General features: G+C 41.7%; 2 protein-coding genes across 2 annotated transcripts; both read left to right on the top strand.

The window, feature by feature from the left end:
• Nucleotides 1-24,634: 24,634 nt before the first annotated feature.
• LOC142656594 (gamma-crystallin-3-like) lies at nt 24,635-32,618 on the top strand. Its single transcript, XM_075831526.1, has 4 exons — nt 24,635-24,646; nt 28,322-28,561; nt 29,066-29,256; nt 32,546-32,618. Exons 1-4 carry the CDS (start codon nt 24,635-24,637, stop codon nt 32,616-32,618), a joined length of 516 nt encoding a protein of 171 aa, XP_075687641.1.
• Nucleotides 32,619-36,857: 4,239 nt separating this feature from the next.
• LOC142656593 (gamma-crystallin 2-like) lies at nt 36,858-40,250 on the top strand. Its single transcript, XM_075831525.1, has 3 exons — nt 36,858-36,866; nt 39,519-39,761; nt 39,963-40,250. The coding sequence occupies exons 1-3, from the start codon at nt 36,858-36,860 to the stop codon at nt 40,248-40,250; spliced, it is 540 nt and encodes a 179-aa protein (XP_075687640.1).
• The last annotated feature ends 31,839 nt before the right edge of the window (nt 40,251-72,089 follow it).

Raw genomic sequence — 72,089 nt, 5'->3', positions numbered from 1 at the left:
CTCCGGCTCTGGGGAAGACCCTGACAACACTGTCAGGGGATTCCACACACTGTCCATATTTTATTGACAGTGATGTCAGGGGATTCCTCAAAGTCCGAGAGCAGAGACTATACTAGCGCTCTGTCCGGGATTCTGCTCTGGGGAAGCCCCTGATAACTCTGTCCATATATGGACAGTGATGTCAGGGGATTCCACACACTGTCCATATATGAACAGTGATGTCAGGGGATTCCACAGAGTCCCGGAGCAGAGCTTATACTAGCACTCTGCCTGTGATTATGGCTCTGGTGAAGGCCCAGACAACACAGTCCATATATGGACAGTGATGTTAGGGGATTCCACACACTGTACATATATGGACAGTAATGTCAGGGGATTCCAAAGTGTTCCGGAGCACAACCTATACTAGCGCTCTGCCCGGGACTCCGACTCTGGGGAAGACCCTGACAACACTGTCCATATATGGACAGTGATGTCAAGGGATTCCACAGAGTCCCAGAGCAGAACCTATACTAGCGCTCTGCCCGGGACTCCGGCTCTGGGGAAGCCCCTGACAACACTGTCTATATATGGACAGGGATGTCAGGGTATTCTACACAATGTCCATATATGGACAGTGATGTCAGGGGATCCCACAGAGTCCCGGAGCAGAGCCTATACTACCGCTCTGCCCGGGACTCCGGCTCTGGGGAAGACCCTGACAACACTGTCCATATATGGACAGTGATGTCAGGGGATTCCACACGCTGTCCATATATGAACAGTCATGTCAGGGGATTCCACAGAGTCCCGGAGCAGAGCTTATACTAGCACTCTGCCTGTGATTATGGCTCTGGTGAAGGCCCAGACAACACAGTCCATATATGGACAGTGATGTCAGGGGATTCCACACACTGTACATATATGGACAGTAATGTCAGGGGATTCCACAGTGTTCCGGAGCACAGCCTATACTAGCGCTCTGCCCGGGACTCCGACTCTGGGGAAGACCCTGACAACACTGTCCATATATGGACAGTGATGTCAGGGGATTCCACACAATGTCCATATATTGACAGTGATGTCGGGGAATTCCATAGCGTCCCGGAGCAGAGCCTATACTAGCACTCTGCTGTGCTCTGGGACACCGGATCTGGGGTCAAATTTAGTTTTTTTTTAAATTGAGAATCGTTGAAGTGATTAAAAAAAGTGTTGGAAAAGCCCTTTAACATTACCCTTCACTAACATAAAGGGCCTAACCCAAACTCTGAAAACCAGCCCCATTCCATAATACCTCCTCCACAAAATTTTACAGTAGGCACCATGTATTCTGATTGGATGTGTTGTCCAGGCATCCACTTAATCCAGATTTGTCCATTAGACTGCCAGATAGTGAAAGAGAACATGTTTCCATTGCTCCAGAATCCAGTGACGGCGTACTTTACACCAATCCAGCCAAATCCGCTGGTAAGACAACTGCGGAAAAAAACACACTATTTGCTGCGGATTTCTGTGACTGGTTTGCCTGTGTTTTTTTAGATTCCGCTGCAGATTTTCTGTTGCATCTCTGGATACAGTCTTAAAAATATATGCACTTCAAAGTTCACTACAAGAGCAAAGACATTTTCCCCAAAAATAGGGCAATGACAATGTTTTCACCAATGTTGCTGACCGCATTGCCCACCTGGAGAAAAAGGAAGGAAGGCCAGCAGACAATAATAGTACAAATAGAGTAAGGAGCTGTGAGGTAAGAAGTAGAAAGTGAAGATGTTGACGCGGAATAGAAGGGAGGACTCCTGTTAGAAGAGTGGGTCACTTGCAAGTAGACGACAGAAGTCAGAATGGGCTTGCATAGCCATTCATATTGGTCTCACAATCTCACAATCTTTTCCACTAAGTTGACCCAGTGGGCAATGAAAGACATATATTGACCCTGTCTGTATCTACAGCTCCAAGTGTCACTGGGGGTATGTACCTGGTCAGAAACATAAATAGCTAGAGACCACCCCATATTTCATCTACTGTGCAGTAAACAGATCAAGTCCAACTTTGTTAGAAAAATACTGTCATTTTGGGATTTGGGATGCATAACACATTCGAATTCACCAGCTAGAATCGAAAGGACATAGCCATCTGGTCTTTCACTAACAGGCAAGCAGTTGGCAGAAAGAGGTGACTGCCATCATCCAGGGGGTGTTGGAGAAGGATGTAGAGTAGACTGCTGCTTCTTTTGTGCCTATGATCCTTTACCAGCAGTGTGGCTTTTAACTCTATGGCATCCAACATCATAGCAGTTCGCATCTGCACCGACAATAACAGCAATGGCAGCAGCAGCCCCATCACAAACTGGAGGCAAGGATGATGATGATGATGACATCCTTGGGAACAAATACAAAACTGTTGTCATTGTTGCTAGAAGTATGAAGTAAGGCTCCCTGCACACGGCCGTAGCTCAGTGTACAATCCGTGATTACGGCACGGACGGGCAGCGGAGTGTCATCCGCGTACCATACGCAATCACATACCGTGCACACAGAAGATCTGCATTGATTTCAATGAGCCCGGACCGCAAATGCAGACCGTATAATGACATGTCTAATTTTTTTTGCAGTCTGGAAACCATGGTCGTGTGCATTGCCCCATAGGAAATTATGCATTCTATACTATCCACAATTGCATTTCCACAATTGCGGTCGTGTGCATGACGCTTAAGAGTGACAGGTGTAAGGTTTTTTTTTTTGGCAACTTCTAGGCTCTTCACTATGTAATGCCATGTTAATTACATGTGAGCATAAGTGACTTCTTAACAATAAATCTCTTGTTCCCCAGTAAAGCAGGAAACAAACATGAATGCTGTTGTTATATAGCAGCAAAATCAAACTATCTTTATTTTTAGACTAGATGTGTCTTAGTGAAATAGGAGAAAAACAAGTACACTACTTTTAGGGAGATATACATAAATCACAGAGTCCCATTCCCTACTAATTCTGTTTTGTTTGTTTTTTGCTTTTTGGTTGTTTTTTTTGTATAGGGACCAATAGTAAAACTCAGAATGAGTCCTATTCCCCACTGAGAGCTTCACCAAATGTATTACATTTACTAAAGTTTTTGCCCACCAATTAATTTCATGGTATTTCTGTATAGGGGAGCTTTGTACTTGTATATAAAAGAAAACATGATATAATTTTGGCTGCATGCAGCCACAGGCATTTGGATTTATACAGCTAGTATTAAACTCAAAGGCAGCTGTATAAATCTGTATGCAGTGAGTTCCTCCTATTTGCACCTTTAGTTCAATACCAGCCATCCTCCCATCACAAACTCCATAGTAGTCATATGCCCTAGATCAGCCCCAGTCAACTTACACATGTTGGTCAATTATTATGTGCTTTGAGAAAAAGGAAAAAACTCATGACCTGCCTAGGTAGAGTCGTGTGTTAACCTTAGACCATACTATCCCCCCCACCCCCACTTAGTAAAGACACATGACACCGAGGTTGGATGTGAAATGGCCACAGCAGCCGTTTATTAATTTCACAGTTTTATAAAAACAAATTAAATCCGAAACATTCTGATAACTAGTTAGGAATCCACCAGAGAATTCCTCCTAATAATTCACATGACCCAACATGGGTCAGAATCATAAATAACAATTAACCGTTAACATTAACCCGAGCAGAGGAAGTCCTTGAAGCCCCTTCAGATGTTCCTTATTAAGAACACACCGAATTAGCCATCTGCAAACCACCAATTACCTCCAGCCGTAAACCAGCTCGGAAGCACCGTTCACCTCTGCAGATGGCTCCAACCACTAGAAGTCCACTTCAAGGGGATAACACCCGATGAAGCCCTCAAGTGATATACCGACCACTAGAAGTCCACTTCAAAGGGATAACACCCGATGAAGCCTTCAAGTGATATACCTTCTACCAGAAGACCACTTCAAAGGGATAACACCCGATGAAGTCTTCAACCATGTACCTTTTTTGGGGGACGCATACCCCCGATGCGACCCCCCCACCATTTTGTACTGACTGGCCTCAAGGACTCCCCCCGCCACAGCGAAACAGGCCTTGACCCCCTTAAGCCTGTGAGTTCCTCCACACCACCACCGCCCTTTCTATGCCTTCTGCTATCGCCAAGCTCCAAAGATCAATGCCAACCTCGGTCAGATGAACCCCGTCACTTCTCCAGAAATTCCCCACTCCTGACTCCAAATCCCTATGCCTTACGCAAATGCCCCCGTTCTTTGCCACAAAACGGGACACCGCCCGGTTAACCTTTATGCGAGCCTTATTGACTCTCTCCACCGATCTAGCTAACCGCCAATGCTTTCTTGGGACTATGTCCGACCACACTACCACCAACTTGGGATAAGATACCCACAAACACAACATATCATGTTTGATATCCCGCACCAACTCACGAAAAGGGCGGACTCCTAAGTCATTCCCACCCACGTGCAACACTAAAACCTCCGGAACCCTATCAAGCCGCGCATATGTCTGGAATTCCGCCAACACCCTGTTCCACGACATACCTCTAAAACCCAGCCAATGCACAACCGCATCCTGTCGCGGAATGCGCAACTGGCGACCATCCGGGCGGACGTCCGCCCTCAAAGCCCCCCAGTGCACGTACGAATTACCCATCAACCACACCAGACAAGGAGGCGAATCTGAAACGGAAAAAACAATTAGGCACCACCAATATAACATTTGTAAAGCGTAAACAACCCCAATCATAACATATGGGGGCGGACATAGGACTTAAACCTTTTAGACTCCCAATGACCAATACGCCTCACCCCTTCATCATCCAACCCCCAGCGCCCCGCTTCCGTTGCTGCGCCAATCCTGAAGGAATGAGATGAATATGAGCCTGCCGCAACACCAACCGCCGTCAAACATTTTTTAAATACAGCTCCAAACTGAAACCTGGACAAAAACGACCCGTCCATATGACGTAACAAAGGCAAATCTGGAGACCCCCCGTTTTGCGTAAAACCCCGCATGCACTCTACAGGGCACATGACCGACCCCGGGAGAGCGAACAAAACTATCAACTTTCCCTTCCCTACTTGGTCAGTTTTTGATCGACGCAACCATACCTCTAGCCGATCTGCAAATAGGCTCACCTCCCCAGATCTCAGCCCCCCTGCCCGTTTTGTACTTGGCGACACCAACTCACCTATTCTAAATGCTCCAAAAAACGCTAACGAAAAAGCCAATCGAAACAAATGCATTTCATCTGAAGAACGACATACCGATGCTAATGAACCGCCCAACGATTTAAGCAAAGCAAACGACACCGGCCTTCTACTATCCGCCTCCACCCTACCTCGACGCAACCCCTTCAAAGCCTGCGATACCAGAAATTCCTTCGATACATCCCGAAAACCCCGCAGCTTAAACCCAAACGCCACCGCAGATATGAACCGGTTCACCTTCGCTACTGAAAACCCCGACTCCCAGGCGCCCCCTAACCAGTACAAAAGTGCCACCAACCTGTCTCTATCCGTATTGACGTCACCCAACTCTCTTAACCACTCCTCCCACTGCCTCCAACAAGCAGCATACGCACTCCACGTCGCGCGCGCCAAAGACCTTTTTAACAGCTGCTCTACGGGACCGATACCAGATCCCACAGATGCTCCGGACACGCCAACCCGAGACGTTCCGCTCCCGGTGCCAATTGCCGAAACCGGTCCCACTGCGAGCGAGAAAGAGCATCAGCGATACAATTCTGAACACCCGGGACATGCACCGCCACCACCCACGCGTTCAATGACAAACACACCAACACTAAATGTCGCAACAATTGAACTACCGGAGGAGAGGACGCCGTGATGTTATTAATGGCCAGCACCACCCCCATGTTGTCGCAGTAAAAACGGACCTTCTTATCCCTGAGCCTGTCCCCCCAAATGGTAGCCGCCACCACGATGGGAAACAGCTCGAGCAGGGCCAGATTCCGCGTGAGTCCACTGGACACCCAGCTAGCCGGCCATTGACCCGCGCACCACGGACCTCCCCCATAAGCTCCAAAACCACCCACCCCAGCCGCATCCGTAAAAATATTCAAATCACTCGTATCCTGCGCAGAAGCCATCCATAGCGAGCGACCATTGTACTGGCCCAAGAAGTCATCCCAAACCTGAAGATCAGCTCGGTGCTCCTCCTTGAGCCGCACAAAATGATGCGGCGCGCGCACTCCCGCCGTTGCCGCCGCCAACCTCCTACCAAACACCCTCCCCATTGGCATAATCCGGCAGGCGAAATTCAACTTCCCCAGCAGCGACTGAAGCTCCCTCAGCGCCATTTTCTTCATTCTACAAGCCCGTCGAACCTCCAGCCTCAAAGCACCCAACTTATCCGCCGGGAGCCGACACTCCATTGCCACCGAGTCAATTTCGATTCCCAAGAAACAAATCGTCGCTACCGGGCCCTCCATTTTTTCCGGCGCCAAAGGGATCCCAAAATCCCTCGCCACCTTCTGTAGTGCATGAAGCAAATTACCGCAAACCGGCGAACCCCCCGGGCCAACGCACAAAAAATCATCTAAGTAATGGATCAACGAATCGACCCCGGATACTCCCCTCGTTACCCACTCCACGAAGCTACTAAACGCCTCGAAGTATGCACAAGAAAGAGAACACCCCATCGGAAGGCACCGATCCACGTAAAAGGCCCCATTCCAAAAACAACCCAACAGCCGTTGGCTTTCTGGATGGACCGGCAACAACCTGAACGCCGCCTCGATGTCGGTTTTTGCTAGCAGCGCCCCCGGACCCGCAGCCCGCACTAACCCCACCGCCTTATCGAATGAGGTATAAACTACGGAACACAACTCGTGATCAATCCCGTCATTTACCGACGAACCTTTGGGATACGATAAATGTTGAATCAAACGAAACTTTCCGGGCTCGCGTTTAGGGACAATACCCAAAGGGGACACAACTAAATCTTTTACCGGCGACTCAACAAATGGCCCCGACATGCGCCCCAACGAAACTTCTTTTAACAACTTTTCCGACACGACTTCCGCATGCAAGTAAGCCGATTTTAAATTCCTCCGCGTAACCGGAACCTCATAAGGAGGCGGAGGAATAACAAAACCAACACGAAACCCTTCATAAAGCAACTTAGCTGCCGCCCTATCCGGATACTCACTTAGATAAGGGGCCATCCTTTCCACCCTCACCGGCGACACCCCCTTGACCAGCCCCGTGCTGGTTCCCTGACCTCTTTTTTCGCAGACATTTTGCCGCCCCGTGTGATGCACCATTACACTCGGAGCACACGTGCTTGAACTTGCACGTGGCCCCGAACTTGCACTGACCTTCATTGAATTGCCAGCAAAACCCCGCCTTTCCCCCGCCGCTTTGTCCACTCTGACTAGACTGGCCTCCCTGGCCACCGCTCCCGGGAAAGGGCTGCCTAACCGGAGCCGTAACCCGTAACCAGAGAGCAATATCCTTCTGGTCCCACCGAATCGCCGGCCGAACCGCCTTCCGCTGACGGAATTGCTCATCATATCGCAGCCACGCCTGACCCCCATACGCCCTATGAGCCTCCCCAATGGCATCAAAATAACAAAACAACGCCGAACAATTTTCCGGCGCCTTTTCCCCTATCACACTAGCCAATATGGCGAACGCCTGCGACCAATTAACGAACGTCTGCGGGATAAGCCTATACCGCCGCCGTTCCTCCTCGTCCTTTTTACTCTCATCCCGCTTGCTCTTATCCAAATTAAATTTAGCCAGCGGCAAGAGAGAAAAAATTTCAACATATTCGTCTTTCCAGATCCGATCACGCACCTCCTGCTTTAAATGCGCCCCCAACGGACCCTCAAAACAAACATACACCTCCCCCCGAGCACGATCGTCCATACGCACTCGATCGCCGTCCTTCTGTGCCTCGGTCTGTACCGACACCGCGACCGCCTCTCTAACCGCCACCACAGGACGCGCCTGTAACGATCCCACGTCCCTGGGGCCTTCCCAAACTACCGCAGGAGACACTTCCGTTACTACCGGCGCCGCGGCCCTATCCAGGCGCCCCACCAGCTCCCGTAAGCAACCCACTAAGTCTGCCAAACCCGCTCCGTCGCGTCCGCCCGCGCCACTACCGGCCCCCGATGCAATACTAGCCGCCCCCCCGCCGACACCCGACATAAAAATCGCTGGATAAGACAATGATGGAGTTATACACTCACCGGGCTGCACAGGCGCTGTGTTCCCGTCAGCCGGACCATCCTGACCTCGACGATACACGTCCAGTTCACCTTCCTCCAGTTCTTCTCTCGCCGACGACTGTCCCTCCCAACGACATCTTCGGAACGGGGATGAGGACGCGCTGACCGATGGGCCGGCAACCTGCCGCCCGACCGCCGGGACCCAGACTTCCGACCGGACCTGTTGCCTCGACGTCGCTGCAGATCTAGGCGTCCGTCTAGACGATCCTGACGAAGCCTGCCCCCTGGCCGGAACATCACCATGCGGGGCGGCCGTACCTTGTTCTCCAAATCTTCCATCTGATGGGGGAGGGGTGACAGGGAGCCCAGCCTGCGACTCCCTGCTTACCGCCGGACCCCGTCGCGGCCTGGGATTCCTGCCAGGACGCAGGGCCTGGGAAGGGGCGGTCCTCCCAGCTGCCTGGCCTGCAGCGTCCGGGATCGGGCTCCCTCTGCGACGCCGTGTCCGCGGGACTACCTCCGGACTGAGGCGCTCTGGAGGTCGGGACCGCCGAGAGGGACGGGTCGACCCAGCCTGCGTCGCCGTCACCCCTGGCACCGCTCTCTGCCTGCCCAGCGCAGGAGCGGTTGTTGCCGACTCCCCCCCCGCCGCCATAGCCATGCTCGTAAGGGGGCCGGGGGAGGGGAGCCTGTCCCTTTCAACAGACCCCGAACGCCGTGCCCGACGTGGCGAAACGGCGTCCGGGATCCTCGTTATTGCAGCCACGGTCTCCTCTAGCCATCCGGGACCGTGGTGCACAGCAGCGGCACGCAGCCGCTCTAACATAAGGGCTTCTGACATTTCTAAAAGCCGGGCAACGGGGAGCTTACTTGCTTCTATGTTACTCCTCCCGCTGCTTCCGGCTCAATGCCGAGAAACAGCGGGAAGCGCAGTAACGGCCCCCCGTCCCCCTTAACTCCTCCCCGTCCCTCCTTCAGCTCCTTCCAACTCTCCCTCAACTCATTAACCCTTTCCCTACCAGGACGGTCATGTCGGCTTCCCTTCACCCTGCGGCCGCGTCCAGCCTCTTCTGGAGGCCTGCACCAATAACAGATCATATCATGGTATATTACTGACTAGAAGTCTGGGATTGCTTGAAGTTATTGTCCTAGTCTTCTGCCAAGGAACACCCTCAAATTGGAAGACATGCCCCTTTTAATACAAATTAGGGATATAACCATTTGCTAGACCAAAAAATAAACAAGCAGTAAGAGATAATTAGGAAGCAAGCAGGGTTGACAACCTTACTTTTTCTGTTTTTTTTAGTTATTCAAAAATAATGGACAGCGTGGTGGCTCAGTAGTTAGCTGGGGTCCTGGGGACTGCTTGGGTTGAAGGACAATATCTGTATGGAGTTTGTATGTTCTTCCTGTGTTTGCGTGGGTTTCCTCTGGGTGCTCTGGTTCATTTCCACACCCCACAAAACATACAGATAGGCAATTTAGATTTCGATCCCCAATTTGAATGAGGACAGTGCTGCGGAATATGTTGGCGCTATATTAGCAACAGAAATAAATATAATGGACAGCCAACGTTTTTTTTACATACAAGGTCCAGCATTAGGAAGATGGAGAAAAAAAAAACAGAAAAAAACTACTGTGATGTCTACAAGAGAAAGTCTAAACATGCTATGCGCTCTTAGATTTTTTTTATGTGCAAACCATGGGTTCCAAAATTCATAAAATGTTAATAAAGTTGCATTCAATTTGGCCCAACTTCTTTCCAACAATAAAATTGCATTTAATAACTGTCTCCAAGCTTCCACATCTGATGGCTCACCAGAAATCCAACAATTCAATATTTCCTTCCTAGCAAGAAACAATAGTTTAGTCACTACTTCACTTTTACCCGAGTCCATTTGACCCTCTCTATCAAGTCTAAAATACTCATCCAAGGATGTTAGAACAGCTCGGTGTAATACGTTTAAGCCAATTTATGTGGCGCTTGGGGCATCTCCAAAACATGTGAATCCAGTCGGCTCAAACTTCTTCACATTTAGAACACACGTCATCTGTCTTATACCCAATCTTATAGAGAAATACTGGTGTCATGTGTAGCCTATGGTTAATAAAGTATTGTAGAATCTTATGTGACTAATTATTTGAGACCTTTGGCGTCAAGCCAAGATATTATTCCAACGGAAGGGCAAAACTGATGTGAACAGACCCTTATTTGTTAAATGTCATACTAACACCCAAAAATGATTCTGTTTACTCAAACATTTTAAATTTTGTAAGAAACAAAATAATAAATACACATGAGTTCTTCTATCTTGTGGCTTCCGCTTTAGTAGCCAAAGAAAACTCCCTGGTCACCCATATACATGTCCAGTTTATGTAAGTCATCACAACGTTACACAGTATTACAGAGTTTCAGATGGCCTTACATAAAATGAGTAAAGAATTTATTTAAATAAATACATAAAAGAAAAAGTTAATGAAGTTATTATACAAATTTGGGCTTTGCATTATATACATATTTAGAATGTAACAAAAAAATAGAATGAGTTTCTTAAAAGTGAAAATAATGAAAATCCAGAGGACTAGGGCCACCTTCAGACATGGTGGATTTGTCACAGGTTTCTGTGCGGATTCTGCGCCTAAAATCGATTTCATTCTACAGTACACTACTTGTGGATGGTCTTTTAAAAACTCCATCCACATGTAGTGGAAAAAATATGCAGCAAGTCCATTCTGTCGTGGAAATACCATGGATGTTCATCGGTAATTATCCACAATTGAAATGCAAAGGGTGAAATACATGGAAAATCCATAGCCAAAATCCATATGTAATACATGTGGATTTTGCCGAAAACTTGCTGCGGATTTAATGCGAATTTGTGGCAAAATATGTGGCTGGATCACTTGTGTTCTTATGCATAGTAATTTAAATGGTTCTGTCATCTGGAAAAAATCCCAGAATATGTGTGTCTTGATGTCCGGCGCATACTCAAATTATTCAGTTTTAATATTAATTTAATTAATTAATCTTTTATGCAGTTTATGTTTTAGTGTTTTTTGTGAGGTATTTCAAGCTTAGGTGCATTGGTAGCACTTTTCATTTTTGAACATGTGAACAAATAATTGTTAGTCAAATAAAGGCATTGTGGGAAAAACTTGCAAAGCTCTAGAAACTGCTCCAAGTAAGATTACATTAACAAAGTCAACACACAAATGGTATGTTCACATGGCAAACCAAAACAAGCGAAAACAGACCCTGTTTTTTATTCAACTTGCGCTTTTTGCGGCATTTTTTATGGACGATTTTGGAGCTGTTTTTCAGCTCCAAAAATGGCTCAAGAAGTGACATGCACTTCTTGTTTACGGGGTGTTTTTTTACGCACTGTTTTTACAAACGGCGCGAGCAATAAAACGCACCGTGGGAACAAAACGCAATTTTTCCAATAGAAATCAATGGCCAGATGTTTGGAGGCATTCAGCCCCCGTATTTACAGCCATTTTTCGGGACATTTATGGCCCAAAAAAACGTCTGAAACTAGGCCGTGTGAACATACCCTCAGAACAACACTAAAGAATAAAGCTATACTGTACGTTTAACTTAGTAAACAGAAATGTCAGAATGCAGCAATGCTCAGTGTATATAAAAGCACAAGATGATTTCTCTCACCAGGATCTAGCTTTCGTAACATCTGTCTATCCACCATGGGAAAGGTAAGGCTGGGTTCACACGTGGCGGAATTTCACTTAAATTCCGCTGCGGACACTCCGCAGCGTTAATCCGCAGCGGAGCCGTTTCTGCATTGACTTCCACTTCTATTTAGAAGTGTTCGTTTAGACGATGCGTAACATTCCGCTGCGGAGCATAGGCTGCGGAGCGGAATTTGGTGTCCGCAGCATGCTCTGTCTGTTGCGGAGCAGTGGCGGACTCATGGCGGAATTTCTCCATTGACTTCAATGGAGAGTCTAAGTTCCGCAATGAAGTCCGCAGCTGTCATGCACATGTTATGTGTGCTGCGGATGCGTCTTGCTTTTTTGCCATGACATTTCTTCATTCTGGCTGGACCTATGTATTTCTAGGTCTACAGCCAGACTGAGGAAGTCAATGGGGCTCCCGTAATGACGGGAGCGTTGCTAGGAGACGTCTGTAAATAGTCACTGTCCAGGGTGCTGAAAGAGTTAAGCGATCGGCAGTAACTGTTTCTGCACCCTGGACAGTGACTACCGATCACAATATACAGCAACCTGTAAAAAAATATAAGTTCATACTTACCGAGAACTCCCTGCTTCTGTCTCCAGTCCGGCCTCCCAGGATGACGTTTCAGTCTAAGTGACGGCTGCAGCCAATCACAGGCCAAGCACAGGCTGCAGCGGTCACATGGACTGGCGCGTCATCCAGGGAGGTTGGGCTGGATGCCGAAAGAGGGACGCGTCACCAAGACAACGGCCGGTAAGTATGAATTTCGTTTACTTTCACTAGGGAAAGTGCTGTCCCTTCTCTCTATCCTGCACTGATAGGGAGAAGGGAAGCACTTTTCCCGCAGTCCGCAGCAGCTAGTCCACATCAATTTACTGCACATTTTGTGCAGATCCGCAGCAGAATCTGCAACGCAGATTCTGTGCGGCATTGATGCGGACAGTTGCGGAGGAAATCCGCCACGTGTGGTCATGCCCTAAGAGGTGCTCTGCAATTTTTAGGAAATAAGGTGAAAATTTGTACTTAGCTTAGTAGACTTTTGTACTATATTTCATTACTATTTGTTTTGTTTCATTATTAGAATTGGTCACACAATACACAGCTGTAACATACATTTGTAAATGCACTATATCGACTTTATATGACATTAAACTGAACATGAATAGTATTTCAACAGGGAGGCAGTGTGGCAGGCTGTGTGGCATCATATCCAGGTAGGTTGTGTGGCATCATATCCAGGGAGACTGTGTGGCATCAAATCCAGGGAGGCTGTGTGGCATCATATCCAGGGAGGCTGTGTGGCATCATATCCCACCATGTGCTTTACTGTTTGTATATCCCTATATCTAATCCCACCATGTGCGATACTGTCTGCTGAGCCCTGTATCTAATCCCACCATGTGCTATACTGTTTGTATAGCCCTGTATCTAATCCCACCATGTGCGATACTGGCTGCTGAGCCCTGTATCTAATCCCACCATGTGCCATACTGCTTGTATAGCCCTGTATCTAATCCCAACATGTGCCATACTGTTTGTATAGCCCTGTAACTAACCCCACCATGTGTGATACTGTGTGTATAGCCCTGTATCTAATCCCACCATGTGCAATACTGTCTGCTGAGCCCTGTATCTAATCCCCCCATGTGCTATACTGTTTGTATAGCCCTGTATCTAATCCCACCATGTGCAATACTGTTTGTATATCCCTATATTTAATCCCACCATCTGCAATACTGTCTGCTGAGCCCTGTATCTAATCCCACCATTTGCGATACTGTGTGTATAGCCCTGTATCTAATCCCACCATGTGCTATACTGTCTGCTGAGCCCTGTATCTAATCCCACCATGTGCTATACTATTTGTATAGGCCTGTATCTAATCCTACCATGTGCGATACTGGCTGCTGAGCCCTGTATCTAATCTACCATGTGCTATACTGTTTGGATATCCCTGTATCCAATCCCACCATATGCCATACTGTTTGTATAGCCCTGTAACTAATCCCACCATGTGTGATACTGTGTGTATAGCCCTGTATCTAATCCCACCATGTGCAATACTGTCTGCTGAGCCCTGTATCTAATCCCACCATGTGCTATACTGTTTGTATAGCCCTGTATCTAATCCCACCATGTGCAATACTGTTTGTATATCCCTATATTTAATCCCACCATCTGCAATACTGTCTGCTGAGCCCTGTATCTAATCCCACCATTTGCGATACTGTGTGTATAGCCCTGTATCTAATCCCACCATGTGCTATACTGTCTGCTGAGCCCTGTAACTAATCCCACCATGTGCAATACTGTTTGTATATCCCTATATCTAATCCCACCATGTGTGATACTGTCTGCTGAGCCCTGTATCTAATCCCACCATGTGCGATACTGTGTGTATAGCTCTCTATCTAAACCCACCATGTGCGATACTGTGTGTATAGCCCTATATCTAATCCCAAAACGTTCAATACTGCCTGCTGAGCCCTGTATCTAATCCTACCATGTGCCATACTGTTTGTATAGCCCTGTAACTAATCCCACCATGTGCGATACTGTGTGTATAGCCCTGTATCTAATCCCACCATGTGCGATACTGTCTGCTGAGCCCTGTATCTAATCCCACCATGTGCCATACTGTTTGTATAGCCCTGTAACTAATCCCACCATGTGCGATACTGTGTGTATAGCCCTGTATCTAATCCCACCATGTGCCATACTGTTTGTATAGCCCTGTAACTAATCCCTGTAGATAACGCCATACAGCCCCCTCTGTAGATAACGCCATACAGCCCCCTGTGTAGATAACGCCACACAGCCCCCCCTGTAGATAACGCCACACAGCCCCCCCCCCCCCTGTAGGGAACGCCACACAGTCCCCCTCTGTAGATAACGCCATATAGCCCCCTCTGTAGACAACGCCATACAAACACCCTGTAGATAACGCCACACAGCCCCCCTGTAGATAACGCCATACAGACCCCCCTATGTAGATAACGCCATACAGCCCCCTCTGTAGATAACGCCATACAAACACCCTGTAGATAACGCCACACAGCCCCCCCTGTAGATAACGCCACACAGCGCCCCCCTGTAGGGAACGCCATACAGTCCCCCTCTGTAGATAACGCCATACAGCCCCCCCCTGTAGATAACGCCATACAGCCCCCCCTGTAGATAACGCCATACAGTCTACAGGGGGCGCTGTATGGCGTTATCTACAGAGGGGGACTGTATGGCGTTATCTACAGGGGGGACTGTATGGCGTTATCTACAGGGGGGGCTGTAAAAAAGGCACTATCTACAAGGGGGGGGTTGTGTGACACCCAGGGGAGGGGGGGCCCAGTCAAAAGTTTGCTATGGGGCCCAGTCTTTCCTAGTTACGCCCCTGCCCTGCATCTAATCCTACCATGTGCTATACTGTTTGGATATCCCTGTATCCAATCCCACCATGTGCGATACTGTTTGTATAGCCCTGTATCTAATCCCACCATGTGCGATACTGGCTGCTGAGCCCTGTATCTAATCCCACCATGTGCCATACTGTTTGCATAGCCCTGTATCTAATCCCACCATGTGCCATACTGTTTGTATAGCCCTGTAAAAATCCCACCATGTGCGATACTATGTGCAGGGCCGCCATCAGGGGGGTATTAGGGGTACTACTGTAGGGGGCCCGGCCAAACTTAATTGAAAGGGGGGCCCGGCAACTGCCGCGACTTGCCTTTGGTAGAAAAAAACAGGCCCCTGCGATGGGGCCTGTTCTTTTCACCAAAACAATGTCGTGAGCTGCGGGCCCCCCTCTCGTCAAACACCGCCGCCTCACACAGCGGTTACCCGCCAATCTTACAGCGCCAGCCACGCAGGACCAGCATTGACTAAAGTGCCTGAGGAAGGTCAATGTTTTGACCGAAACGTCGCACGCATTGTCACTGGCTACAAATAAATAAATTAATTACTTGGATAAATAATTTCATATTAGTGTGCATAGTACTTTGTTTCTTTACTGGGTCGGGTTGGGCCCCTACTCATGCACCCACACCATTACCTAGTGCTATCCAAACCTTGTAACTAATCCCACCATGTGATATACTGGCTACTGAGCCCTGTATCTAATCCTACCATGTGCCATACTGTTTGTATAGCCCTTTATCTAATCCCAGCATGTGCCATGCTGTTTGTATATCCCTATATCTAATCCCACCATGTGCGATACTGTCTGCTGATCCCTGTATCTATTCCTACCCTGCGCTATACTGTTTATATAGCCCTGTAACTAATCCCACCATGTGCGATACTGTGTGTATAGCCCTGTATCTAATCCCACCATGTGCCATACTGTTTGTATAGCCCTGTAACTAATCCCACCATGTGCGCTACTGTGTGTATAGTCCTGTATCTAATCCCACCATGTGTGATACTGTCTGCTGAGCCCTGTATCTAATCCCACCATGTGCTTTACTGTTTGGATATCCCTGTATCCAATCCCACCATGTGCGATACTGTTTGTATAGCCCTGTAACTAATCCCACCATGTGCGATACTGTGTATATAGCCCTGTATCTAATCCCACCTTGTGCCATACTGTTTGTATAGCCCTGTAACTAATCCCACCATGTGCGATACTGTGTGTATAGCCCTGTATCTAATCCCACCATGTGGGATACTGTCTGCTGAATCCTGTATCTAATTCCACCATGTGCTATACTGTTTGTATAGCCCTGTATTTAACCCCACCATGTGCGATACTGGCTGCTGAGCCCTGTATCTAATCCTACCATGTGCCATACTGTTTGTATAGCCCTGTATCTAATCCCACCATGTGACATTCTGTTTGTATAGCCCTATAACTAATCCCCTCATGTGAGTTACTGTGTGTATAGCCCTGTATCTAATCCCACCATGTGCCATACTGTTTGTATAGCCCTGTATCTAATCCCACCATGTGCCATACTGTTTTTATAGCCCTGTAACTAATCCCACCATGTGTGATACTGTCTTTATAGCCCTCTGTATGAGGCTGAGTGTCATCATATACATTTGTATTGTTTTCTAGGAGGAGAAGGACCGCGCCAGTCAAAAGAGAAGACCTTGAGGAGTGCGTTAGAGGAGCGGAGATCCAGACGACAGCAGCGGCAGCAAGTGGACTCCCATAATTTTAATACTGTAAATATGGATGGACGCTCTAACAGGGGTTAGGGCAAAGTAGCATTGGGCTTTTTTGCGGTGGGAGGGGTGTTTATTAGAGGCTGCTGGTTATGTGTGTGAGAGATGCAAGATAACTGTCTGCATGTTTGTTGTGTGGGATTTAGAAAGTTGCAGCGGCATGTGTGGTGGAGGGTGTTGGGATTACCAGTGTTGTGTTTGGTGTGAGATAGCTGGCAGTGAAGGGGGGACTTTTTCGGTGTGTGGGTGGGTTTGGGATTAGCGTTGGCGTGTTTGTTGTGCGGTAGTTGGCTGAGAAACACCGGCGTCTTACAATTCTCCAAATGATTTTTAGCTAATTAGTTTATTTTTCTTTTTTTTGTGTTTTTTTCTTTTTTAGGAGGAGGAGAAGCACCGCGCCAGTCAAGAGTGAAGACCGTGAGGACAGCGACTGTGCACATCAGATCCAGACGACAGCGGCGGCAGCAGCAAGAACAGCGGCTTACCACGGCGGAGACGAACAGGCCATTTTGAGCAGCAGTAGCCAGGAATTTCAGAAAGTAAGTAAGACCGGCCCAAGGGAGTTCACTGAATTTTATAGAATACATCTATAGAAACATACATGAAACACACTTTGGTAACACATAATAAACAACAACTTCCTGCCACGCAAAAACTTTTCTACTTTTCAAGTTCACAAAGATGAGCCAAACTAAGCAGAGTGGCGAGACAGGGAAGGCATTCTTCACAAGCTACCATGTTGCGCATAGTTCACCGGTTGAAGGGGATAAAACTATTTCTAAATTTGTTATTTCATTATTCTCTAGGAAATATCACTTTGACCTGCCACATGATTGGCAGAAATGTTCTGAGATACAATATGAAGGTCCGGTCGGATGATGAGACAAAGCAAGGTGTTTTCACCTGCTGATAATTACATTGTGATTGCCGTTGACGTCTGCGTGTTTTCACCAGCAATCTTTTCTCTACGGACGATTTCAGTCAAGGACTACAGTACACATTTCCATGTTGTCTCCTAACCAATCTGAATGTCTTTTACGCTTTCTTCTTCCAATTTGTATTTTTATGTGTTTGTCCCTACCTGTCACTGTTGCCTTTTTTCTGTCCAATTTATTTGTGACTACAGAACAAAATATTTTTTTGTTCTGCATGTAATTCATATATTTGTGTTTGTGATGAAAGAGATTTTTTGTGTTACTTTGGAAGCCACTTAGGGTTTCATCAATAAAAAATAAATTGGTTTATAAATGTTCTTGTCTTTCATTCCCTATCTCTATTCCAGGAAAAAATACAAGTAATTTTGGGTAAATCACACAAATCTGCTCTCCAAAGACATGGAGATGGTGAAACTGTCTGGCACTGCGACCATTGACTGTTTTGCAGTGATTGTGTCACAGAAGACACTTTATTTTTCAGCCTTGGTGAACAGTCAATTCCCTGTGCCAAACAGTTACCTAGAAACGATTTTACATATTCAAAACATAATTATCCACATGACATATAGCTGCCACCCACCACAGTCAATATTTAGGGGTAACTTTTAGGGGGAGTTCACACAAAGTGACCAAAAAAGTCAGAAAAATAGGATGTGTTTTCACACGTTTTTAGCAGCGTAGTTTACTGCCGTTTTTGGAGCTTTTTTTCAATGCCGCCAATGAAAATTGCATATAAAAAGGTTTCAAAAAGTCTCCTGCACTTCTTTTGACGAGCTGTCTACTGCACTTCTTTTTGGAGCGAGAGAAAGTGCATTTCTAATCTTTATTTTGGTTTCTTGTTTTTTGGTTTGACGGCTTGGGAGTGATATGGGTCAATTATTACACGACTTTTCGTCTTGCGCATAGAAAACACAAACTCACAAAGCTAAATTTGAATTATAAATATCGTTGCACACACTACATACCTGATTGTGGGTATCACATATCTTTATTGCTGATAATCCCCCTTTATTACAGGAATTATGTTTTCTCATGCCATAATTTTGGAATTAATTTTTTGACAGAAATGCCATCTTGCATTGTGCCTGGTTGTGACAGCCGGTCTAATCGAGCAACTTACTCTAAGGGCTTATTCAGACAAACGGGATATACGTCCGTGCAACGCACGAACCTATATTAGTCTATGGGGCCGTGCAGACATGTGCGTGATTTTTACGCAGCGTTGGTCCGTTGCGAAAAAGTCTCGACATGTCCGTTCTTTCTGCGTATTTCACGCATCACGCACCCATTGAAGTCAATGGGTGCGTAAAAACCACGCATGCCACACGGAAGCATTTCCGTGGGACTAGCGTGATTTGCGCAAGAGCTGTGAAAAGGATGAATGAAAACAGAAAAGCACCACGTGCTTTTCTGTTTACAAACATCCAAATGGAGTGTCATAACGATGGCAGCTGCGCGAAAAGCACGCAGCCGTGCATCATACGGGGCTGTGACACGGAGCTGTCAGTGCCTTTTGCGCTTGCAAAACGCAGTGTTTTTTGCGCGTACAAAATGCACACGCTCGTGGGAATCCGGCCTAAAGGAGTGATACTGCATGTCTTTCCTGGCAACATTGAAAAGATAAAAGTTTGGCTCCAACAGGCCAGACAATCGTTGGACAATATTGATGCACTCTCACAAAGAATTTTGGAAGGCGAAAAAAAAAGATTTATTTAGACTATGTTCCAAACACTTTGAACAAGACTGTTATGTGCATAAGTCGGAAAAAAAGCTACGATGGCTGAAGGAAAATGCAATTCACACTATATTCTCTTATCAGGAAACAGAGTCTCCACCATGTAAACGGAAACGTATAGAACATGAATACAATTATTCTTTGGCAACCCAATGCATGGAATTATCTATGGCTTCTACATCCACCAACAGTATTACACACGTTTCTACCGGTACCTCAATGCAAAACGATGCACCAACGTCAATGTCCCAAGTGATGGAAGTGAAACATGTAAAAATTGGTGTGAACAGAAATTATTTTCAAAGGTATGCTACAACAAACACACAAATTAGGACATTGTCAACGAGAGCCACCAACACACCTTTGAAAATAAAAAGAGATGCAACCACTTAATCACACATCTTGACAGTGGATAGAGGATGTCAGTTTCCAGAGGAAGAACTTGTTTTTGAAAACCAATCGACAATGAAGTTGGATCATTTCTACCCATTTAAGTTTTCTACCCCCCCCCCCGCAGAAAAAGACAAACATCATGCCACGGTATATTGGAGGATCCAGAGGAAAGTTTGTCTCTTCCACTGGCATAAATGATGCAAACGATTCGGACTACGAACCCCAAGATGGAAGTCTGTCATTTGAGAACTTGACAAACAACTTGTTTGCTGATCCACCGGATGAAGACCTAGTAAAAGAGCGGAAATTTTTGGTATTTGACTCTGCTTTGGATGTACTTTTTAGTCAGTGCGCCTGTTTCTGTGGTAAAAAAAATTGAAAACCCAGTCAAAATACAGAAAGGTACCTATCTTTCTGTACATGGGAAATGTTACAATGGACATGATTTTTTGTGGGAAAGTCAGCCCATGTTTATTCGTATACCGGTTGGAAATGTTCTCGTTGCAGCTTCCATTTTATTTAATGGTGCCAACTATGCCAAGATGTCACACATTTGTTCATCTATTGGTATTCAATTTATTTCACATTCAACTTACTTTCGGCACCAAAGCAAATTTTTATTTCCTGTGGTTGACATTCACTGGAAACATGAAAAAAAGGAAGTTCATAAAGAAATGAAACAAAAAGCGTTGTGTCTCCTTGGTGACGGACAATGTGATAGCCCTGGTCATAATGCTAAATATTGTGTGTACACATTGATGGATTCTAAGAGCGACAAGATTGTTGACTTTGAAATCGTTCAGGTTGCACAAACCCCATCTTCTGTGGCTATGGAAAAATTGGCCTTTCAAACCTGTTTTGACCGTGTTCTTCTTGATGGCCTAAATGTGCACGTTCTTGCAACAGACCGTCATGTCGGCATACGGAAAAAAATGCGTGAAGACTACCCTGAGATTGAACATCAATTTGATATATGGCATTATTCAAAGTCCATTCGTAAAAAACTGAAGGCTGCGAGTAAAAAAAGAAGCTGTTCCGAAATTGGTGATTGGATCACGCCAATAACAAATCATTTTTGGTACTGATGTTGTACTGCTTCCGGTAATGTGGATGTGCTGCGTGGAAAATGGCTCTCTGTACTTCACCATATTCAGAATGTCCATGAATTCAATGGTGACAGTGTCACAAAATGTGGTCACAGATCTTTAGACATTGATGACGAACGAAAACACAATTGGATGTCAAAAACATCTGCAGCCTAAGAGCAGGTGCTAAAGATCGTAAGTGATAAACAGCTATTGAAAGACTTGCCCCACTTGTCACATTACTGTCATACTGGAAAAATAGAGGTCTTCCACAGCTTTCTTCTGAAATACCGAACAAAAAGAATACATTTTTCTTTTGACGGAATGGAAGCACAGACAAAACTTGCCATTTTGGCACATAATTAGGGTATGTTCACATGCTTAACAAAAAAGTCTGAAAATACGGAGCTGTTTTCAACTGAAAACAGCCCCTGATTTTCAGACGTTTTTTGAGCAACTCGCGTTTTTCGCAGCATTTTCGCAGCGTTTTTTACAGCCGTTTTTGGAGCTGTTTTCATTGGAGTCTATGGGAAAACGGCTCCAAAAACGTCCCAAGAAGTGTCCTGCACTTCTTTTGACGAGGCTGTAATTTTACGAGCCATTTTTTGACAGCGACGCGTAAAATAACAGGTCGTCGGCACAGTACATCGTAAGACCCATTGAAAGCAATGGGCAGATGTTTGCCGACGTATTGGAGGCGTTTTTTTTCAGACGTAATTCGAGGCGTAAAACGCCTCCATTACGTCTGAAAATAGGTCGTGTGAACCCAGCCTTATAATACTAAACGGGAACAAGCAAGAGTCCACCGAGAGAACACAAAGTCTGATCAGCTTGATTGCTGTAGGTATAATTTAATTTTCAAAAAACTAAGCAAAAAATTGACTGTAAAGAAAGTCTACATACCAATGTCTTTCTCACATCTCTTTCCTATGTTTGTCAATGTCATCAAATTGGCAAAACAGGAAATTGAACATAGTTGGCAAACACGGACGTTGACCCTACCACCAAACATAGCCACAGAACCATGTCCTGATAAAGCAGCTGCTGTTATTGCTCACAAATCTCGTTTTTAATGTAAACTATGCTGTTTTTGCAGTTCTCAAAAAATGCCTTGCAGAAAAAGCCTTATGTTTTGTAATTTTAACTGTCTTATGATATTATGTCTCCGGTTAAATATAATTATTTACAAACTAGTCGCTCTTCACGAGCACCCATAGTATGAAGTAAACACACAGCCCTGTAGGGAACTTCATTATGTTATTCTCATCAAATGTGTTATTGTTGAGAAATTGACAAATGTACCAACGATATGAAAATACATAAGTTGTAATTTCTCATCAATGGAGCAGCGAAGCACATAAGCAAAGTCTCCATTTCAATGAGTGGGCAGTATGTTTCATTTACTATCGATCATCCTACTGACAATATAATATGTGATTAATCTAAAATATTTTATAATATTTTTTTGGAATATAAGCATACTAGCTTAGAACTATTTCACACTATTAATATAGTCTGTCACTGGAAGAATTTGTAAGCAAACTATGTGTGTGTAGATTGGATGTTGATTTTGGGATTTATTCTGATTGCCATGTTTGGAGTCAGGAAGGAATTTCCCACCCCCCCAAATAAAGAACAAAAATAAAAAAACGGGGCTATTGGCCTCTGCCAACCTGGGGGGTTTTGCCTTCCTCAGAATCAACATTAGCACTTTATAGGCAGTATATTATTTTCTATTATGTACAATAATGTGTTACTATGTTCTAAAAAATAAACAATAATTTTCAACATCTTCTCAATCAGTACCAGTGTTTGAACAAAAATGTTTTATTTTAAAATATAAACATAGGAAACGAAATAACCAACAAATTTAAAAAATCAGCCATTTCAGAAGCATTATAGACAGTGGCTTGTGTAAAACCAACGTATCTGTGGTTTTCTTCTGGAAACATTTCTCTGACTTTACGGATAGCACATGCTGGTATCGTCCGCCGGTTTTTTGGTCCTAGGTAACCGTGAACCCACGTCGTGAACATTCTGTAAGCTACCTTCCGTAACGACCTGTACAGGATTAAAAACTTTCTTGATTAAAAGTGATTCAATTTTTAGTCATTCACATTTGCACACTATACAGAGGGCAATCTTACACCCCTAACATGGTCATATTATTGACATTAGAATCTGCAAACATAAGAGCTCACAAAGGCTGTGGCGACACACATCGATTGTTTGAAACATGTAACACGATCCAAATTTACTGCTAGTCTTACACTACCCACATAAGAATTTGGGCTGACACATATATTAGCCAAATGCATGCAGCTCAAAATACAAATAAACAAAAATATATATATTACAGGCATAAGGCTATGTTCACAATTGCATCATGCAAAAATGACAAGACCATAGTTAGCAAGTAATGTCACAAAATAATGTCCTTACCTGTTATTCATTGGTGCTGGACGTGTTGGACCAAAACATCGATACATTTCACAGAGTGTTAGTTTGTCCTTGTCGAGACATCTGTCAATAAAAGTAGGATGCTCTGTAATGCATGGCATAGGCCCATCTTCTTCTTCCATTTTGTTGAGCACATTGCGTATATCTTGACAACAGACGCATTCCTCTTCAGTAGGCAAATTCATACATTTACCACACTGACACCACGATTCTAGAGTTCTTACTGAAGGCGATGGACTTTGTCCCTGACTTTGTTCTTCTCCTGTTCTCATCGGCTGTAGTGACAGAATTTGATCCGGATCTTGAGATTTTTGCCACCTTTCTCTAAGTTCCTGATCTAATATTGCTCTCTAAAAAATGAAACAATGGTTTCACTATAAAATGTACTGTAAGTCTACATTCAGAGGAGTGTGAAAGATTTTATGACATAAGAAATGTACGGAAATCACCACCTGTGCATTGCGTTATTTCATCACTGATTTTGGAGTGGGCATGTAATTTTCACACAGTCAACAAGGAATTCGTTTTTTCATAAAATAATTGATGCACACATCATTGGTATGTTCAACAGTGTGTGCTCCATTTACGTCAATGGCCAAGGTGAGTGAAAAGGCACATAAAATATAGGACATAACATAATGAATGGAATGGCAGACCAAAACAGTTACTGAAAAAACTCCGGAATAGTACCGGTTTGGTTTTTGGTAAAACCACTAGATGGAAGTGTGCGTGGACCCCTAGAAATTAAAGAGTCAGCGTGCTATCCGATAGCTAAGTGTAGCATTTCACAGACATCAACTGCACAAAGTCTTACTTCCTGGACTCTTTTTTCTTTCTCCTCTGGGGTAAAAGTTGGTGGTATTCGTTTACGTCTCATTTGGTTTTCATCACTGGATTTCCGATTTCTCTTTGGAGCCATAACTTAAAAATACACACAACAGTTGATACATATCACTCCCAAGACGTCAAATCAAAAACGTGGATAACCATGTCTGGTTCAGTCAGTGTATTCCTATTTCTAATCAAAAACGTGGATAACCATGTCTGGTTCAGTCAGTGTATTTCTATTTCTATGCCAAAATGTAATGTCTGGGATTACATACAGGGCTATACAAACAGTATCGCACATGGTGGGATTAGATACAGGGCTCAGCAGACAGTATGGCACATGGTGGGATTAGATACAGGGCTATACAAACAGTATCGCACATGGTGTGTTTAGATACAGGACTATATAAACAGTATCGCACATGGTGGGATTAGATACAGCCGCCCTGGATATGATGCCACACACCTCCCTGGACATGATGCCACACAGCCTCCCTGGACTTGATATCACACAACCTTCCTGGACATGATGCCACACAGCCTCCCTGGATATGATGCCACATAGCCTCCCTGGATATGATGCCACACAGCCTCCCATGATATGATGCCACACAGCCTGCCACACAGCCTCCCTGGATATGATGCCACACAGCCTCCCTGGACATGATGCCACACAGCCTGCCACACAGCCTCCCTGGACATGATGCCACACAGCCTCCCTGGACATGATGCCACACAACCTCCCTGGACATGATGCCACACAGCCTCCCTGGACATGATGCCACACACCTCCCTGGACATGATGCCACACAGCCTGCCACACAGCCTCCCTGGATATGATGCCACAGAGCCTCCCTGTAGACAGGATGCCACACAGCCTCCCTGTAGACAGGATGCCACACAGCCTCCCTGTATAGGATGGTATACAGGGCTATACAGACAGTATCGCCCATGATGGGATTACATACAGGGCTCAGCAGACATGAACGCACATGACCATAACTTACCTGCTCCTGACGCCACCTCCGCTGGTCTACCAAAGTTCTTACTGTCTGTTCTTCTTGCGCCTTTGCCTCGCTACACTGAACATATGACCGGAAGCCATGGCCGGAAGTCGTCATCTTACAGACCGGCCGCGGCTTCCGGTCCGCATGAAAATGGCGCCGGATTTCGCTCTAGCGAAGACCTTCCTTTTGGTCTGTGTGGGAGCGGCGCATGCGCCGTTCCCACTCAGATGGCGTATGCTATAGTGAATGGAACGGCTCCCGTTCGCATTCTCTATGGGGATGTGTGTGCCGTATTCCATCTCTGTATGTGTCGTTAATCAACACATACAGAGATGAAAAAAAAATGGCAGCCCCCATAGAGAAGTAAAAGAAAGAATAACGTAAAAAGTACAACACAAAAACACAAAGAAATAAAATTTATTTTAATATCAAACTAAAAGCAATATTATAGAAAAAAAATAAATTTGTGACACCTTGCCTTTAAGGGGTGTAGTTTTGAAAATGGGGTCACTTCTTGAGGGTTTCAACTGTATAGGTACCTCAGGGGCTTCTGCATACAAGACTTAGCACCAGAAAATCTCACTCAGGACAAATTGGGCAACAAAATAGGGTATTTTATTCCTTGTGAAAATAAGACATTTTGAGCCAAAACGACATCATATTGGAAAAAAGTAAATTTTTTTTAATTCACTGCCCAATTCAAACAAATTCTGTGAAAAACTGTGGGATCTAAATGGTCACAACACCTATAATTTAATTCCTTCAGGGGTGTAGTTTCCAAAATGGGGTCACTCCTGGCGGGTTTCCATTGTTTTGATACCTCTGGGGCTCTGCAAATGTGACATGGCACCCAAGAACCAATCCAGCAAAATATGGACTCCAAAGAACACATAGCGCTCCTTTCCTTATGAGCCTTCCCATGGGCCCAAACAGCAGTTTATCACCACAAATAGGGTATTGCCGCACTCAGGACAAATTGGGCAAGAAAGTGGGGTATTTTATTCCTTGTGAAAATAAGACATTTTGAGCCAAAACTACATCTTATTGGAAAAAAGTTATTTTTTTTTAATTCACTGCCCAATTCAAACAAATTCTGTGAAAAACTGTGGGATCTAAATGGTCACAACACCTATAAATTAATTCCTTGAGGGGTGTAGTTTCCAAAATGGGGTCACTCCTGGTGGGTTTCCATTGTTTTGATACCTCTGGGGCTCTGCAAATGCGACATGGCACCCAAAAAACAATCCAGCAAAATCTGGACTCCAAAGAACACATAGCGCTACTTTCCTTATGAGCCCTCCCATGGGCCCAAACGGCAGTTTATCACCACAAATAGAGTATTGCCGCACTCAGGAAAAATTGGGCAACAAAATGGGGTATTTTGTCCCCTGTGAAAAAAAGAAATTTTGATAAAAAATGACATATTTTTGGAAAAAATGTCAGTTTTTTTAATTTCACAGCCCAATTCAAATACGTGCTGTGAAAAAACTGTGGGGTCAAAATGGTGACAACAACCATAAATGAATTCCTTGAGGGGTGTCGTTTCCAAAATGTCACATTTGGGGGATTCCTACTGTTTTGGCACTTCAACATCTCTTCAAACCTGGCATGCTGCCTCAAATGTAATGTGTTTTAGTCCACAAGCACACTAGAGTCACATGTGGGGCATTTCTAAAAACTGAAGAATTTGGACAATACATATTTAGTAGTGTTTCTCTGGTAAAACCTTCTGTGTTACAGAAAAAAAATGGAATGAATTTGAAATTCAGTCAGAAAAATGAAATTTTCAAATTTCACCTCCCCTTTGCTTTAATTCCTGTGAAATGCCTTAAGGTTTAAAAAAAACTTTCTAAATGCTGTTTTGAATACTTTGAGGGGTCTAGGTTTTAAAATGTGGTGTTTTATGGGGGTTTCTAATACATAGGACCCTCGAAGGCACTTCAGAACTGAACAGATACCTTAAAAAAAAAAGGTTTTTGATATTTTATTAAAAATATGAGAAATTGCTTTTTATGTTCTAAGCCTTGTAACGTCCAAGAAAAATAAAAGAATGTTCAAAAACTGATGGAAATCTAAAGTAGACATATGGGAAATGTGAACTAGTAACTATTTTTGGTGGTATAACCATCTGCCTTACAAGCAGATGCATTTAAATTCAGAAAAAAATCTATTTTTTCTAAATTTTCTCTAAATTTTGCACTTTTTAAGAAATAAACACTGAATATATTGACCAAATTTCACCACTAACATATAGCCCAATGTTTCACGAGAAAAAATTCTCAGAATCGCTTGGATAGGTTTAAGTATTCCAAAGTTATTACCACATAAAGTGAAATATGTCAGATTTCAAAACTGGGCTATGAGCCTTAAGGCCAAAACAAGGCTGCGTCCTTAAGGGGTTAAACATCATCATTTACTCTCATAATTTACAATTATTAATTAGTAAATGTCACAACTTGTATTTCATTAGAAAATGATGAAGCTGCAATGTCCATATTCAAATAGTAAAATCTGAACTGCATTGAACAATCTATGTATTGAGAGATATAGTATATAATATATTGATCATCATTTATAAAAATATCATCTATATTGAAAAGTACAAGATAATATAATAGAAGAAAATGTTGTGCTTGGACTGTGCATTTGTTCTTATATTTATAGATGAATTTGAAAGAATAAATTAGAATAAATCCTTATGAGGCAAACATTTAGCATCTGCACATGTCATAGTTGTTCATGAACCTTTCCTCTATTTGCTTTTCTGAAATATCCATTTTCCAATTAAAAATATTTTGTTAAAGTTAACCATAAATGTTTTATTAAGGATTACATTTCAGATCATCTTCTACGAGGACAATAACTTCCAGGGCTGCTCCTATGAGGGCAGATCTGACTCTACTGACCTGTCCTCATATTTTAGTCGTTGTAACTCCATCCGAGTAGAGAGAGGAAAGTGGATCCTCTACAAGCAACCCAACTACAAGGGATATCAATATTTCAGTAGAGGAGAATATTCTTATTTCCAGCAATGGTTAGGCTTCTGTGACAATGTTAGATCCTGTCATCTAACTACTCCGGTATGCAAGTTTATTAGGGCATTTTTTTTCTCATATGCACACACTCATAAATTTCTAATAGACTCAATAAATATTGTTGGATTTTACTAATCTGTAGAATGTTAAATAGTTTTGGTTATTCAATGTGGATGAGAGGGAAATAAAGCACTGTTGTTTTTTTTAATTATTGTTTGTGTGTCAATGGAGAAAACCAGTTCAGTCAGTTTAATTTTTCAATTATCCTCATGTTCAAGCTAACTTGTTATTTCAATATTTATTGCAGTTAATAAATAAAATAATACATTATTTGATACAGTTTAGGTTCAAGTTACTGGTACAAGCTGATACAAAATTGGTTTAGATAACTTACTTGTAATGTTCGTGGCTTGCTGCTGTCTGAGCTGCCAAAGGTTTCTATAGAACTATAGACTCTCACCTGCTCCCTGTTGGCCAGCTGCCTTACCGCCAAGGTGGTATGGTCCAGTGGATCCACAGACCCTTTGTGACACTTGTGTTCTCTTATAGCACCATAGTCTTTCCATGATTAAGGTTTATGAAAAAGAAGATTTAAGTGGTCAAATAACAGGGTTCACTGAAGACTGTCAGAGTGTCAATGAGAAGTTGCCTTACCAGGATATCCACTCCTACAATGTCCTTGAGGGCGACTGGATGTTCTATGAGGAGCCCAATTACAGGGGACGTCAGTATTACCTGAGACAGCGGGAGCTCATGGAGTTAAATGCATGGCTTAAGTCTTGGTGTAGAGGAGAAGGCTTTGGGTCCCTAGAGCACTGGGCAGACTTTTCATTGGGGTACAAACTGTATTCTGCAGATGATTTGCACCTAAATGGAAGGGGGTCTGCTGTGCTGGGGGAGAGAATTCTAGCTGGGGTAGCGGAGTGTTTAAACTAGGGCTGAGGATGGACGCCAATGTAGAAAATAAAGGGGTAGTTAGGTTAGAGAGTGGTCAGACTATATTGGTGGGGGGAGAAACAGACGGTGGGGAGAGGACTAGACAACAGGATAAGGAGATCCTTTTGTTACAAAACAGCAGTGAAAATAAAAAAGCCCAAATGTCAAATAATCACATTTCTGATACTGAAAGTGAAACATTTATAGGCAAGTTAAAGTGTATGTTCACAAATGCCAGAAGTCTAGCAAGCAAAATGGGGGAGCTGGAGGCCTTGATACTGGAAGAAAATATAGATATAGTTGGTGTTGCTGAAACATGGCTGGACTCTTCACATGATTGGGCTGTGTAATCTACAGGGTTTTAAACTGTTTCGGAAAGACAGGGTGAATAGGAAAGGTGGTGGTGTATGTCTGTATGTGAGAAGCGATATGAAGGTGAGTGTGAATGAGACATTAGAGAGTGAAGATTGTGAGGAGGTTGAAACCTTGTGGGTGGAATTACAAAGGGAGGTACACACTGAAAAAATTACTTTTGGTGTAATCTATAGACCCCCCAATATAACTGAAGAGATAGAAGGTCAAATATATAAACAGATGGAGCGGGCTGCACAGGCGGGTACTGTTGTGATAATGGGAGGTTTTAATTACCGGGATTGGTGTCATGGATCGGCTTCAACTGCAAAGGGGAGACATTTCCTCAACCTGTTGCAGGAAAATTTTATGGGCCAGTTTGTGGAAGACCCAACTAGAGGTGAAGCTCTGTTGGATCTGGTCATTTCTAATAATGCAGAGCTTGTTGGGAATGTCAATGTTTGTGAAAACCTTGCTAAGGGTATGTGCACACACACTAATTACGTCCGTAATTGACGGACGTATTTCGGCCGCAAGTACCGGACCGAACACAGTGCAGGGAGCCGGGCTCCTAGAATCATACTTATGTACGTTGCTAGGAGTCCCTGCCTCTCCGTGGAACTACTGTCCCGTACTGAAAACATGATTACAGTACGGGACAGTTGTCCTGCAGAGAGGCAGGGACTCCTAGCATCGTATATAACTATGATGCTAGGAGCCCGGCTCCCTGCACTGTGTTCGATCCGGGACTTCCGGCCGAAATACGTCCGTCCATTACGGACGTAATTAGTGTGTGTGCACATACCCTTACAGTGATCATAATATAATTATATTTTACCTATACTGTAAAAAAACAAACAAAGGCTGGAGGGCAAAAACACTTAATTATAAGAAGGTCAATTTCCCCAGGATGAGGGCTGCAATTCAGGATATAGACTGGGAAGAACTAATGTTAAATAATGGGACAAATGATAAATGGGAGATTTTCAAATCTACTTTGGGTAATTATAGTGCAAAATTTTGTTCCTACAGGTAACAAGTATAAGCGACTAAAATTAAACCCCACATGGCTTACACCTTCTGTAAAAAGGGCAATACGTGACAAAAAAAGGGCATTTAAAAAATACAAATCTGAGGATACAGCTGTAGCCTTTGTAAAATATAAATAGCTTAATAAAATCTGTAAAAAGATAATAAAATCAGCAAAAATACAAAATGAAAGGCAGGTGGCCAAGGATAGAAAAACAAATCCTAAAAAATTCTTCAAGCATATAAATGCAAAAAAGCCAGGGTCTGAACATGTAGGACCCTTAGATAGTGGTAATGGGGAGTTGGTCACAGGGGATCAAGAGAAGGCAGAGTAACTAAATGGGTTCTTCCGCTCTGTATATACAACAGAAGAAAGAGCAGCTGATGTAGCCGCTGCCAGTGCTGTTAATATATCAGTTGATATACTGAATTGGATGAATGTAGATATGGTGCAAGCCAAATTAAATAAAATAAACGTACACAAGGCCCCGGGACCAGATGGGCTACACCCTAGAGTTCTTAAGGAGCTTAGTTCAGTTATTTCTGTCCCCCTCTTCATAATATTTAGAGAGTCTCTCATGACTGGTATAGTGCAAAGGGACTGGCGCCGGGCAAATGTGGTGCCTATTTTCAAAAAGGGCTCTAGGTCTTCGCCGGGTAATTGTAGACCAGTAAGCTTAACATCAATTGTGGGGAAAATGTTTGAGGGGCTATTGAGGTACTATATACAGAATTATGTGACAATAAATAGTATTATAAGTGACAGCCAGCACAGTGGAATTAATAGCACTATTTCTATTTTTGCAGATGACACCAAGCTATGCAATATAGTTCAGACTATGGAAGATGTTTGTGAATTGCAGGCAGATTTAAACAAACTAAGTGTTTGGGCGTCCACTTGGAAAATTAAGTTTAATGTAGATAAATGTAAAGTTATGCACCTGGGTACGAACAACCTGCATGCATCATATGTCCTAGGGGGAGCTACACTGGGGGAGTCACTTGTTGAAAAGGATCTGGGTGTACTTGTAAATCATAAACTAAATAACAGCATGCAGTGTCAATCAGCTGCTTCAAAGGCCAGCAAAATATTGTTGTGTATCAAAAGAGGCATGGACTCGCGGGACAGGGATGTAATATTACCACTTTACAAAGCATTAGTGAGGCCTCATCTAGAATATGCAGTCCAGTTCTGGGTTCCAGTTCATAGAAAGGATGCCCTGGAGTTGGAAAAAATACAAAGAAGAGCAACGAAGCTAATAAGGGGCATGGAGAATCTAAGTTATGAGGAAAGATTAAAAGAACTAAACCTATTTAGCCTTGAGAAAAGACGACTAAGGGGGGACATGATTAACTTATATAAATATATGAATGGCACATACAAAAAATATAGTGAAATCCTGTTCCATGTAAAATCCCCTCAAAAAACAAGGGGGCACTCCCTCCGTCTGGAAAAAGAAAGGTTCAACCTGCAGAGGCGACAAGCCTTCTTTACTGTGAGAACGGTGAATTTATAGCAGGAGCTGGTCACAGCAGGGACAGTAGATGGCTTCAAAAAAGGCTTAGATAATTTCCTAGAACAAAGAAATATTAGCTCCTATTTGTTGACATTTTTTACTTCCCCTTTCCCATCCCTTGGTTGAACTTGATGGACGTGTGTCTTTTTTCAACCATACAAACTATGTAACTATGTATGTAATATGTAACTATGTAACCTGGAGAGTACAGGAGACACAGTGACTGGAAACCTAACAGCTCCAGAGTAGGATCATTCAGACGTATCTAGCATCTGTAATGATTGATAGAAATGCTTTTTGCACAAATTTCTCATTAAATAATGCTCTTTAAAAAATATGTGGTTCATGTTTTGAATCCTAATATATTATATGAGCTGTCAAGTTGTTTTTTTAATTCAGTCCTCTGACATCCCAGAGATACACTATACACTGAGCAAAGGTATTGAGACACACCTATTAATCCTTCATTCAGTCCCATTGCCACAGGTGTATAAAAATCCAGCACCTACCCATGTAGTCTGCTTTTACAAACACTTCTGAAAGTGTGGGTCGTTCCAAAGAGCTCACTGAATTCCAGCGTGGTACTGTAATAGGATGCCACCGTTGTAACAAGTCAGTTCGCGAAATTTTTCCTTCTAGATATTCCACGATCAACTGTGAGGGCTACTATTGTAAAGTTGAAGTGTTTACCAATGCTCTGCTGACTTAAAAAAACTGGCATTCCAAACCTCTTCTGGCATTATCATTCGCACAAAAACTGTGCTCTGGGAGCTTTATGGCATGGGTTTCTAAGGCCGAGTAGCTGCATGCAAGCCTTACATCACCAAGCACAGTGCCAAGCGTCAGATGGAGTGGTGTAAAGCACGTTGCCATGACTAAGGACGCAGCAGGCGTCTGAAACGCGTAGGCTACAGCCTATCATCTAAACCATCCTCTGTACTTTGGACTATACCAGCTTTTCATTATTTTTTGCACTGCTTTTAAATTTATGAAAATAAAACTTGGAAGAAGCTTCCTATTTTTATCAGATGCACTGATCCTCAGCGCTGGATTCAATCCCCTTTTTTTCTTTGTCTATGCAAGTACGTGTGCCGACACGTGGATCCGTGCGCTAACCACTATACCTGTGATAAGGTGAGCTGGAGGAATCCTCCCTTTTTTCTGTTCCACGTTGCCACTGGACTATGGAGCAGTGGAAACGTGTTCTGTGGAGTGATGAATCACGCCCCTCTATCTGGCAAACTGATGGACGAGTATGGGTTGTGCGAATGGCAGGAGAATGTTTCCTGCCTGACTGCATTGTGCCAACTGTAAAGTTTGGCGTAGGAGGAATAAAGCTCTAGGGTTGTTTTTCAGGGGTCAGTCTAGGCCCCTTAGTTCCATTGAAGGAAAATCTTAATGCTTCAGCATACCAAGACATTTTGGACAATTGTATGCTTACAACTTTGTGGGAACAGTTTGGGGAAGGCCCTTTCCTGTTCCAGCATGACTGTGCCCCAGTGCACAAAGTAAGGTCCATAAAGGCATGGTTTGGTGAGTTTGGTGCGGAAGAACTTGACTTGCCCACACAGAGCCCGGACCTTAACTTCATCAAACACCTTTGGCATGAACTAGAATGGAAATTGCAAGCCCAGCCCTCTCGTTCAACATCAGTGTCTGACCTCACAAATGCTCTTCTGGATGAATGGACAAAAATTCCCACAGACACACTCCAAAATCTTCTAGTACGCCTTCCAGATGAGTGGAAGCTTTTTTAGCTGCAAAGGGGGGACCAACTCCTTATTATTGACTAATGGTTTAAAATGGGATGTCATCTGGGAAGGCCGTTCGCTTCCTATACTCCCTACTGCGCATGTTTGCTGATCAAACTACATGCGATCTAGCGCCAACGTACGTCATGATGTCACACATCATTTAGACGTACGCGCATGCGCAATAATGTTACTGAGCATAATGGATGCCATATTGTTTAAGGGCATACCCACTGTAGAATCGTAATGATAGTAAATTAATGCTAACCAATGAGATAAATGAATACTGACTAATGAGATGAATGGATCAGTAGCCATCTTGAGACACCTTACATAAATAATAGTTATCATCATGGTACACCCTTATCGACAAAAAGGATCTATGTCAGGTTGCAATAAGACATAGACAAATACATATTTCTATAATACTTTTTAAGAAGAAAGAAAGAGTCCCTGAGGCTGTGTGCCTTACGCAATTTGTGTTGTACTACAGATACATTTTCATTGTTTACGTCTAGTGGATACATTTCTGTCCATGATCATGTGATAGACACACAGGTACTGGGATCGTTAGAAGACACAGCTCTGATACACATACTCTAACTGTAACGATGCCAGAACCTGTTTGTCCATTACATGACCATTGACAGTTTTATCCACTGGAAGTAAACAATGAATGTTCCTACTGAATAACAACAAGCAGAGATCTTGAAAACCATGAGGAATAAATACAAAAAGTATACTGGAAAATTGTATGACTTTTAATGACACAAAACATAACATTAAATGTCTGAAACTGGACAACCCCTCTAGAATACATTGCAAACTATACTGAATATCAATCTATTCAGCTCTCCTTCATTTTCAACTTGATTGGGTTTCCTGTAAAGAGCAACTCCACCTACATGACATTGAAATCCTGACATTTGGAACTCCAAAGCTGATTAACCCCCTGAGCCAGCTCCATACTACGTGGATGTTGGCTATATGATAGAGCCAACATTTCACTGTAACAATCAGGATAGCGCTAATTTAACCCCTTAGATGCCACGATCAATAGCGACCTTGTCATCTAAGCCGTAAGAAAGAGGGGGGCAGCCCCCTCCGACAGCCCATCAACTTCCCGTGACACGATTGAGGGATGCAATGGTTGTCATGGCAGCCTGGTGACCTAATGTAGGCCCCCAGGTCTGCAATCTTTGAACTCCTATTAAGCCCTGAGCCAGAAAATAATGAGAGCAGTTGGCAATTCCTATTTACCACTCCATTTGGCTCATTATAGAGAAAAGACTTTATTCAGCAGATTAAGAGAATGATCTTGTTAATATATTAGATTAAAAGATGATTCAAAATCGAACATGTAAAGTAAATGTCCTAAGAAGATAAGACTATTACCCCTCTGCCGGTCATGTTACCCCAGTGTTATTACTCTAAGGGCTCATTCAGATGAACGTGTGTCAAATCGGCCGTAAACAATGGCCGTTTATATGGCCGATTTGAACCCGTGCGGGACCCGTTTTCCTGAATCCCTCATAGACTTGAGTCTATTAAGGAATACATGAAAACTGAAAAAATAGGACATGTCCTATTTTTTTGCGGCCCATTCCCACTGTCCATTAAATCAACGGCCATGTGAATAGCCCCATTGAAATACATGCAGCCATGTGACCGCCATTAAAAAAATAGCCGTCACACGGACGATTTCAACGTTCGTCTGAATTAGCACTAAAGATATCAGATATAAGGTTGCTTACATGTCCAGTTCTCTAATCGCCAAAAATTATAACAGCGATGATCTTTGTTCTGTGTGTAAAAAGCATTTTACCTTACTGAGGTAGCACAATTTTGTTTCTTTTTTTTGTACTGTGATTATTCACTTAGTGAAAGAATTGGTATGACATTAGAAAAAAAAAGGTCCTTTTTTTCCCTTCTTTTTTTTTGTTTGTTTTAGAAACGTGAATCGGGCTGAGCTGCAATACTGGGCACAGCCTAATGACAACAGAGGTTCTTTTTCTGGGGGAAAAAACAAACTAACATTTTATTCTAATTTGATGTAATCCCTTTGTTGTAACTCAGTAGATTTACCTGCAGTCTTATGGATAGCCACTGAAAACACATTATGATATCATGGTTTTTTAAATTTGGTATTCTTTATTATATAAAATGACATATCATTTGCATTATATTCACATAATACAACATTTAACTTTTAAATAACCCTACCACCCCTATAAGGTAGAGAAAAAAAAATATTTTAGATATCTGAATTTATATGTCCACTGTGACTGTGGTTCTACTTAATAATAAAAAAAAATATTGAAACAGAAAATCTGTGAAAGATGTAATATAGTTATTAATTTGGAGAATTACATATTGATACCCATTTTCCAGTTTCTTTAATAATTATTATATGTTTGTCTTTTTTTTTAAATTAACATTGCAAAATAACAACCTAATAACTGTAGGTTTAGAATGAGTATATTCACTCATTTGTCAACATTGTTTTCCCACTCTGCTGCACTTAACAGGCATGTGAGTCAGTAGCTGTGCCAGGAATCTGCGGACAAAGGCTTTGCCCACTACTGGAAAAAATAGTGAATTCTCTGGATAAAAAGATTAGATTCAACTGAAGGGAACTTTTATCCAGGCACAAAAAAACCTCTTTTGTTTAGTTTTTGCTGACCTAGCAATGGACTTGTTTATATAAAAGCTACTACCTCTCTTATCACAGTTTACTGAACCTTTCATAAAGTCAAAATGGGAAAGGTAAGAACTAATATGTGTTAGAAGCTGTTGTCATTTACGCAGTAGTAAGAATTGTAGTATATATATATATATATATATATATATATATATATATATATATATATATATATATATATATATATATATATATATATATATATATATACAACACGTCAGTGTTATAGGGCAATTATAAAGGTAGAACCTGTAAAAATGTGCAAGTATTAGAGCGAAGATAGCCTTCTAAATCTAGATTATAATCAACATATACCCCATATTATTATACTATTGGTATCACATTGAAACTTGTTTACTAGTGAGAGTATTTGAATAGAAAATGTTCTAGGATTGTTTAAATATAGATAAACTTATTGTTATTGTAAATATGTTTGGTAAATCATATTTCTGTACTTTAGGATGATTATTCATATTAAATTGTAGCTTCAGTGATCTACCTAAAATCCTCTTAGGATATGCATCTCAGTGTGTAAATTCAAGTTTCTAATCTAGAATTAAACATGAATGCTCTATGCTGTTTAGTAGTTTGGATAACTGCAGAGATGTGAATTACTGCAGCCCTTTAATTCTCTCTCCCATGCTAAGAGATAGATAGATGATAGATAGATAGATAGATAGATAGATAGATAGATAGATAGATAGATAGATAGATAGATAGATAGATAGATAGATAGATAGATAGATAGATAGATAGATAGATAGATAGATAGATAGATAGATAGATAGATAGATAGATAGATAGATAGATAGATAGATAGATAGATAGATAGATAGATAGATAGATAGATAGATAGATAGATAGATAGATAGATAGATAGATAGATAGATAGATAGATGATAGATAGATGATAGATAGATAGATAGATAGATAGATAGATAGATAGATAGATAGATAGATAGATAGATAGATAGATGATAGATAGATAGATAGATAGATAGATAGATAGATAGATAGATAGATAGATAGATAGATAAAAGGAAAGTTTTTGTAAAGATATTCAATCTAAATTGTACCCAAATGTCCACACGCATACCACCTGATAAATGCACTCAAACTTATAAAAATAAAAGTCAAAAATATATATGGATTATATAACATATATGAAATAAATAGGATTTTTTTTTATCCCACAAGGACTCCTTTATTTATATTTTACATAAAATGGCATATTAAATATAAGAATACAACTATTGTAAAACTAGAGCTAAACAATAGAATTGTGTTATGGAGGTCGTTGTTTTTTGTTTTTTTATAGTAACTGTAATTGTGACAGTAACAGTTGTCTTTATATAGTCAAGCATATAAGTAAAATTTGTATGAACTGCCATAAAACATATAAAAGATATGCACAAAAAACTGTACTAGCACCTATTTTAGGTTGGCATTATGTGCTTTCCACATAGCTGTCTTGGCTCACTTATTTATTTACAAAAGCCATAACATGTATGTGAAAAAAGCCTAAATAATGCTATAATCATTAATATATTTTAAGTATTTATATTGCATTTAGAGTGCAAAGCTAAAACATTCATTAACCCCTTAATGACCGCCCATAGCTGTGTCATGAGCGGGTGTTGGCCTGTCACCGCTGATCTCATTAGTTTAACCTCATAGATGCCGCGGTCAATTGCAACTGGGGCCTCTAAGTGGTTTCAGAGGCAGGGGGCTTTTCTGTCACCCTATAAGCACCCCTGCGATGAGATTGCGGGGTGCCAATGATTTCCATGGCAGCCGGGGGCCTAACAAAGGTCTCCAAGTCTGCCATCAGTATATGCCTATTAGACCCTGCTGGAGGCATACTACACTGCAATTCAGAAGTATTTCAGTGTATTATAAACGCATTCAAATGATCGCATATTGAAGTCCCATAGTGAGACTTAAAAAAAAGTACAAAAATGTTTAAACAAGTTACTAATAAACAAAAAATACTAAAATATTAAAAAAGCTACACATAATTTGTATCATCACATTCGTAACAACTTAAACTATAAAATTATTGTTATTTAACGCCATTAAAATTATAATAAAATATAATATAGAATACCTTTTTTCTATTCATCCTGCCTTCCAAATAATGCAATAAAAACATTTAAAAAAAACTCTTATGCACCCCAAAAATATATTAATAAAAGCTACAGCTACGTCGGCGGAAAAAAAAAGCTATGGTTCTTAGAATATGTCAACATAAAAACAAATACTTGTGTTCTTATTGTGCAAAAGTAGTAAAACATGAAAAAAAACTATAAGAATTTGGTATTGGCGTAATTGTAACAACCCGCAGAAAAAAAGTTATTATGTTATTTATACCAGACAGTAAACGGTGTAACTTTAAGACACAAAAGAAGAATAGAAAAACGTCTGTTTTTTTTCATTATACCCCAAAAAAATGTAATACTGTATAAGTTAATAAATAAACGATATGTACCCCAAAAACGGTGCCGTTAAAAATTACAACTTGTCCCGCAAAAAAACATGCACTCATACAGCTACAGTATGTGTATGGAAAATGTACAAAGTTATAGCTTTTGAAATGCGATTATCAAAAAACGTAAAAAAATTGCTCAGTCATTAAAGGCTGGATTAAATGCCGCTGATATTATTATTATTATTATTATTATTATCATCATAATTGCTATTGTTATTTTTTTCTACAGATCACCTTCTTTGAGGACAAGAATTTCAAGGGCCGCTCCTATGAGTGCAGCAGCGACAATAATGACCTGCACTCTCATGTCAGCCGCTGTAACTCTATCAAAGTTGACAACGGCTCTTGGATGATTTATGAGCAGGCTAACAATAAGGGTCACCAATATTTTCTTAAAAAAGGAGAATACCCCGACTACCAGCACTGGATGGGATTTAATGATACGATCAGTTCTTGCCACATGATTCCTCTGGTCAGTTACTAAACATTTTCCTAATTTCCTAATTTTACGGTTGTTTATCGCCAAACACAAGTAACCAAAACTTTTCTTTCTTTAGAATAGTAAATCCAGCTGTCATTAACAACTATCTCCATTCAGCTATACCTCATATATTGTTTTCTCCATTCTATTTCATAGTATTCAGATTTATACCATTTCCTTTAAACCCTACAGCACACAGGATCTTTTATGATCAAATTGTATGAAAAAGAAGACTTCAGAGGCCAGATGGTGGAATTCACAGAAGATAGTCCACACATCTATAAAGATTTTAACTACCATGAAATCAACTCCTGCAATGTTATTGAAGGCCATTGGATCTTTTATGAGGAACCCAACTACAGAGGACGCCAATACTACCTGAGACCTGGAGAATACAGGAGGTTTAGTGATTGGGGTGCATCAAATGCAAGAATTGGCTCCATTAGAATAGTTCAAGATTTTTATCAGACGTTCAAATAATGTATTTATGTATCTCCCTGTAAAGAACTGATAAAACTTTGCTGCATAACAGTTTTCCTAAATGTTTTTATTATTGTTTGGTCTGTTTCTATGAAATCCCCATTACTTAAATGTAATGCATTCTACTAGGCACATTATATAATTTATTATATCATTATATAATTTATCAAGTGTCTAAAAGAGGAACTGGCCGTGTTGCCTATCATAGTACGGCTTTCATTTTTCCAATGCAGTTTACAAAAATAAATCTGAGCTCTGATTGGTTGCTATGGACAACAAGGCCAGTTCTTTTTCTTTTAGATGCAATTGATAAATCCCCCCTTTATGTCCTAAAGTATGTGGACACCCCGCCTAATTATTTAATACAGGTATTTCAGCCATACCCGTTGCAAACAGGTGCATAAAATTAAGCACATAATAATGCAATTTCCATAGGCAAACATTGGTAGTAGTAGTAGTATGGGTCTTATTGAAGAGATTAGAGCTTTAAACGTGGCACAGTCATAAGAAGCCACCTTTGCCACAAGTCAGTTATTAAAATGGCTGATCTGCTAGATCTGTCCTAATCACCTGTAAGTGATATTATTGGAAAGTGGAAGCGTCTAAAAGTGGCAACAGCTCAGCCACAAACCTGTAGACCATCACGGAGCAGGGCCGCCGAGTGCTGAACACCATGGTGCATAAACATTGCCTATTGTCTATTACATCACTCACTAACTGCCTCCTGAAGTGACAAGAGCACAAGAACTGTACATTAAGAGCTTCATAAAATGGGGGGGGGTTCCCCATATTCGAACAACTGCACACAAGTTGAGGAGAGATGACGGTCTAGGGTAGTTTTTCATGGTTAATAATAATATGTTTTATTAATTTAGCGGCAACATATTCTGCAGCACTTTACAGAGGAAACATGTACAGACAAAATCAGACATTACATAGTGACAAAACTAATTAACAACTTAGACAAGTGGAGTAACTGTCCTGCTTACAATCTATGATGTTTGGGCTTAGGCCTTTATTTATTGTGAAGGGTTATGCTAATTCTATTGCATACAAAGACGTCTCAGATTCTAGTTATTTTTCTCCATCCGGTCCAGACCTCTATGATGACTTCTCCCGGTCACAGACCATTTCTGCAGTTTGCCGCTCACATGTCTTCAGCTTCTCACTTTACCAACATTTCTGCACCTATAAATAAATATAAAGTTATCATTATACCACACACTACGCCCCTAAATATAATAGCGCCATATACTGCACCTCTAATTATAATAGCACCATACACCGTGTCCCACACACACACACTGTGCCCCCTGTAGATAGCGCCTGCCATAGAGCCCCCTGTAGATAGTGCCCCCATATAGCCCACCCCTGTATATAGTGTCCCACAAATAACTCCCCCTATAGTGCTCTACAGATAGCCCACCCTTGTATATAGCCCCCTGTAGATATAGCCCAGCCCTGTATATAGTGCTCCACGTATAGCCCAACCCTGTATATAGCCCCCTGTATATAGTGCTCCACTTATAGCCCAACCCTGTATATAGCCCCCTGTATATAGTGCTCTACAGATAGCCCACCCCTGTATATAGCCCCCCTGTAGATATAGCCCAACCTTGTATATAGCCCCCCTGTAGATATAGCCTACCCCTGTATATAGTGCTCCACAGATAGCCCAACCATGTATGTAGCCCCCCTGTAGATATAGCCCACCCCTGAATATAGTGCTCCACATATAGTCCACCCCTGTATATAGTGTTTCACAGATAGCCCACCCCTGTATATAGCCCTCTTGTCCATATAGTCCACCCCTGTATATAGTGCTCCATTAGATAGTCCACCCCTGTATATAGTGCTCCACAGATGGCCCACCCCTGTATATACTATATACAGGGGTGGGCTATCTGTGGAGCACTATATACAGGGGTGGACTATATGTACAAGGGGGCTATATACAGGGGTGGGCTTTCTGTGGTGCACTATAGGGGGAGCTATTTGTGGGATACTATATACAGGGGTGGGCTATATCTACAGGGGGACTATATACAGGGGTGGGTTATATCTACAAGGGGGCCATATCGACAGGGGGACCATATCTACAGGGGTGGGCTATATACAGGGGTGGGCTATATACAGGGGTGGGCTATATACAGGGGTGGGCTATATACAGGTGTGGGCTATATACAGGGGGGGGCTATATACAGGGGTGGGCTATATACAGGGGGACTATATCTACAGGGGTGGGCTATATCTACAGGGGTGGGCTATATCTACAGGGGTGCACTATATCTACAGGGGGACTATATCTACAGGGGGGCTATATCTACAGGGGGGTTATATCTACAGGGGTGGGCTATATCTACAGGGGTGGGCTATATCTACAGGGGGGCTATATCTACAGGGGGCTATATCTACAGGGGTGGGCTATATCTACAGGGGTGGGCTATATCTACAGTTGTGGGCTATATCTACAGGGGGGCTATATATACAGGGGTGGGCTATATCTACAGGGGTGGGCTATATCTACAGGGGTGGGCTATATCTACAGGGGGCTATATACTATATAGCCCCCCCCTGTAGCTATAGCCCACCCCTGTATATGGTGCTCCATAGATAGCCCACCCCAGTATATAGCCCCCCCTGTAGATAGACACCCCCCTGTAGATAAAGCCCCCCCCCCCGTGTAGACAAAGTCCCCCTTGTAGATAAAGCTCCCCCCATAGATAAAGTCCCCCTTGTAGATAAAGCTCCCCCCCCCCCCCGTAGATAAAGTCCCCCTTGTAGATACAGCCACACACTTTTATTACAAATTTAAAAAAACAAAAAAAACAACTATTCAAACTCACCTTATTCCCGCTCCCACGCCGTCCGGCAGCCATGGAGACCTGCTCTCTTCTGCGCAGGTCTCCAGGGGGTTGAACGCAGCGTCTATGAAAGGCGCTGATTGGCTGGGCAGGATGACTTTGCCTGTCAGTCAGTCAGCGCCTTTCATCGACGGAAGCTTCACTGGTACAAAAGGTACCAGTCGCTTCATTCGTGGAAAGGCGCTGAATGGCCGGGCACGGAACGTGCCCGGTCATTCATTGCTTTTAATTGTACCTGTGTCCTTGCGACACAGGTACAATTATAGTGCAGGAGGAGGTGGCGCTGGCGCCCCCCTGCGCCCGGGGCACATGCCCCGCCTGCCCCCCCCCAGCTACGCCCCTGATCTAAGTACCTAGGACAACTGGTGAACTACTGGCAGTAAAACCATGCTTTGTAGAGTTTCAGGATGACCAGATGTGGCATGTATAAGGTCCTCCATATTTATGATTGTGCTTATGCGTTCAAACCATTGTCATTCAAATGATGACTCAGAGATACCTACAGGTGTGGGATTCACATTTTTAACAACAATGTCTCTAATTTGCCAATAAATATATACGTCCTCAAGGAGAGGGTGTCACGGTGTCGCGCCATGCAAAATGATTATGACTCTATTGATCAAATAAAACAATTACAATATTCAAACTACATTATATTTTATTGTGGACTCTAAATAAATATTTTCATATGTAAAAGAAATATCCTAAAAACTTTCCAAGTTGTGTTTAACTGGATTGCCACACTATGTACATAATTACATAAGCAAACATACCAACTCACACTTGTAATATTCAAAACCATTACATATAGACTTATATGTGCACATTTAGTACCCTAATTGTGCTCAGCCCATCTAGTTAGGCTGTGCATTGTGAGAACGGTGGAGGACAGTATGGCGTGCGTGGCAACTCTTCCAGCTATTTGCCACAGCCCTCGAATACAAACGTTTAATGTACAAATACAGTATCAGATTAAATCTTCATACATAGATGAAATGCTAGAATCAAGCTCAACTCATATATACAGACTCATAACCAAGCTAAGTACATAAGTACAATATCAGAACCAAGCTAGGTACATATATACAGCACCAGAACTAAGCTCAGTACATAAATACAGCACAAAAACCAAGCTCAGTACATGTATACAGCACCAGAACCAAGCTCAGTACATGTATATAGCACCATAACTAACCTCAGTACATGTATACAGTACAAGAACAAAGCTCAGTACTTACATACAACACCATAACCAAACTCAGTACATTACCAGAACCAAGATTAGTACATTACCAGAACCAAGATCAGTACATAAACATAGCACCAGAACTAAGCTCAATACATAAATACATCACCAGAACAAAGCTCAGTATATCAATACAGCACCAGAACAAAGTTCAGTACAAATACACCGTGCAAGAACCACGCTCAGTATATAAATACAGTACACAAACCAAACTCAGAAAATAAATAAAGCACATGAACCAAGCTCAATACATAAATACAGCACCAGTACCAGGCGCAGTACATAAATACAGCACCAGAACAATGCTCAGTACATAAATAAAGTACCAGAATGAAGCTCAGTACATAAATACAGTACCAGAACCAAGCTCAGTAATAAGTACAACACCAGATCAAAAGCTCAGTACATAAATACAGTACCAGAACAAAGCTCTGTACATAAATACAGTAACAGAACAAAGCTCAGTACATAAATTCAGTAACAGAACTAATATCAGTACATAAATACAGCACCAGAACCAAGCTCAGTGCATATATACAGCATCAGAACAAAGCTCAGTACATAAATACAGCACCAAAACCAAGCTCAGTATATAAATAAAATACCAGAATTAAGCTTGGTACATATATACAGTATCAGAACCATGCTCAGTACATAAATACCACTATCACTAGTTTGCCTAAGCAAGAAGAAGACCCTAGATCTCCCAGCTGCTTAAATTAATTTAAAACGTAACTTTTGATTATATTTAGACTAACATACACACCACATAAATTTAAAAATATTACTGCGGTCTGAAACTGAATTGTAGAGTAAACAGCAACTCTGTTGAATAAAGAGTCACATATCTATCTAGTATTGCCTGAACTTTCGGCTGCAGTCCGCTTTCACACACACACATGTATCAGAATACCACAGTATTTTAAAAATTGCTAAGCCCCACCGACATGTTTTGCCACAGACGTGGCGTCCTCAGGGGTATTGGGGCTAATGGCGACGGACACTGAACATTCCCCTTCTTATAGACATCCTGTTTGTGTCATAGGAATTGTCAATGCTAAAGTCCAATCAGAACCGCTAATCTCTCTTCACCTTAAATGTACATTTATATGAGATTATTAAAACGCTTGGGAGGCAGCCAATATTTAGCTTTTATACGCGCATGCACTGTGTAATCTCAGCAAGAAATATTACAAAGTTCCAATTTTGACCATCTGCGCATGTCAAAGAACTCAAAGGAGCCGCTATAGGAAGCAGCAATGTATAGTTCCAATTGCTGTTAGGAACTAAACACTATCTGATAGTGCTGCACATGTTAAGAGGCTAATCTGAATAGTTATCTCAATATTCCATTAGTATAATAAACGTATTCTTTCAAGCACTATGTCGTATCGTACTAGATGCATCGAAGTACAGCATTGTGGCTTGATTGTCTAAAGCTCATCCTCTTGATGCAAAGTGTATGTAGATGGACAAAGTGAAAACCAATGACAGATACAAGGCTATGATGAAGGCTTAAAACGCCCCAGCTATCACTGACTGGATACACTTAAATGTCTATAATTGCTTTCAAATTTATAAATTCTATACACAATGTTACTGATTTACAGAAGCATTTGGACTCTTCACTACACGAGCGAGGGATCATCAGTAGTTTTCTTAGATGCTGAGATAGGATATGAGTAGCAGTTAAAATTGCTATTGCGCTTCTAGATATCTGAGCAGTTAAAACTGCTGAGCAAGAGTCCTGATGGTGGACTCGTGCTCTTTGATGCACATATTTTTTTATTATTCTTAATTCCAGCCTTCTGGGTTATGTTCTCTTTATAATTACTTTTTATCCATCCACTGCAAATATAATTTTTTTTCCCAAAACCTCCTAAAGTGAATAATCGATGTTATATGCGTGGATACCCACTCTGATCGGATAATTATTTTGCCAGAAAGTATCATTAAATGAATTAAGGCCTCATGCACACTTCAGTTTTTTCCTTCAGGGTGCTATCCGTTTTTGTCAGTGATAGCACCCTGAACCCATTCATTTCAATGGGGCCAAGCACACTTCAGTTTTTTTGACGGTCCGTTGCTCCTTTCCGATCCAAAGTAGAGCATGTCCTACTTTGGTCCGGGATTCCGTGACCGTGAGGCCCATGCAAGTCAATGGGGCCGTCAAAAAAACTGAAGGCACACGGAAGGCATCCGTGTGCCGTCCGTGTGTGACGGAGCCGTTGCCTAGCAACCGCCGGGCGGGCAGAAAAACATTAGAAAAATATTACAATAATCGGCAGCCACTTGTCTCTATCAATAACTGATAGAGAAAAGAGGCTGCTGATTAAAAATAAAATATAAAGCATTTCATATGTACCCGGTCGTTGCCTTGGTGACGAGTCCCTCTTCTTCCTCCAGTCTGACCTTCTTCTGTGACGCGGCAGCCTGTGATTGGCTGCAGAGGCCACGGCAGCCTGTGATTGGCTGCAGCAGCCGCGGCAGCCTGTGACTGGCTGCAGCAGCCGCGGCAGCCTGTGATTGGCTGCAGCGGCGACATGGATTGAACGTCATCACTGGAGGCCGGACAGGAGGAATGTAAGTATGAACTTTTTTATTTTTTATTTTTTTTGTTACATTAAAATTGTATTTTCCGCGCGCCGACCATGGTACTGTCACCCTGGACAGTACCAAGCTCGGCGCACAGAAACAGAAACACGGAGTGCACACGGGAGTGCACACGGAAACCACACGGTGCTATAACGGGTTCACAGACCCGTCAAAAGCGGCCGTGAAAACGGTGACGTAAGTGTGCACGAGGCCTTAATCAGAGAGATGCCTATCCCTTTCTCCCTGGTTAAACTGTAGCAAAAACATCCATTCATCTAATTTTATGTCTTTATTTAATACGTAGCTCATATATTTTTCTACCAAAACCCATAGCCTTCTAATTGCTGGACATGACCAAAAACAATGAACCAATCCTGCATTGGCTTCCCCCACACTTCGGGCTTTGTCTTTTGTAGTTTCGATGTATAATTTTCATAGGTCTATAAAGTCTGGCTCCCACCTTCGACTGCATTTCTCTTAGATTTTTAGGTGACGTCGCCATGCTAACCCATGCCCAGCCCTTTACAAAAAGTTCTTCTACTTCCTCCTCCAAGAGCTGTGTGTCCAAATTTATTTTCCATTTTTGTATTATATTCTTTAAGCATTTTCTATCCTCCTTAGCCAACAATCCCTATCCAATGAATGCAATTGATGGACTATCTTGCATGCCTCCTATCATACAGCTAAATTCTTTTTGGTTAGTTCCCAGGAATTTTTGCAAATCCCCCTCCTTTCTTATTGTATGGCCCAGTTGTATATATTTCGAAAATTAGCTTTGCACAAGACCAAATTGGTCCTTGATTTGGCCAAAGATTTTAATTTCTTTATTTTGTTCATATATCAGATCCGAAATTGTACGTAAACCTTTTTGAGCCCATCTCTTTGTCCAGCCTATACTTGCCTTTAAGCTGTAAATATTCAGTAACAGATTTTTCTCAACAACCTCCATACTACTTTAGAGTCCCTGAACAAAACCAAGGATCCGGTCCCCAAAGGACCCTCCCCAGAGGATTTGTGGAGATATACCCGCAGGGACATTGATGCCGTTAATTGCTTTTCAATCTATGGGTTGACAAATTTGTTATTACCATTCAACCAGTCTATGACATATCTTATAATGCATGCAATAGTGTATGCCCTAATATCAGGGAAAGATATCCCTCCCAATCTAGTGTCTTTTTGTAACATTCTTATCGACATATGAGATTTTTTATGTCTCCACAAAAATGTTGGAAAAGCCTTGTTGATATTGTTTATATTATGTCTGAATAAGACTGGGATCCTTTAACCCCTTAACGACTGCCAATACGCCTTTCGTCAGTTAAGGGTACTTATGCCTGAGCGCCGCTTTTTCACGGCGCTCTGACATAATCTTGGCACGAAGGTCCTGTGGCGGCTAAAGCAGGTGTCAGGCGGTCTAAAGACAGCCGGACACCTGCACTAACGGGTGGGATCGATTTCAACATAGCGAGTGCCGCATCCAAGTGGTTTTGAAGGGAGGGTGCTCCCTCTCTCACCCCATTTGCCCCCCTCCGATTGCAATCGCAGGGTGCCAATGACTTCTATGGCAGCCGGGGGTCTAACAAAGGTCCCCAGGTCTGCCTGTAGTGGATGCCTGCTAAGCCATGCCTGAGGCATGACCTAGCAGGTGCCTGTCAGTTTTACACTGACAGGGAATAAATAATACGCTGCAATACAGAAATAATGCAGTGTATTATAAAAGTGATCAGAAGATTGCATAGTGAAGTCCCCTAGTGGGACTAAAAAGAAAGTTATCAAAAAGTTTAATAAAGTTAATAATAAATAAATAAAAATCCCAAATAAAAAAAATGAAAAACCCAAAACAAAAAAAATCATTACACATATTTGGTATCGCTGCATCCGTAATGACTCCACCTATAAAGCTATTATGCTATTTAACCCGCACGGTGAACGCCGTAAAAATAAAATAAAAACAATGCCAGAATTGCTGTTTTCTGTTCATCCTGCCTTCAAACAAATGTGATAAAAAGTGATCAAAAAGTCGCATGTACTCCAAATGCATCAGCGTAAAAATAAAACAATTATGGCTCTTAAAACACGGCGACACAAAAACAAATAATTTTGAAAAAAAAGTGTTTTTATTGTGTAAAAGTAGTAAAACATACAAAATCTATATCAATTTGGTATTGCCACAATCGTAATGACCCACTGAATAAAGTTATTATGTTATTTATACCACACAGTAAACGGCGTAACGCTAAGACGCAAAAAACAGTGGCATAATTTATGGGTTTTCCCCCCCCAAAAAAAGTTAATAAAAGTTAATCAATAAATTAGATGTACCCCAAATTAGTGCTATTAAAAAAATACAACTTGTCCCGCAAAAAACAAGGCCTTATACTGTGACGCAAAAATATATGTCGACGCAAAAATAAAAAAGTTATAGCTCTTGGATTGCGACGATAGAAAAACGCAAAAAATTGCTTGGTCATTAAGGTTTAAAATAGCCCGGCATTTAAGGGGTTAAACCTAATACAAAAGCCTAGGAAAAATCACCATCTTTATAAGGTTTTTCCTCCCATACGATGACAAGGGCAAATCCTTCTACAAAATTAATTCCTTCCTTGCATCATTTAACACCGGCATAAAATTCAGTCTATAAATATCTTGTGCATCTCTCCCAATATAAACCCCTAACTATTTAAACCTGTCTTTTACTATATTCAATCTAATCTCTAGATTCCATCCAATATCCATTTGTATATCTTACGCCTCATACACACGACTGTGTGCGCTGGCCGAGTCCCATCAGTGATCCGAGGAAAGATAGAACATGTACTATCTTTCCTTGGATCGGAGACTCGGATAATTTTTCACGGACCTGATTCACCCACTAAAGTGAATGGGTCTGTGAAAACTATCGGGTGCCACTCGGATGCCGTCAAAAACGGCCCGAGTGACACAACGGTCGTGTGCATGAGGCGTAACAATAGAACCTCAGTTTTTGTGCTATTAATTTTATACCCCGCAAAATTTTTCAACTTGTGCAATATTTCTAATATTCTACCTATCTGCTCTTTAACTCCTTCCCGCGATTGGGCGTAAGTGTACGTCCGAAAACCAAGTGATTTCCCGCAGACGGGCATACAGTTACGCCCTGCAGATAAAGCGAGCACAGGAGCTGTGCGCACTTTATCTTCAGCGGCTGTCAGCTATTATACACAGCTGACATACCGCTGCAATGGCTGCGATGGCTGTTACCGCCGATCACAGCCATTTAACCCCTTCAATGCGGCTGTCAATGACATCCGCCGCATTGAATTGGTTTACAGAGGGAGGGAGCTCCCTCTGTAACCCCCGGGGCCCCCCGCGATGGATCGCGGGTGGCGATTGTTGCTATGGCAACCAGGAAGCCGTTACTAGGCTTCCTGGTTGCCAAGGTACGGTAGCCTATTAGGTCCTGCCCGAGGCAGGACCTAATACGCTAACTGTCAAATGAAGAATGACAGTTGCGATGCACTGCACTACATAAGTAGTGCAGTGCATCGTACGGGGATCAGAAGACCAGATCTTCATGTCCCCAGGTCAGTGTAAAAGAAAAAGTAAAAAATGTGAGAGAAAAATAAATAAATAAAAGTTAATAAATAATAAATAAATAATAAAAACACAACTTGTCCTGTTTCCCTGATCAACTCCTTTATTATTAGAAAAAAAATGAAAATAGGAAAAAAAACTATACATAATAGGTATCGCCGCGTTCGGAACGGCCTGATCTATAAAAATATCACATTATTTTTACCACACGGTGAACACCGTAATTTTTTTTAATAAAAAACAATGACAGCATTTTATTTTTTGGTCACCTTGTCTCAATTTTTTTTTAATAAAAAGTGATTAAAAAGTTGCAAGTAACGCAAAATGGTACCAATAGAAACTACAGTTTGTCACGCATAAAACAAGCCGTCCCGCAGCGATATCAACGAAAAAATAAATAAGTTATGGCTGTCAGAAGATGGCGACACTAAAACATGATTTTTTTAGAAAAGAGTATTTTCATCGTGGGAATCGCTGTAATCGTATCGCCCCGTAGAATAAAGTTAACATGTTGTTTATACTGCACGGTGAACACTGTAAAAAAAAAAAAAAAAAAGAAACGTGCTGGAATGGCTGTTTTTTTGTTTCCTCATCTCCCAAAAAATGGAATAAATAGTGATAAAAAAAATCGCATGTACCCCAAAATGGAACCAATAAAAATTACAGCTCGTTCCACGAAAAACGCACCCTCACATAGCTCAGTCAGCGGAAAAATAACACGTTCTGACTCTCAAAACGCAATGATGCAAAATGATTCTAAATCACGGCCCAGACTCACTTTTAGGTCCAGTAGAATTTCACAAAATACCCCACATCGTCATTTGCTGGACCCCACAGGTGGACCCTGTAGACGCAGCGGAGATGAGGAAACTTTAGGGCCTTGTGCTGCTTATAGGGCTAGTGAAGAAGTCAAAGATTAGGCAACACTGGAGCGCAGATATTTTGTATAATACCCAATAAACCCGGCCTGTGTATAAAGGATTCGTTCAAAGCGTACCACACCAATCCATGGATTATTCATTCTCCCCATTATTACATCATCCTATTATGACCTGTTGCACTCCGCCCAGCTTACATATACCCTGATGTACTCCGCCCAGTTTACATATACCCTGATGTACTCTGCCCAGTTTACATATGCCATGATATACTCCGCCCAGCTTACATATAGCCTGATGTACCCGCACATATTACATATACCCTGATGTACTCCGCCCAGTTTACATATACCCTGATGTACTCCGCACAGCTTACATATACCCTGATGTACTCCTCACATATTACATATACCCTGATGTACTCCGCACAGCTTACATATAGCCTGATGTACCCGCACATATTACATATACCCTGATGTACCCCGCACAGCTTACATATACCCTGATGTACTACGCACAGCTTACATATATCCGGATGTACTACGCACAGCTTACATATATCCTGATGTACTACGCACAGCTTACATATACCCTGATGTACTCCGCCCAGCCTACATATACCCTGATGTACTCCGCCCAGCCTACATATACCCTGATGTACTCCGCACAGCTTACATATACCCTGATGTACTACGCACAGCTTACATATATCCTGATGTACTACGCACAGCTTACATATACCCTGATGTACTCCGCCCAGCCTACATATACCCTGATGTACTCCGCCCAGCTTACATATACCCTGATGTACTCCTCACAGCTTACATATAGCCTGATGTACCCGTGCATATTACATATACCCTGAAGTGCTCCGCCCAGCTTACATATACCCTGATGTACTCCGCCCAGCTTACATATACCCTGATGTACTCCGCCCAGCTCACATATGCCCCCACATTATAAGCTGAAATACCACTAATACACCAAGCAAAATCTGCGCTTCAAAAGCCAAATGGTGGTCCAACTGAGCCTGGCAGTGTACCCAAACGGCAATTTATGACCACATATGGGGTATTCTGGAGAACCCGCTTAACAATTTATGGGATGTGTGTCTACGGTGGTACAAGCTGGGCACAACACATTGGGCACTGAAATGGCATATTTGTTGAAAACAGCCATTTTCAATCTGCAATATCTATTGTTTACTCATTCTTGCAAAACACTTGTGCGGTCAAAATGCTCACTACACCCCTAGATAAATTCTTTGAGGGATCTAGTTTCCAAAATGGGGTAATTTTTCGGGGTTACCACTGTACTGGTACTATAGCTCAATGCAACATGGTGTCTCAAAAACGAATCTTGTAAAATCTCCACTCCAAATACTAAATGGCGCTCCTTCCCTTTAGAGCCTTGCTGTGTGTCCAAATAGCAGTTTATGACCACGTGTGGGGTATTTCTGTACTCTGAAGATGTTGCTTTACAAATGTTATGGTGATTTTTCTCCTTTATTTGATGAGAAAATGAAACATTTTTACCTAAACCTACGTCTTAGTGGAAAAAAATGAAATTTTTCATGTTTACTGCCCAATTCTAATGAAATCTATGAAACACCTGGCGGGTCAAAATGCTCACTACACCCCTAGTTGAATTCCTCAAGGGGTGTAGTTTCCTAAATGGAGTCACTTTTGGGGGGTTTGCACTGTACTGGTACCTTAGGAGCTTTACAAATGCGACATGGTGCCGAGAAATCAAACCAGCAAAATCTGTACTTCAAAAGCTAAATGGCGTGCCTTCCGTTCTGAGTCCTGCCGCTTCCCCAAACAGCTGTTTATGACCACATGTTGGGTATTTCCGTACTTTGGAGAAGTTGCTTTACAAATGTTGGGGTGCTTTTCATCATTTATTTTTTTGAAAAAAATAAAAATTTTGAGGTAAAGCTACATCTTATTGGAAAATAATGTAATTTTTCAATTTCACTCCCCAATTCTAATGAAATCTATGAAACACCTGTGGGGTCAAAATGCTCATTACACCCCTAGATGAATTCCTCAAGGGGTGTAGTTTCCTAAATGGAGTCACTTTTGGGGGGTTTCCACTGTTCTGGTACCTTAGGAGCTTTACAAATGTGACATGGTGCAGAGAAATGAATCCAGCAAAATCAGCGCTCCAAAAGCTAAATGGCGTGCCTTCCCTTCTGAGTCCTGCCGCTTCTCCAAACAGTCGTTTATAACCACATGTTGGGTATTTCCGTACTCTGGAGAAGTTGCTTTACAAATGCTGGGGTGCTTTTCATCATTTATTTGTTGAAAAAAATAAAAATTTTGAGGTAAAGCTACATGGTATTGGAAAATAATGTAATTTTTCATTTTCACTGCCCAATTCTAATGAAATCTATGAAACACCTGTGGGGTCAAAATGCTCACTATACCCCTATATGATTTCCTCAAGGCGTGTAGTTTCCAAAATGGGGTATTTTTTGGGGTGTTTCCTTTGTTTCGGCACCACAAGACCTCTTCTAACCTGACATGGTGCCTGAAATATAATCTAAGAAAAGGAAGGCCCTAAAATCCTCTAGGTGCTCCTTTGCTTCTGAGGCCGGTGTTTCAGTCCAGTAGCGCACTAGGGCCACATGTGGAATATTTCTAAAAACTGCAGAATCAGGGCAATAAATATTCAGTTGTGCTTCTCCGGTAAAAACCTTCAGTATTACAGGAAAAATGGATTAAAATGGAATTTCTGCAAAAAAAATGAAATTTGTAAATTTCCCCGCTACTTTGCTTTAATTCCTGTGAAACGCCTAAAGGGTTAAAAAAACTTACTGAATGCTGTTTTGAATACTTTGAGGGGTGCAGTTTTTAAAGTGGGGTGATTTGTGGGGGTTTCTAATATATAAGGCCCTCAAAGCCACTTGACAACTGAACTGTTCCCTAAAAAAATGGGTTTTTGACATTTTCTTGAAAATGTGAGAAATTGCTGCTAAACTTAAAAGCCTTGTAACGTCCTAGAAAAATAAAATCATTTTCAAAAAATGATGCCAATCTAAAGTAGACATATTGGAAAAGTTAGCTAGTAACTATTTTGTGTGGTATAACTATCTGTCTTACAAGCAGATACATTTGAATTTAGAAAATGCAAATTTTTTCAAAATTTTTGTGTTTTTCACACAAAAATATTGAATATATCGACCAAATTTTTTCACTAACTTAAAGTACAATATGTCACGAGAAAACAATCTCAGAATCGCTTGGATAGGTAAAAGCATTCCCGAGTTATTACCACATAAAGTAACACACGTCAGATTTAAAAAATGAGGCTCTGTCATTTGGTCCAAAAGTGGCTCAGTCCTGAAGGGGTTAATGTTGTGTGCAAACAAAATCAGATCATCTGCAAATAAGGCTATTTTAACTTCCTCTTCCCCAACTTTTATACCTTTTATCTGCAGAGTCTGAGAAACAAATCTAGCTAGTGGCTCAATGGCTAAATTAAATAATAATGGTGATAAGGGGCAACCTTGTCTAGTGCCACGATGCAGTCTAAATTTTTCTGATATGTTTCCCTGTGTGACAACTTGTGCATATGGATGGTGATACATAGAATTAATTGCTTCTAAAAAAATAACCCTATATCCCTATTTTTTCCATCACTTTATTGAGCCAGGGCCAGGCCACACTATCAAATGCTTTCTCCGCATCAAAAGATATTAATGCCGCATTTTTTTTTATCAGGGATGGCCTGGCCCTGGCCCAGTTCAGAACCCCAAATACTTTACTAATATTTCTCACCCCATGCCTTCCTTTTATAAACCCATTCTGTGAATCGTGAATGATGCTAGGAAGTACTCTTGCCAATCTGTCTGCCAGTATCCTTGAATACATCTTGGCATCAACATTAATTAATGATATTGGCCTATATGAGGCCGGATACAATGGGTCACCTTTTTTCTTGGGGATCACCTTTATGTAAGCTGTATTTCCAGATTCCATTATTGCTGCTTCTATAAAAAGTTACTTATATACTTCCGTCAAAATATCTCCCACCTTACATGACATTAATTTAAAAAAACTCTGAGGTGTACCCATCTGGTCCCGGAGCCTTTTGATTCGGGGTCTTTTTAATTGTTTCATAAGCCTCTTGTCTTGTTATCGGGGCTCCTAACTGGTCAAACTGATCCTGCGTTATTAGAGGCATATCCATATTATCAAGATATTGATTTATATTATCCATGGACACTGGTTTTGCTTCATATAATATCTTATAATAATCGGTAATAATTAGATTTATTCCCTTGTTATGTGTTATTTTCTCTCCTTTTTCATTCCTTAGGGCCCCTATATGGCCTGTGCCATCTCTTGTTTTTATCAAATTTGAAAGTAATTTCCCTAATTTGTTACCCCAGAGAAAAAGTATTTTCTCTCTTTTTGTTATAAGATTCCTTTCTAGCACGTCTAGATGATATTTGAACATGGCCTTATGTTCTAGCATTTTACTCTTATTCTCTAGATGTACTTTTCTCTTTGGGCTTTTTTAGTTTTTATTGTGTATGCCTTTGCAGTTTCCCATAGAAGGATTGGTTGATCTTCTTGGACTTTATGGGGGAGCTTAAAATTTTCCCATTTGCTAAATATCAGTTCATGACATCTTTTATCATGTTCCAACCCCCTTGATAACCTCCACATTCCAAGTTGTGGTTGCTTCCCAAAACCTTCTATACCGATAGATATAGGGGCATGGTCTGATATGATTACCTCATGGATCGTACTACTTGGTATCCTTGACATTAGGCAGGGGGATGCGAGAAGGAGGTCAATCCTAGACCAGGTGTCATGTACCTTAAAGAGGCTCTGTCACCAGATGATCAAATCCCTATCTCCTATTATGTGATCGGCGCTGCAATGTAGATAGCAGTAACGTTTTTTTTGTTTTTTTAAAAAAACGATCATTTTTGGCCAAGTTATGAGCAATTTTATATTTATGCAAATGAGCCTTTCTAATGGACAACTGGGCATGTTTTCTCTTATTTCCAACTGGGCGTGTATTGTGTTTGTTACATCTGGGTGTGTTTACTTGTTTTACTAGCTGGGCGTTGTGAATAGAAGTGTATGATGCTGACGAATCAGCATCATTCACTTCTCATCGTTACCACCCAGCTTCTGGCAGTGCACAGACACACAGCATGTCCTCGCTTGTCCGACGCGATGAAGTTCCTGTGGGAGGAAGTGACATCACAGCGTGATCTTGCGAGATCACGCTGTGTGTCTGTGCACTGCCAGAAGCTGGGTGGTAATGATGAGAAGTGAATGATGCTGATTCGTCAGCATCATACACTCCTATTCACAATGCCCAGTTAGTAAAACAAGTAAACACGCCCAGATGTTACAAACACAATACACGCCCAGTTGGAAATAAGAGAAAACACGCCCAGTTGTCCATTAGAAAGGCTCATTTGCATAAATATAAAATTGCTCATAACTTGGCCAAAAATTATCGTTTTTAAAATAAAACAAAACGTTACTGCTATCTACATTGCAGCGCCGATCACATGCAATAGGAGATAGGGATTTGATCATCTGGTGACAGAGTCTCTTTAAATAGGTGTATTCTCTCTCCGCTGGCTTATGTATCCTCCACATATCTATCATATTATTTGACTCCATAAATCTTTTCATGACCCCGTCCTCGCATCTCCCCCTCTGACATTTAGGACCTGATTTATCTGAAACAAAGCTGATGACTCTATTGAAGTCTCCTCCCGCCAATTTATACTGTATATTATTCATATTTATCCAATTTGCCAACTTCAACAAAATATTTTGTTTACCTTAGGATCATTTGGAGCATACATGTTATAAATCATAATTTCCTTATTCTGATACCTAATCAAGGTGCGCATCGATATTCCCTCTTCTGAAAATTCAGTAGAAATTATGTCAGCATTTAGGTTTTTATTGAATAGAATAACCACACCAGTTTTACGTTGAGTTGTCCCTTTACCCCTTCCCTGTCTAACCCAACCTTTCCTTAATTTTTTAATCTCTTTCTCTGAAAGGTATGTCTCCTAAAGTAAGGCTGTATCAGTATTCAGGCTCTTTAAATGCTTCAATATTTTTTCCATTTTTATCGGGGTACCCATCCCTCTTACATTCCATGAAACCACATTTATCTTAGCCATTACTTCTCACATAGAAAGAGATTGACCATAAGGGTTCTGCACGGACCATGGACCCCCTTCCCCCCTTTCTCCCATATCAACTTCCTTTCTTCCCCGACTGCAATTACTAATATTGAACTTTCCATACCAATTTCTCTCCAATTTCTCTCCAATTTCTCTGCAGTAGCTGTAATAAAAATTATTATGGGCCAGAGAGGAAACAAAAAGAAAAAAAAACCCAGACAAAGTGGTAGGGGGAGGGGAAAGAACAAAGACACTTATCTATTCATCAATTTCAACTTCCCTGCAAAATTTGTCTACCTCCTTTGGTTGGTCATATGATTGCACTGAACTGTCTTGCAGAAAGATCTTTAGGGTTGCAGGATATTGTAACCTAAATTTGATGTTATTTTTATAGAGTCCCGAGCATAATAGTGAGAATATCCTCCTTTTCATACTAGTTTCCGCAGAGTAGTCAGGGAATAATAATAGTTTTTTTTTATCTTCCCAGAGAAGCTCTTTCTTATCTCTGTATTGTTTAACAATCTCAAGTTTGTCCTGGAAATCCGTAATTTTTGCAATCACCACTCTGGGACTTTTACCTTTCTCCTCTGGTTTTGTTGGGCCAAGTCTGTGGGCTATTTCAATTTTGACTTCTTTATTGAGTCCTAGTAACTTAGTATCTCTTTAGAGGTCACAACTTTTAAGGCTGTATTATAGACCCTTTCTGGCATGCCCACTATCTGGATGTTATTTTGTCTAGACCAGTTTTCCAAGTCATTGACTTTATCCTTAATTGTTTATTTTTCCTTTTGCATATCCTGCAATTGGCTGTGTAAACTCTCCAGCTCATCCTCCATAGTTGACACTTTTTTCTCTAAATATTCCACCTTCTCTCGTTGATCTTCTATATCTTGACTAACTTTTGCAAAGGCCTTTTGGACCGCTCTCTCTATAATATCATCCATCATTGGCAATGTTTCTCTTACCACAGCTTGTGCTATTGCTTTTATGTTTCGCATCGGTTCCTCCCATCAATGATGTAGATATCATATTTGTCCCTCTCACTCCCCCCCACCCTCTCTGGGATACATATAGCAGAGTCAGCTTTATTTGGTTCTGTGGTATTTTTCAGACTTTTACTCTGCAGATTACCTTTAGGCATTTTTATTATTTTCTTTTTCCTTTTCCCAAAAAAAAAAAAAAAAAAAAAAAAATACCTCTAGAGCCTCACGCTAAATCAGACTACCATCAAATACAATCTGAGGCCTCCCAACCCCAACCCCATCCCTACTTTTTTTTTCTTGATCCCCATGCCTTCCCATAAATTCCTGATTTATATTTATTCTTTGGGCTCGTGGCGTGCCCTCTCCTCTTGTCCAGATATAATTAAATCATTATCTTAAAGCAATTTTTCTTTTTTTCTATCTCTTTCTTTCCTCTCTTTTTTTCTTTTCTCTTTTTTTCTTTTATCTTCCTTTAATGACCTTATTACACCTCTCTACTCCATTAAGGCCTTTTTCAGACAATAAAATTCGCCTGCAGCCATCTTTATGTAGAAGTGGAATAATGAAATTTAAGGGTCTCAGAGCCTCTTAAGATATATATATATATATATATATATATATATATATATATATATATATATATATATATACACTACCGATCAAAAGTTTGGGGTCACCCGGACAATTTTGTGTTTTCCATGAAAAAGAATGCTCCATTTGCAGCAATTACAGCATTGCAGACCTTTGGCATTCTAGCTCTTTATTTGCTGAGGTAATCGGGAGAAATTTCACCCCATGCTTCCAGAAGGCCCTCCCACAAGTTGGATTGGCTTGATGGGCACTTCTTGCGTACCATACGGTCAAGCTGCTCCCACAACTGCTCTATGGGGTTGAGATCGGGTGACTGCGCTGGCCACTCCATTACAGATAGAATATCAGCTGCCTGCTTCTTCCTTAAATAGTTCTTACATAATTTGGAGGTGTGCTTTGGGTCATTGTCCTGTTGTAGGATGAAATTGGCTCCAATCAAGCGCTGTCCACAGGGTATGGCATGGCGTTGCAAAATGGAGTGATAGCCTTCCTTATTCAAAATCCCTTTTACGTTGTACAAATCTCCCACTTTACCACCACCAAAGCAACCCCAGACCATCACATTACCTCCACCATGCTTGACAGATGGCGTCAGGCACTCTTCCAGCATCTTTTTAGTTGTTCTGCGTCTCACAAATGTTCTTCTGTGTGATCCAAACACCTCAAACTTCGATTCGTCTGTCCATAACACTTTTTTCCAATCTTCCTCTGTCCAATGTCTGTGTGTTTTTGCCCATATTAATCTTTTCCTTTTATTAGCCAGTCTCAGATGTGCCTTTTTCTTTGCCACTCTGCACTGAAGGCCAGCATCTCAGAGTCGCTTCTTCACTGTAGACGTTGATACTGGCGTTTTGCGGGTACTATTTAATGAAGCTGCCAGTTGAGGACCTGTGAGGCGTATATATTTCTCAAACTAGAGACTCTAATGTACTTGTCTTGTTACTCAGTTGTGCAGCGGGGCCACTTCTCTTTCTACTCTGGTTAGAGCCTTTGTGTGCTGTCCTCTGAAGGGAGTAGTACACACCGTTGTAGGAAATCTTCAGTTTCTTGGCAATTTCTCGCATGGAATAGCCTTCATTTCTAAGAACAAGAATAGACTGTCGAGTTTCACATGAAAGCTCTCTTTTTCTAGCCATTTTGAGAGTTTAATCGAACCCACAAATGTAATGCTCCAGATTCTCAACTAGCTCAAAGGAAGGTCAGTTTTATAGCTCCTCTAAACAGAAAAACTGTTTACAGCGGTGCTAACATAATTGCACAAGGGTTTTCAAGTGTTTTCTAATCATCTATTAGCCTTCTAACACAGTTAGCAAACACAATGTACCATTAGAATACTGGAGTGATGGTTTCTGGAAATGGGCCTCTATACACCTATGTAGATATTGCATTAAAAACCAGACGTTTGCAGCTAGAATAGTAATTTAGCACATTAACAATGTATAGAGTGTATTTCTGATTAATTTAATGTTATTTCATTGAAAAAAACTGTGCTTTTCTTGCAAAAATAAGGAAATTTCTAAGTGACCCTAAACTTTTGAACGGTAGTGTGTATATATATATATATATATATATATATACTGTATATATGTATATATATATATATACATATGTATATATATATATATAAATATATACATATGTATATATATATATATATATCTTGTTGTCTTCATTATTTATAGATGGTTGTGATTAAATGTCCAAGTAATATAGAAATATATGCTGATTTATATCAGGCAGTGATTTAAATAACTGTATCTGAGGTTCCAACATTATTTCCAGTTTGATACAAAAGATGCAGAAAATTATACGACCTGGTCAAATGCGTAGCTGAATTTCCACTTCACCGAGTGGTGGCTTTTAGCATTTGTTTACATTGGACATGTTCCCTTTACTGTATACGGCTCTCCTTTCTGAACATTAGCTGCACCTTTTCGAAGTATCACGCCATTTTATCCTCCGATATGGAGGTGGTGAGATGAGGTGGTGAGGAAAAAACAGCTCGCAATACTTCCAGGCAACCTCCTGTTCCCCCGCTGCACATCCAGAAGGCTGCCGCTTCTCACACAGCAAGTAAGGCACTCAGTTCCCAGGGAGAGGATGCAATCACTAGGTGAATGGCGTGCACGGGAGTCGGAGGTCCGCAATGCCAAGGCCGGGTCGCCTCACTGAATCCTCACTGTGGGCGCAAGGACTGCATCCCCGCCACCATCTCAATAAGTCGGTCAGCCGCAGATCCCGGATGGAGCATCCCTCTCAGCACGTCACATGCCGCGCGTTCTACACCATTGGGCGCCGCCCCGGCTATCGTGAATGAACAGTGGAGTGAGATGCACTTTCGCCTTATGCATACAGCAACGTATGCTATTGAAATGTCATATAGAGACACACCAGCACATTATCTGTGTAGCTGTCCTAAGTGCAACTTACATAAAGCCAACCTCTTACGTGGTATGTGGCATTGCCCACAAATAGTGGAGTTTTGGAAGCATTTTTTAAAACTTATTGAAGACACATGGGTCGTGACACTTTCTGTCACTCTGCAAGCATTGCTATTTCATTATATACCCTTGTTTGGAGGAGATGGTGATTCGCCTCTGTTGGCTACGAATGTGATTCATATAGCCTCGTTGGTTATTAAACAGTGCATTTTACGCTACTGGCTCCAAAACTCTGTTCCAGAGACTTCTGAAGTGCTTATCACTCTCAAAACACTACTCATGTACAATAAAATTGAGATAGAAAGACACAAAGAAAAATCTACAGAGAATTTTTTTAAAACATGACGAACATTTATTGAAAAACACTATTCTCCAGCTGACATTGGTACTTTAATGCGTACATTTCAATATACATCATGGTACAATTTGCAGAATATCCTGGGTACTCTAGGTCTATTACAGGGTCGTTAGAGGGGACAATGCCACCGAGGCGAACATGTTATTGCGGGGTTGTTTTATATTACTTGTTAATTCACAAATAACATGCTGTCACAAGAAAAATTAAAACCTGAGTTCAGAGCAAATCTTTATCTTATGATGTCATCATATACGTGTTACCAAGGAAAATATTGCTATGTAGCCTATGACTTATGATATGGTGATTTATGTTTATGCAAATGTTTTGAACTCTGAATAAAACTTTATTTTTTTTAAAAAAGTACCAATACATCTAATTATCTTAGTAGACTCTTTAGAGTTATTAATCTGACAATTCGTCATTCCTGTTTGTCGCCATGGCCCTGGCATATGCTCTGTGTAGGCATTTCTTGGGATATCCACGTGCTATGAACTTGCGATATAGGCCGTCGCATTCTCGCTGGAATGCCATTTCATCTGAGCAATTTATTTTAGATCTCTGATATTGACCTATGGGGATTCGCTTTTTGAGTTTCGGTGGATGATAACAGTTATAATGTAAAAACATATTAGTAGCAGTAGGTTTATGTAAAATATCTGTACGGACTTCCGCCAGAATCCAATGATATTTTTAAATTCCCAAAATTAATAGTGTTTTCATGGATCTCATGAGTGAATCTCAAGCCTTTGGTATTGTTATTAAGGATAGTAAAGAAATCAGAAAATAAGGATTGGTCCCCATCCCATAGGACCAAGATGTCATCGATGTAATGACCCCAAAATAATATGTGACAAGTGTAAAAAGTAAGTCCTCTGAGAAAGCGTGAAACCTTTCCCACCACCCTAGAAATGAATTTGCATAAGTCGGTGCACAGATTGTGCCCATTGCAGTGCCTTTTAATTGATGACAAAATTTACCATCAAAGAGAAAATAATTGTGCATCAACAGAAATTCTAAAAGTGAAACAACACATTTATTGTGTGAATAAAACCCACTTGGTGCTGAGATTTTTTTTTACAGCATTTTAAGTTTGTGCCGAATATTAATGTACGATGACTCAACATCAATGGTGGCTATAAGTGTGGCAGTCGCAACATTGATTTAATGGATTCTGGTGACAGTGTCCTTTGTATCTCGTCGATTTGAAGGTAATGCAGTGACAAAACGTGAAAGAATTTAATTTACAATAGCACTGAGCCCCTGTGTGAGGTTATCATTACCCAAAACTAATGGTCTGCCAGGGATCTTAGGTAAGGTGTAAAAAGTGGCTACGGTCAGATTCGGATTGTATATCCATTCAAATTCATCTGTCGTTATGAGACCATGTGTTTTGGCTTCAGTAAGAAGACCATATAATTGTAGACATAACCGATTAGTAGGATTATTATCGAGAATAATAATCTGCAACTGAGAAGATGAATTTTTGAAAAATCTTAATACTATTAAGAACAAAGAGGACACTCCTTTATCTAGGCATATTAGATTTGTACATGGTGGTGACACTAAGACACTTACATTTTGGGGTGTCACTCAGGCCAAATTGGGCCCCAGAGAGGGCAATTTAAATCGGAAGCTACTACAGGAGGTGGCCCGTTGGATCCACCGACTTGGCAATATGAGCCAGGGGTTTAATTTTTTAGCGTTCCTCTGATGACCTTCAGCCTATTACGACTATTTATGGACATTCCTTTATCTGTCATTCTTGATAAATTACTCTATATATCATATTTTGTTAACTTACACCGTTAACACGGTTATGGAGCTATGGACATAGATTCCCTAATTCTTATGAATTCCATAGACTAATTTAAATTACTTTACTTGCTGAGATGTACATTTATCAATCTTTAAAGATGATCAATTAAATGATTGCCATGCATTACACTTATGGAACTATTTGTGCCTATGTATGAAATTTTCATTACATTTCTTATATTTTATCTGCCCGCTTGGTCGATCTATATGCCTTTTTGTGTACTTATTATGGTTACATCCTGGGAGCATTTATAATTCAAAGTCTTTTACCTCCCCCTTTCTGAACAACGCAGTTTAGACTTTTTAGGCTGGTGCTCTATAGTATCTATCACTAGACCTATACTTGGTACAAACAAGTTCCCTATTTCAACTAAATCATTTTAGTCTGGCATGTGCAGAATACCCGTTTTGTACTCAGTTTCTGCTGCAGTGCAATATTTGGATAATGTAGACAAGCATATACTGTGAGCTTAAAGACTAAGTCTTCTGACACGCGAACTAGACTGAAATCAGCACTTCTGAAACTAAGTTCTTTAACATGTGCATACGGTCAAAATTGGGATGTTGTAATATTTCTTGTTGAGATGCACACATAAAAGCCAATTATTGGCTGACTCCCAAGAGTTTTAATAATCTCATATAAATGTACATCATAGGTGAGGACAGATTAGCGGTTGTGATTGGACTTTAGCATTGACAAGTCCTATGACACAAAAAGGAAGTCGATAAGAAGGGGAACATTCAGAGTCCGTCACCATTAGCCCCAAAACCCCTGAAGATGCCACGGCTGTGGCGAAACATGTCGGGGGGCTTAGCAATTTTTAAAATACGGTGGTATTCTTGTGTGTGAAAGCGGAGTGCAGCCACAAGTTCAGACAATACTAGATAGAGTTGTGACTCTTTATTCAACAGAGTTGCTGTTTATACTACAGTTCATTTTCAGACCTTAGTAATATTTTTTAATTTATGTGATGTGTGTGTTAGTCTAAATTTTATTTAAAGTTATGTTTTAAATTAATTTAAGCAGCTGGGAAATCTAGGGTATTTTTCTTGTTTAAGCAAGCTAGTGATAGTAATAATTTGAATGTTGGCCCTCCAGCTACTTGGGTCTCTATTTGTTTCTACATAAATACAGCACCAGAACCACGCTCAGTACAAAAACACAGCACTAGAATCAAACACAGTACATATATACATTTCAAGAACCAAGCTCAGTACATAAATACAGCACCAGAACCATGCTCAGCACATAAATACAGCACCAGAATCACGCTCAGTACATAAATACAGTACCAAAACCAAGCTTAGTACATATATACAGCACAAGAACCAAGCTCAGTACATAAATACAGCACAAAAACCAAGCTCAGGACACATATACAGCACCATAACAAAGCTCAGTACATATATACAGGTCCATAACCAAGCTCAGTACATCTATACAGCACCATAACCAAGCTCAGTACATGTATTCAGTACCAGAACAAAGCTCGGTACTTATAAATAGCACCATAACCAAGCTCAGTACATTTATACATTACAGAACCAGAACAAAGATCAGTACATTAATATAGCACCAGAACTAAGCTCAGTACATATATACATCACCAGAACAAAGCTCAATATATGAATACAGTAACAGAACAAAGATCAGTACAAATACACAGTGCAGGAACCAAGCTCAGTACATATATACAACACCAGAACAAAGCTCAGTACACAAATACAGTACCAGAACCAAACTCAGTACATAAATACAGAACAAGAACCAAACTCAGAACATAAATACAACACCAGAATCATGCTCAGTACATAAATACAGAACAAGAGCCAAGCTCAGTACATATATACAGCACAAGAACCAAGCTCAGTACATAAATACAGCACAAAAACCAAGCTCAGTACACATATACAGCACCATAACCAAGCTCAGTACATATATACAGGTCCATAACCAAGCTCAGTACATCTATACAGCACCATAACCAAGCTCAGTACATGTATTCAGTACCAGAACAAAGCTCGGTACTTATAAATAGCACCATAACCAAGCTCAGTACATTTATACATTACAGAACCAGAACAAAGATCAGTACATTAATATAGCACCAGAACTAAGCTCAGTACATATATACATCACCAGAACAAAGCTCAATATATGAATACAGTAACAGAACAAAGATCAGTACAAATACACAGTGCAGGAACCAAGCTCAGTACATATATACAACACCAGAACAAAGCTCAGTACACAAATACAGTACCAGAACCAAACTCAGTACATAAATACAGAACAAGAACCAAACTCAGAACATAAATACAACACCAGAATCATGCTCAGTACATAAATACAGAACAAGAGCCAAGCTCAGTACATATATACAGCACAAGAACCAAGCTCAGTACATAAATACAGCACAAAAACCAAGCTCAGTACACATATACAGCACCATAACCAAGCTCAGTACATATATACAGGTCCATAACCAAGCTCAGAACATCTATACAGCACCATAACAAAGCTCAGTACATGTATTCAGTACCAGAACAAAGCTCGGTACTTATAAATAGCACCATAACCAAACTCAGTACATTTATACATTACAGAACCAGAACAAAGATCAGTACATTAATATAGCACCAGAACTAAGCTCAGTACATATATACATCACCAGAACAAAGCTCAATATATGAATACAGTAACAGAACAAAGATCAGTACAAATACACAGTGCAGGAACCAAGCTCAGTACATATATACAACACCAGAACAAAGCTCAGTACACAAATACAGTACCAGAACAAAACTTAGTACATAAATACAGAACAAGAACCAAGCTCAGTACATAAATACAGCACCAGAATCAAGCTCGGTACATAAATACAGTGCACGAACTAAGCTCAGAACATAAATAAAGCAAATTAACCAAGCTCAATACATAAATACAGCACCAGTACCAGGCGCAGTACATAAATACAGCACCAGAACTGAGCTGAGTACATAAATAAATTACCAGAAACAAAGCTCAGTAAATAAATACAGTACCAGAAACAAACTCAGTACATAACTACAACACACGAACCAAGCTTAGTATATAAATACAATACCAAAACCAAGCTCAGTACATCAATACAGCACAAGAACCAAGCACACTACACAAATAGTGCTCCACATAGTGCAATCTGTAAAAAGCGAATTATGCATTGCCATCTGAAAATTAATGCCCCATACAGTGCCATCTGTAGATAGTGCCACATGCAGCGCCACCTGTAGATAGTGCCCTATACAGTGCCACCTTTAGATAATGCCCCACACAGCACCATCTGTAAACAGTAGTACCATCTGTAAATAGTGCCTCACACACTGCCATCTGTAAATAGTGTCCCACACTGTGCCATCTATAGACAGTGCCATTCACAGTGCGATCTGGAGCTAGTGCCCCACACAGTACGATCTGTAGCTAGTGCTCACACACACACAGTGGCATCTGTAAACAGTGCCCCCCCCCATGCACTGCCATCTATAAATAGTGCCCCACGCAGTACCGTCGGTAAATAGTGCACCACATAGTGCCATCAGTAAATATTGATTCATGCAGTGCCATCTGTAAATAGTGATCCACGCAGTGCCATCTGTAGATAGTGCCTCATGCAGTGCCATTTGTAGATAGTGCCTTACCCAGTGCCATCCTTAGATAGTGCCCCAGACAGTGCCATCTGTAGATAGTGCCCCAAACAATGCATCTGTAAACAGTAGTACCATCTGTAAATAGTGCCTCACACACTGCCATCTGTAGACAATGCCATTCACAATGCAATCTGTAGCTAGTGCCCAACACAGTGCAATCTGTAGCTAGTGCTCCACACACAGTGGCATCTGTAAATAGTGCCCCCACGCAGTGCCATCTATAAATAGTGCCCACACAGTACCATCTGTGAATAGTGCTATACATATTGCCACCTGTAAATATTGATTAATGCAGTGCCATCTGTAAATAGTTCCCCACGCAATGCCATCTGTAGATAGTGCCTCATGCAGTGCCATTTATAGATAATGCCCTACACAGTCCCATCTTTAGATAGTGCTCCGCACAGTGCCATCTGTATATAGTACCCCACACAGTGCCATCTGTAAACAGTAGTACCATCTAACCATCTATAAATAGTTCCTCACACACTGACATCTGTAAATAGTGCCCCACACTGTGTCATCGGTAAAAAGTGCCCCACATAGTGCCATCTGTAGATAGTGCCAAGCACAGTGTCATCGGTAAATAGTGCCCCACATAGTGCCATCTGTAGATAGTGCCCAACACAGTGTCATCTGTCAATAGTGCCCCACACGGTGCCATCTGTAAACAGTAGTACCATCTGTAAATAGTGCCCCACACTGTTTCATTGGTAAATAGTGTCCCACATAATACCATCTGTAGATAGTGCCCCACACATTGCCATATGTAAATAGTATACCACATGCAGTGCCATCTGTAAATAGTGTTCTCCACACAGTGCCATCTGAAGCTAGTGCCCCACAATGGGCCATCTGTAAATAGTGTCCCACAAAGGGCCCTCTGTAAATAGTGCCCACACAGTGCAATCTGTAAATAGTGCCCTACATGAAGCCCCCTTTGTGCCACTCAAAAAAATAAACATTATACTCACTTGTCCCTGTTCCCATGTTGTCATCCAGTGATGTAGGCCTGGTCTATTCTGACCAGGCCTGCTCCAGCATTATGATGCAGATGGCCACAGTTCCCTTGCCTCACCAGTGACTGGTCAAGTGACTGGTCAATTATATCCATGTCCTAAGGATGCAGATTCAATTGAGTGCATAGGGACCGGGTCACGATCCCGTTTCTCCCCGGTTCTGCAAACCGGCTATAATTTTAGCAACCATTTCAGATGAACCAGGGAGAACAAGACAAATCCCATTCCTGGATACCTCCCAACTATCCCGGGTCCTGCAGGACAGTCCTAAAAACCGGATGCAGTCCTGGGCGGCCAGAGACATGTCCCTGTTTCAATTGTATCTGAGTCTTCATCAGTTGTCCCTCTCTCCAATACTTAAAAGTTGGAAGGTATGGCTCATAGGATCTTCAGCGGACAGGAATGAAGGCCTTGACCGCATTGAGCATATGCCTGAGAAGAGTTTTTTTGTATTTGCCAAGGGAAATATTATGACGATGCTGTAAGAACAGTACTGGGTCATCAACAATAGTCCAGCTGGTAATCAAGGTGACAATTTCTTGGACCTTGGATTAAAAGGGCCGAACGCCAGTGCAGCCCCAGAATATGTAAAACAGGGTTCCCTCCTCTCTGTTATTATTCCAGCATAGAGTAGACAATCACAGAAAGAATTAACCTGCGGCATGAGGTACTCTGCACTAACAGGTCAAGATTTTGTAATTAGTCTCCTGGTAGGCATTACAAATGAAAGCCTTATATGCCAACAGGGGAATCTTATTCCACATCGTTAGCATGAGAGAAATATTGAGATCACCCTCCCATTTCAGGAGGAAGGGGGGTATGCCCATCTGGAGGGCAACTATGAAGTGAAAAGGTAATTGATAACATACAACGCTGATGCCCAGTTGTAGCGCAAAGCTTGTACAAGAACATTTTGGGCCATTTAGAACCGTGCGGGTCGGGAAATAAGGTCAGGTAATGAGAGAGTTGTCTGGTTTGCCAGTAAGTAACTGAAGGGATGTTTGTGGAGGGGGGGGGGTAAAAATCTTGCAGTCAAATGGAATTGTCCACAAAATTATCGCAGCCAAGCCAATAAAGTCATTGAGCCTGGGAGCAAACTCTGTCTCCCCAATTTGGGAGACAGGGAAAAGAGATTAAAAGATCAAAGGTAGCGGGAAATAACACCTGGCAATAATCAAAGTGGGGTAAATGGTGGGATGTGAGTACAAGAAAGACCATCTTTAGGATGGGATCCAAGGCAGATAAATTAAGAGGACTTGGAAGAAGCCTTGTTAAACAATCACCCACGTCTTATACGGGGCATGGTTGCACCAGTCCACTACCCCTGTGAGGTGAGCAGCAGCATAGTATCATTCTATGTTGGGCAATGCTATCCGACCATGACATTTGGCAAAAATAAGGAGTCGTCTGGCACGATTTGTTGGCCGACACAAGAGATGTGAATAGCTGATAGACATGCTTGAAGAAGGAGGACAGGATCTTAATTAAAGGGCCTGGATGGAGTACAAGAGGCAAGGGAGAACATTAATTTTTCACATGCCTTTCAGACCAAACTGTGAGAAGGTACCAAAGGACCATTTGGATAATTCTGACATGAGCATTTGCAGTAAGGGGGGGCTGAAGCTAGAAGGTTTATGTCCAGGTATCTGATTGAGTTAGCGACACATCTAAAAGCAAAATTAGACCACGTAAATGATGGCGCTTGTGTTTCCTAAAACACTAGGCTAAACATTTCCAGTTGCATGCTTGCCTGTAGAGGTCAGGGCCAGCATGAGTACACACAGCAAGGTGAGGCAGGTTCTGCATGCATTTCAGTCCTGTGTCGTTTCTTCAACACAGGAGGCTGCTGCTTCTACACAACTTTTCTCTGACATTGGGAGAGAGGCCCCAGCACCTCTCTGAGTTTTGGAGGTTACCTCTGTATACTTAATTAATGTCTCATCATTTCCCTCCCATTTCTACTGGGTCTTAAACTCAGGACCTGCTGAATGGGAGGCAGAGGCACTAGCAGTGAGCAATAAGGTAAACTTCCTCCAAAAAAGGTATTTTTTCTGTTTAAATGCCTCAATATTTTTATTATAGATATTCTTATTATTATTCACAGGCATACTCTAGTGATATATAGATACATACCAAGACACCAAGACAGTATACTGTAGGTTGAAAATAAATCGATAAAAAGTAATTGTAACTTGTGGACGAGTGAGTTCCCGGCGGCATCTCTCTCCTGAGAGACTCACTTCCTGGTCCGGACACTGTCTCCCGCAGGGCGCGCGCGGCCAGTACGCGCACAGCTGCAGAATACTGCAATCAGCCCAGAATGCTTCAGGATCCTTGCCTGAGTGTTGTTGTGTTACCTAAAGTTTGTCATTGCAAATTGTCTCCTAGTGTTTTCCAGTTCCCAGTGTTACCCGTTCCTGCTGCCTGTACCCTGTGTCCCGTGCTACCGTGCCTCTGTGCCATCAAGAGTTGGAGTCGTGTTGTTCCCTCCGCTGCATCTATTGTGTCGCACCCCATCCGGGTGTCTGTCTACTGTCGGAGCCTCATCTTAGCCTGAAACTCTTTGTTTTATTAGAAAAATAGAAAAACATAACAACATGACTAATACATAACATAAATCACAACAATATATACACAAAATACATTACTGCATTTGTTTCCCATCCCTGGTCTTGGCCAATTTCCTCATCCATTTGCACTCATCCACATTCAACCTTTATCATATTCCCCCCTCCTCCCACCAGAATCCACTCACCCCCACTCACTCCCTTCCGTACTCATTCGAAACAATCAGCCGGAAATGTGTCAAACCCCCGGCATACATACCTATATACATGGTGAAACACCATACACCGCACACATTATATACACCCTAACATTTATTTTTTTAATTTTTAACTGTAATTTTTTTTATGATATAATTTTTTGTTATTTTTTTTATTTATTTTTATATTAATATACTGACCCTAACTCTATCTAAACTAACCCATCACCACACCAAGCCAACACCCCGCCCCATGTCCTCTCATGTCCGCTTAGTCCTGGTGTTGGCCTCCACCACCTCACCCTAAACCTCCCACTCAGACTCTCGCCCGATGTCCTCTCATGTTCTGCATAGTCCGGGCCTGAGTAGGAAAAGAAAAACCACCCCCCTCCCCACTCCCCTCAATTCCCCCACCCAACCTTTCTAAACCCCTTTCACTATCCCTCACATATTCATAGCAACGAAACACCAAAACCAAAACCCGAAAGCACCAAGTTCGGCTCCTGCAAGCCTTTATACTGCCTTTACGTATCAAAAAACAAAAACCTGAAGTGCACTAATCCAGCCTACCACCAGAAGGAAGGAGACAGGAGACCCACCCGACCCCCCCAAGGCCAGGGTCCATCCACGCCGACATATTCCCTATCGCTTCCCCTATCGCTTTCCCCTATTACTGTCCCTTCTCTTAGCCTACATTTAATCTAGCCCTAAACTTACCCTCCTTTCCTTATTATTCTCCCTATCGCTTCATTTTATGTGCCGAAACGAGGGTGAACCCCCCCCAGACAAGCCGGATGAGCCCCCTCCCCCCTGAAGGCCGATACCCTAAGGCACCCTAAATGAAAAGCCC

The sequence above is a fragment of the Rhinoderma darwinii genome, chromosome 6 (assembly GCF_050947455.1).
Source record: "Rhinoderma darwinii isolate aRhiDar2 chromosome 6, aRhiDar2.hap1, whole genome shotgun sequence".
NCBI classification, from domain to species: domain Eukaryota; kingdom Metazoa; phylum Chordata; class Amphibia; order Anura; family Rhinodermatidae; genus Rhinoderma; species Rhinoderma darwinii.
The sequence above is the reverse complement of the archived record's forward strand: the minus strand, read 5'-3'. Positions and strand labels throughout refer to the sequence as shown.

What these genes read in the sequence shown, in the direction of transcription:
- LOC142656594 (XM_075831526.1), top strand. An exon ending in CCTGTCATCTAACTACTCCG is followed by an intron (nt 28,562 to 29,065) that starts GTATGCAAGTTT and finishes GTTCTCTTATAG; the next exon opens with CACCATAGTCTTTCCATGAT. An exon ending in GGACGTCAGTATTACCTGAG is followed by an intron (nt 29,257 to 32,545) that starts ACAGCGGGAGCT and finishes TGTAACTATGTA; the next exon opens with ACCTGGAGAGTACAGGAGAC.
- LOC142656593 (XM_075831525.1), top strand. An exon ending in CTTGCCACATGATTCCTCTG is followed by an intron (nt 39,762 to 39,962) that starts GTCAGTTACTAA and finishes TAAACCCTACAG; the next exon opens with CACACAGGATCTTTTATGAT.